Consider the following 72,089-nt stretch of genomic DNA (forward strand, 5'->3'; position numbering starts at 1 on the left):
GGACCAGCCGGGGCGGATCCTCGTCGAGATCCGGCCTACCGTCGGGCTGGATCCAGGGTGACTGGATCCGCTCGACGATCAGCCAGGATGACCTCGACGACCTGGTGGAGGGGGGACTGATCCCCCACAAATCGGCACGGCTCCCGGGGAACGAGACCGAGCCGCAGCCAAGGGAGGGTGAGTGCATTAACCTTGCCACCCATGTCGATCGTGGGTTTTCTCTGCCTCCCCATCCTTTCTTTTGGGGCTTTTTGAACTTCTTTGGGGCTCAGCTCCACCACTTCACTCCAAACACCATAGTCTATCTGGCTGCTTTCGTGTCAATGTGTGAAAATTTCTTGGGCTGTCGACTGCACTGGGGTCTTTTCAAACACATCTTCACCTTCCGCTCCCAGTCAGTCAAAAAGGACAATCCGAGTGATGAGAGGACGCACGTGATCCAGATGTGCGGGGGCCTGGGGATCCAGATGAGGAACAAGAGCACCTTCCTAGCAATGATCCTTCCCGACTCGGTCCGGGGCTGGCAGTCGACTTGGTTTTACTGTAAGGACCAGCCGACCCCGGGTCAGTCGACTGGACTTCCTCCCTTTTCTCTGGCTCGAGTGGAGAAGCCCTCCTCCCTGAAGGTTGTCCCAAAAGAGAAGGCGCGGGTCAAGGTGCCGGTCGAGCAGGTCGTCCAACTCGTCCGCGACGGGGTGACTGGGATGGACCTGCTGGAGGTCTTTCTCGGTCGACACATCCAACCGCTTCAGGCTCGTGATCATCCGATGTGGATGAACTATGGACTCGAGGACTCCACTCGGATTCACCCGGAGGACGTCAGCGAGGACATCTTGGAGAAGTGGCTGATGGGAATCGCCAGCAACAAAGACAACCCCCGGGGATCTAGGAGGGTGATTCCATTCGACCACTCGCGCCAGCCGGAGCAGGTATGATTCTGTTTTGCCAAGTATCTTTCCAATTCACTGTGTGGCACTTTGTTGATGGTCGACTGAATTTCTTCTAATCGTTGTCTTTTCAGGCCCTCATTGACATGTACCCGATGCCCAATGGAGTGCAGGAGCAAGACGTCGAGGAAGGAGCGAGCGGGGGCGAGAGTGGCGAGTGGCGCTCGGATGCCGAGGAGGACGAGGAGAGCGACGAATCGACTGAAGACGAAGAGGTCGACTCGCCTCCTCACAGGGAGAGGAGATCCAAACACGCTCACGACCCGGTGAGCACTCCGGACCTGGTGACTGCGCCGACTGGGCAGTCTTCGAAGCGTCCCAGGACGTTTTCCCCAGCGCCGATTGAGAAGGCTCCGAAGCAGCCCAAGGTTGTGCCGCCTCCAGCACCAAAAGCACCGAAAGCCACATCGTCCAAACTGCCAAAAGCTCTGCCTAGGATCAAAGTGACCATCCCTACCATCTCCGGGTAATCATCTGACTTGTTTTTTTGTGTCGACTTGAACAACAGAACATAACCGACTGGGTGCGGGTCTTTGTACTGCTGCTACATCACGAACCTCTTCTCTCCAGTACCGAGATGAGGAGATGGAAGACGCGGTCACCTCCAACCCAGGTAAAAACTCTTATGATCTTGCTCTTGGCTACTCGGTCGATTGAATTCTAGCGGTTTACTTTAGAGTCGACTGGTCTTCTCTCCGCAGCTCCGCCCAATGTCATCGATCTCCCAAATGACGATGAAGATGTGGCTCTTAGGCCCAAGAAGAATAAAAAGGCGACGGCTGGTAAGGCGTCTCAGCGGGGACCAACACAACACCAACCATCTATCAATCTAAAGACACGGGCGGGGCCTCTATAACCTTCACTGTACCCTTGTCGAGTGAGCGCCCCGCACTGTCGACTGTACCGGTGATTCCTTCAGTCGTCCCATCTCACGCCTCGAAGGTCCAAGCTGCTGCACCTGGGTCGTCTGCTCTCTTCTTCACCAGCTACCCCATTCCGGATAACCAGTCGGAAGCGGCTGCGAAAGCCATCCGACAGGCTAACGTGATGATGGAGCGGATGAATACGGTGCATGAGAATAGCCAGGCTGCCTACGACGCCAGTGCTGCTCTCCGGGCCAATGTCCAGGTAAGTAGACTTTTCGACTGCCCTTGTTCTATCAGGATATGCTACCCGAAAAATTTTCTTCTATACAATCTCATGTTCTTTGCGTCGAATCAGTGCACCCACTGGGTGTTTTGTTGTCTTTGGTAGTTGCGTTCTTCCACTCGGTCTGGGCGAGTAGGATCTGAACTGGTGGGGGCACGCTAAGTGCACCCATTGGGTGTAGTCCCCGAGACTGCAGTCGACCGCTGGCAGTTGACTGGGGTCTGAGTTCTACCTTTCTTTCTTTTCTTCCACTCGACTCGAGCGGACCGGTCGAGTAGGATCTGAACCAGTGGGGGCACGCTAAGTGCACCCACTGGGTGTAGTTCCTGAGACCGCAGTCGACTGCTAGCAGTCGACTGTGGTCTGAATAGTGTTTTCTTTATACTTGATCCGGGCAGACCGATCGAGTGGGGTCTGAATCAGCGGGGGCACGCCAAGTGCACCCACTGGGTGTAGCCCCCGAGACCGCAGTCGACTGTGTGCAGTCGGCTGGGGTCTAAGCGAACTTCTTTAAGTTTTATCCACTCGGAAGTGAACAACCTTTGATCTTGTCGATTGACACGTCTTTTGCCTTCTGCAGAAGTCTTGTACTCTCATTTCCAAGTTTGCTGAACTTGAGGAGAAGCAGAGGCAACTCAACCTCGACTTGGAGTTAGCCCAACAGAATCTGAAGAAAGCTCAAGACGAAGCTGCTGGTATGGAAGGTAACTACCCGTCGACTGTTTTTTTAACATATCTTCGAGCTCTTGTCTGATCTGATTGCTTCTTTTGCAGAGAAAATTAAGTTGGCTCTCGAGAAGAAGGACTCGGACCTCGCCGATGCACAGAAAGAAGCCCAAGACAAAACTGCCCTCGCAGACCGGAAGCTGGCTTCAGTCGAAACACTGGAAGGGGAGGTGGCCAAGCTGAAGTCCTGTCTCAACGAGTCTAACCGAGAGGTGACCCGTCTGAAGAAGGACAAAATTACTCTGAACGAAAAGCTGGAGTCTATGGTCCACAAGAGGAATGACACGGAGGCTTATTTGAGAACTCTCGCCAAGAAGCTTTATCTTATGCTGGAAGGTATTTCTCTTAGACCGACTGTGTTGATGCTTGCGAACGGATCCTATCCGGTCGACTCACTAATTTTTGGCTGCAGAATTCTGCCAAGACTTTGATGAGGAAACTGGAAAGGTCGAGACGGGTCTGGACCCTATCGCTTCTCCAGTTTCCGACGAAATTGCAATGAACATGCTCCGACTGGAGTCTCATGTTGCCAGCATCACAAGCTACCTCGCGCGCCTGAAGGAGGCAGTCTCACGAGTCGACTCATTGCTCTGGCCAAGGGTGATGCTTCAAAATGACCTGGAATCCCTGATGGCTCGACTCAACGAGATCCCTGACCGAGTGCAGGAATGGAAGAAGTACTCCGCCCGGTGTGGTGCTGACGTGGCGCTGTCTTTGGTGCGAGTCCACTGCAAGGAAGCCCGTGAAGACAAGCTGGCGGGGATCAAGGTCGCTAACACCAAAAAGCATGACTTCCAGTCCTTCATGGAGACCTTCATCGCTGCTGCCACTCGGATCGCGGATGGGATCGACCTGGACGAATTCGTCGAGCCTGCCAGCCCTCCTCCTGCCGAGTGAACAAACTTATGAGACTTGAATCTGCTTTAAATTTGCCTCAGAATGCCGAGTTGTTGCTGTAACCATTAAACTCCTTCGAGCTTGATGCTCGAATACTTTTGATTTGCTGCTTTGGACCTTAGGATTTATCCGAATTTGGTTTATTTCCGAGTATGCTTGCATTTTACCTTCAAGTGGACTTTGTTCTCTGCTCGGAATAGTCTTTGCGCCGGAGACGCAGTTCTAAGATGGCGACTCCAGTTGACCTGCGCTTCATCACCCTTGCGAATAGGGATAGAGCACACATTGTACTTGTGGCGTAGTCCCGAAGGAGGGGGTTGCAGTCGACCTGCACCTCGTCGTCCTTACGGATAGGGATGGAGCACACGTTGTACTTGTGGCGTAGCTCCGAAGGGGAAGGTTGCAGTTGACCTGCACCTCGTCATCCTTGCGGATAGGGATGGAGCGCACGTTCTACTTGTGCCGTAGCTCCAAAGGAGAAGGTTGCAGTCGACCTGCACCTCATCGTCCTTGCAAATATGGATATGTTTCGAACTTAGGCGAGTACTAGACTGCAGCTAAGCCTCTGAGTGGGAGGGCTGCTCTCCACTCAGTAGGATTTTACAAACTTAGGCGAGTACTGGACCGTAGCTAAGCCTTCGAGTGGGAGAACTTAGGCGAGCACTGGACTGCAGCTAAGCCCCCGAGTGGGAGGACTGCTCTCCACTCGGTAGGATTTTTCAAACTTAGGCGAGTACCGGACTGCAGCTAAGTCTCCGAGTGGGGGAACTTAGGCGAGCACTGGACTGCAGCTAAGCCCCCGAGTGGGAGGACTGCTCTCCACTCGGTAGGATTTTTCAAACTTAGGCGAGTACCGGACTGCAGCTAAGTCTCCGAGTGGGGGAACTTAGGCGAGTACTGGACTGCAGCTAAGCCCCCGAGTGGGAGGATTGCTCTCCACTCGGTAGGATTTTTTCAAACTTAGGCGAGTGCCGGACTGCAGCTAAGTCTCCGAGTGAGAGAACTTAGGCGAGTACTGGACTGCAGCTAAGCCCCCGAGTGGGAGGACTTCTCTCCACTCGGTAGGATTTTTCAAACTTAGGCGAGTACCGGACTGCAGCTAAGTGTCCGAGTGGGGGAACTTAGGCAAGTACTGGACTGCAGCTAGGCCCCGAGTGGGAGGATTGCTCTCCACTCGGTAGGATTTTTTCAAACTTAGGCGAGTGCCAGACTGCAGCTAAGTCTCCGAGTGAGAGAACTTAGGCGAGTACTGGACTGCAACTAAGCCCCCCGAGTGGGAGGATTTCTCTCCACTCGGTAGGATTTTTTCAAACTTAGGTGAGTGCCGGACTGCAGCTAAGTCTCCGAGTGAGAGAACTTAGGCGAGTACTGGACTGTAGCTAAGCCCACGAGTGGGAGGATTGCTCTCCACTCGGTAGGATTTTTTTCAAACTTAGGCGAGTGCCGGACTGCAGCTAAGTCTCCGAGTGAGAGAACTTAGGCGAGTACTGGACTGCAGCTAAACCCCCGAGTGGAAGGATTGCTCACCACTCGGTAGGGTTTTCTTTCGAACTTAGGCGAAACGGATTCGCAGCTAAGCCTCCCGAATGAGAGGCTTGCTCGTCACTCGGTAGGATTTTCTTTCGAACTTAGGCGAAACAGATTCGCGGCTAAGCCCACCCACTGGGGGATTTCAGAGGTAAATAAGAACAACAACAATCGTACGAGAGGACTGTAAAGCTCTTGTCTTTGGTAAATAAATTACAAAGGTGTTTTGAGGGAGTCTGGGATTAGGGGTCTCCGGACAGCCGGACTATATTCTTTGGCTGGACTGTTGGACTATGAAGATACAAGATACAAGATTGAAGACTTCGTCTCGTGTCCGGATGGGACTCTACTTGGCGTGGAAGGCAAGCTAGGCAATACGGATATGTATATCTCCTCCTTTGTAACCGACCTTGTGTAACCCTAGCCCTCTCCGGTGTCTATATAAACCGGAGGGTTTTAGTCCGTATGACACGATAACATACAATCATACCATAGGCTAGCTTCTAGGGTTTAGCCTCTCTGACCTCGTGGTAGATCTACTCTTGTACTACCCATATCATCAATATTAATCAAGTAGGACGTAGGGTTTTACCTCCATCAAGAGGGCCCGAACCTGGGTAAAACATCGTGTCCCCTGCCTCCTGTTACCATCCGCCTTAGACGCACAGTTCGGGACCCCCTACCCGAGATCCGCCAGTTTTGACACCGGCATTGGTGCTTTCATTGAGAGTTCCTCTGTGTCGTCACCGTTAGGCTTGATGGCTCCTACTATCATCGATAGCGATGCAGTCCAGGGTGAGACTTTTCTCCCCGGACAGATCTTTGTGTTCGGCGGCTTCGCACTGCGGGCCAACTCGCTTGGCCATCTAGAGCAGATCAAAAGTTACGCCCTGGCCACCAGGTCAGGTTTGGAAGCTTAAACTAGACGGCCGATATCCGCGGAGACTTGATCTTCGACGGATTCAAGCCCCTGCCTTGTGCGTCACGCGGTCACGATGAGTACAATTTAGCTCTGCCATTGGACAGTGTTCAAGAAATCACACCGGCAGCCGCTCCGACCCTTAATTCGGAGCCAGTTGCACCTCCCATGGACGGGTGGATAGACCCCGCCACAAAGGCCGCATCCCCAACGGCGATCGAGCCGAATATCGATCTTACCCTTCACGAGAGTCGTGTTGTTAAACTGCCAGATACTTCTCTGGCCATGGACTCCGAACCGCCTGCGCCCGTTCCTATCGAATCCGGTTGGGCGCCGATCATGGAGTTTACCTCCGCTGATATCTTTCAGCACTCGCCCTTCGGCGACATACTGAATTCATTAAAGTCTCTCTCCTTATCAGGAGAGTCCTGGCCGAAATATGTCTGGCAGGATTGGGATGGGGATGACGAAGAAATTTGCCGCCCACCCACCACCCACTTACTAGCCACTGTCGATGACTTAACCGACATGCTCGACTCCGACTCCGAAGACATCCACGGTATGGACGACGATGCAGGAGACGAACAGGAACCACTGCCCACAGGGCACTGGATGCCCACTTCATCACATGACGTATACATGGTGGACACACCAAAAGAAGACGACGACGAGGAACTGAAGGATGCAATGAAGGGTTGTCCCCTCAAGAAGTAGTCAAAGCGGCGACGTAAGCGCCGCTCCAAATCCCGCCTCGGCAGAAACAACGATCATATAGACCCAGCGTTAGAGCAGGGTGAACCATCGCCGGACCACGGCAACACGGAGAATCAAACCGAACAACCCGACTCTGTCAAAGATAATAGTCCGGACGACATCACACCGGACAGACACCCGGAGCAACAAAATGACCATCAAAGGCTCGTTGCCACCACGAGGAGTCTAAAAAAGCAGAAGCAAAGGCTCAAGGCTGCGCAAGACACACTCAGAATTAGATGGAGTAAAGTGCTCAACACAGCAGCGAAGTACGGCGGTAATCACCCCACCAAGAGCTACCCAAAACGGAAATTGCTACCTGAATTCGATGAGGAGGCCATAGATCCCCCGCAACCAAAAAATAAAACGGCCATCTGGCCGGATAGACGACCTCACGGCCAACATAGAGCGGAAAACAATGCCACACGTAAGCCAATAGGCGATCCACGCGAGGGCTCGCATCAAAAGGACGGCGCAACCAGATCCATCTATGGACCACGCAAGCGCGCTCCAGCATACAATGCAACACAAAAAACATCCGAACAATGCGGTACACCCAGATACAGGGGTGCCGCACACCCCCTATGTTTCACCGACGAGGTGCTGGACCATGAATTTCCAGAGGGATTCAAACCCGTAAACATAGAGGCATACGACGGAACAACAGACCCAGGGGTCTGGATTGAGGACTATATCCTCCATATCCATATGGCTCGAGGAGATGATCTCCATGCCATTAAGTATTTACCCCTCAAACTCAAAGGGCCAGCTCGGCACTGGCTTAAAAGCCTCCCCGAAAGCTCCATTGGAAGCTGGGAAGAGCTCGAAGACGCTTTTCGGGCAAATTTTCAAGGGACTTATGTCCGACCTCCGGACGCAGACGATTTGAGTCATATAACTCAACAGCCCGGAGAGTCAGCCCGAAAGCTTTGGAACAGGTTTCTTACTAAAAAGAACCAAATAGTCGATTGTCCGGACGCCGAAGCCTTGGCAGCTTTTAAGCATAGCGTCTGCGATGAATGGCTTGCCAAACACCTCGGCCAAGAAAAGCCAAGAATAATGGCAGCATTAACAAGCCTCTTGACCTGCTTTTGCGCGGGTGAGGACAGCTGGCTAGCCAGATGCAGCACCAGCGACCCAAGTACATCCGAAGTTAGAGATGGAAATGGGAAATCATGACGCAGCAAAAATAATACGTGCCGGAATAAAGAAGATAGCCCGAAGAGCACGGCAGTAAACACCGGATTCAGAAGCTCTCGGCCAGGTCAGCAAAAGCCGCCCTCTAAAGGCAGCAGAGACGAACTGTCCAGCTTAAACAAAATTCTGGACCAAATATGTCAGATCCATAGCACCCCTGGTAAACCCGCTAATCATACCCACAGAAAATGTTGGGTCTTCAAGCAGTCCAGCAAGCTCAACGCTGTACACAAGGGGGAGGATACACCAAGCGAAGACGAGGATGAGCCTCTCAAGCAAGACACTAGGGAACAAAAGAAATTTCCACCAGAAGTCAAAACAGTGAACGTGTTACACGTGATCAAGGGGAGAAACAAAGCGGCACTCCCAGAGAAATATGCCCAAGGGCCTATCACCGCGGAGTCCTGCCACTGGTCGTCTCAACCGATCACTTTCAACCATCGGGATTACCCAGCAAGTATCCGGCATGCAGGATGGGCTGCCTTGGTATTAGACCCAATAATTGACGGATACCATTTCACACGAGTCCTGATGGACGGTGGCAGCAGTCTAAACCTGATATATCAGGACACAATCCGCAAAATGGGGATAGACCCAACGAAAATTTGCCACAGCAATACTACCTTTAAAGGAGTAACGCCAGGCCCAGGGGCTCATTGCACGGGCTCCCTGCTACTAGAGGTTATATTCGGCTTCCCCGATAACTTTCATAGCGAAAATTTAACATTCCACATTGCTCCGTTCCAAAGTGGCTATCAAGCACTACTTGGACGCGAAGCTTTCGCTCGCTTTAATGCAATACCGCATTACGCTTCCCTCACGCTTAAGATGCCCGGTCCACGTGGCATCATTACAGTGAATGGAAATATTGAGCGATCCTTGCGCGCCGAAGAGAGTGCGACTGCCTTGGCAGCCGCACACTAAAAACGGCCTCACCAACTAAAGCATTTGATAGGTCGTCAAGACCACGGACACGGTTAGACGAGTCCGGCGCAGCTATATGTAATTCACACAGGTTTGATAGGCCACACCCCTATTACAAATACAAGGGGCTCAACGCGCGCAGACAAGTGGCAATTTTTACTCATCTTGAATTGTACATGGTTTCTTTAAACCTACCTTTTTGCACGACAACTTTTCACCTAAGTTTCTCTCTTTTACAGATGACCATCGTGCTACACCCGTCCAGGATACGGCACAATGGAGACACAGGCGCAGACGTGCAGCAGGGACCCGTTCCAAGGATTCTTTTTAGATTAAGACCCTGCGTAAACCTTTTTTACTGTCTCTTGTTGATACACATCCCTCGGATTCTCAGTACAATTGAGAAGGATGCTGGCGTCTTGGCATGTGGCCACGTCAGAATAATGCACGTACCTGGACACCAGGGGCTTCTTACAAAGGGCACTGTTTAGGCCCGGTTTACACCATAAAGACCGAATACCTTAGGGAGTGTTCGGCGTCGCGAGTTTGGCCTTATATGCATCAGCTCCGAATCATGTCTTTGGTCAAATGTTGGGTTTGCCCGGCTCCTGTGTTTTGCTGCCTTACGTTCCACTCTATCGGCTAAGGCGGCACCAGGAGAACTGCTGCGATTGTGCCCTGGTTCATCCGGACGAGCACCTCAGTAGAGAAAGCCGAAAACTGACTGTCATGATATAGCGTGAGACTGGTCAACCACTCAATGACCTATCGGAATGTTAGAATTCCTCCGCCTTAACGAAGGGCCGTTTCCCGGCCAGGCATGTACGCACCCCGAATTCGGATGAGTGCGGAGCCACCAGGGGCTATATAGTAGCCCCACTGTCAAACTCCTATGGCTAAGTGAAAGTGTTAAAGCATTATAGTCCGGTTGCCTAGTTCGCTGCGCCATCACCTCCTTATTAGGACCAAGACGTTGGATTAAGTGTGAATACACGTCTTCTGCAAACACCCCTACATTATATGTGTGGGGGCTGAAGCCAACGACTGTAATCTTTCAAATTATACGCATGTATACATAAACGGCCGCACATGAGGCATCATATTACTTTTGGGCAAAAGTATAAATACAGCCTTGATAAATTTCATAAAAACATTGTTTTTACAATGGGAATACATGTCACTCAAACATAATATTCTTCGAGCACTGGGCCTCTATCAAACGAGCACCCTCAATAACTTCTTCAAAATAGTGCTCGGCTGCCACTCGGCCTATGGCCGAACCCTGCACCACAAAAGTGGCAGCATCCATCTCCGCCCAGTATGCTTTGACACGGGCAAGGGCCATCCGTGAGCCTTCTATACATGCCGACCTCTTCATCGCATTGATGCGCGGCACCGCTCCAAGGAACTGTTGCACTAAGCTGAAATAGTTGTTCTGCTTTGGTTTTTCCGGCCACAGATGATCTACGTCGGACCTCATGGCGAGTCCGGACAATCTATTGAGTTCGGACCATTCGGCTAGCTGATCAGTCAAGGGAAGCGGACGCTCTGGAACGTTAAATTGCGACCAGAATAGCTTGTCCACTTCACAATCTGTTTGATCTCGGAAGTATTCGGCCGCATCGACAGCAGTCGCCGTCAAATCCAGATATGTGTCTACCGAACTCCACAGCTGATCCAGAGGGGCATACCGCGGATCTCCAAACTTCCTCCGCAGCAAAAAGGGCTTCCCAGCCACAATATCACCAGCTTCACGCAGCTCTTCCTTATTTGCCCTCATGGCAGAGCGGGTGTCTTTGGCCGCCATCGTGGCCTTTTCGAGGTTCGTCGCCTTCGCTTGGTTTTCTTCTTCAAGGAACCGGCACCAGTCGGCAGTGTCTTTTAACTTTACAGCCATCCTGGCCATCTTTTCGTTGCTCTCACAATGCGCAGCCTTCTCGGCTCTTAACTCTTCGGCCGCCTTTAAAGCGGCTGCATTACTAATCCTTGTTTGTTCGTTGGCTCAGGCAAGTTCCGCCCGAAGGGTCTCCATGGAGGCAGCTCCATCTGCAGTCACAACATATTAAAGATACTGGCATCATGCTGCTCTTACTATGTGACATTGACCGGAAAAACATTACTTACCCTATGCCTCGTCAAGCCGCTTGTTAACAAGCTCGATGTCGGCATCTGCCGCATCCAGTTGCCGCTTTAGTTCGGCCAACTCATTAGTCCGGCCAGCCACCGGAGCTCCCATCACCTGCACATAAAGCGGTATGGTTATTACCTGGGACTACGATCCTCTGTTCGCCGCCGTTCTCGATGACGACCAGAGTCTTAGGGGCTACTATCTACACAGGGCACACCTAAAAATGTGCGGTACTATCAAAAAGTATATCATTTCACGTACCTCAAAGTCCGTCAGTAGACTCATAAAGGCTTCATGCAATCCGCTTTCGGCGGACGAAATTCTTTCCATCACTGTACCCATCAACGTACGGTGTTCTTCTAAGATGGCCGCTCGCTCCAATAGCTCCCTCAGTACGTCCGACCGCATACCAGACGGTGTCGGACTCTTTTGTTTGCTCTCTTCAAGAGCCGGATGCTGGGGACTTCGGGTGACTATAGGATTATCTTCTGGCCTCACCGGATCCGGAGAGGCCCTCCGCGATGACACTTCAAGGTCGCCCGCTTCTTGAGCGGGGGAGTCCGGGGGAGGCGTTTCGCTCTCCATCATCTCCGGAAGAAGATCCCCCAAAGACGAGCTCTGCTGAGAAGGGCTAAGATCCGAACTGCAAGATAAACGCTTCGGTTATTTTCCTCAGAGGTAAGGTAGTATATCTCCACTATTAAAGTACTTTTAGATTACTTACAGCTCGGTGGAGGGCTGATCCTCGCGCGAACTTTGTGCGGAAAAAGCACCCTCCAAGGCAGGACCCTCTGGTGGAGACTTCTTCTCCCGTTTGGAAGCCTCGGTTTTTCGGATCTTCAGAGGCAGACCTCTTCCTTCCCCGAAGCGAGAGAAGGTCAGATTCTTCCCCTTGGTTATCCTCCTTCACGGAGGCGCTCATTCCCTCGGTTGGAATTGGTAGCAATGGGGGCCCGCTTTCGACCTCATTATTCCCCCTGTATCTTCCTTTGAGGGCTCCGGGCAAGGTGCTAGCTCGAGCATCTTTTCCAGTACCGGATTCTCCAAACCCTTAGGAAGGGGGGCCGAACACCGAATCATCTTCGCCCTTGTTAGCCAGTCCTGGTCAAAGAGCGATTTCTCAGAATGACGTCATGGTAAATGAAAGGCGATGTGTTCGGCCAAAGGATTACTTACTTGGTCGGCGGTACGGTTGTTGCTCAGGCCCACGTCCTCGGTAGTATCTGGACACTCTATTTGGGGTCCAAAGAATGATTTGTACATCTCCTCGTGCGTCAGGCCGAGGAAATTCTGAATAGTGCACGTCCCTTCTGGGTTGAACTCCCACATGCGGAGGGGCCGACGTTTGCAAGGCTGGACTCGACGAACCAGCATGACTTGCACCACCGTAACCAGACTGAAATCTCCTTCGAAGAGATCTTGAATGCGGCTCTGCAATATAGGCACGTCCTTGGCTGGACCTGAGCTCAGTCCTCTGCTAATCCATGACATCAGTTGTGGTGGAGGGCCCGAGCGGAAAGCAGGGGCAGCCACCCACTTGGCACTTCTGAGAGTTGTGACGTAAAACCACTCCTGTTGCCATAATCCGGACACCTCGGGAAAGGAACCTTTTGGCCACGGCGCTTCTGCTATCTTGCTTATTAATGCGCCTCCGCACGCTGCATGCTGCCCCTCAACCATCTTCGGCTTCACGTCAAAGGTCTTGAGCCACAGGCCGAAGTGAGGGGTAATGCGGAGGAAGGCCTCACACACGACAATGAATGCCGAGATGTGGAGAAAGGAGTCCAGGGCTAGATCATGGAAATCTAGCCCGTAATAGAACATCAAACCCCTAACAAAGGGATCCAGGGTGAGGCCTAGGCCTCGGAGGAAGTGGGAGATGAACACAACATTCTCGTTGGGTTCGGGAGTAGGGACGGCCTGCCCTCGGGCAGGCAGCCAATGTGAAACCTCGATGGTCAGGTATCTGCCCTCCCTCAACTTCTTGATATCCTCTTCCATAATGGAGGATGGCATCCACCGGCCTTGAAGGCTAGATCCGGACATGATTGAAGGTCCGAAGCACCTGACCTGGGCTTTGGGTGTTAGAACTCGAGGCGGGGGAAGGATTCGATTGAGCACGGGAGGGAAAAAGTAAAAGCCTTGTCCCTTTATAAAGAGGGTGAATATCAAGCATCCTCTCCGTAGCCGTTTGGGACTTGCCTATAATCTAGGAGTCCTAGACATGGTTGGGTTACCCACAACCATATTGATGAGAATCCCGTAATTAGGGGAACACGATCTCTACTTTGATAAGACGTGTCAAGAAACCGCCTCGCGTTATGTGTGAAGCCGGTTAAAGAAAAACGGTTCGAATAATCACCGAGCCATGGCATGATGTCATGTTGCCAAAATGTGTCAGCAGATTAAGATTTATGGAAATATTATCTCTCTATGGTGGTATGTGGAATTTATTTTGCAGGGTCGGACACTATCCTGGTATTCAAACTCCTCTGTGATATGTTCGGAGGAGTAACCCGCCTTGCAATGACGAAGACAGCATTGTGCGCCGTACTCATCGTCATTGAAGCCTGGTTCAGGGGCTACTGAGGGAGTCCGGGATTAGGGGTCTTCGGACAGCCGGACTATATCCTTTGGCCGGATTGTTGGACTATGAAGATACAAGATTGAAGACTTCGTCTCGTGTCCTGATGGGACTCTACTTGGCGTGGAAGGCAAGCTAGGCAATACAGATATGTATATCTCCTCCTTTGTAACCGACCTTGTGTAACCCTAGCCCTCTCCGGTGTCTATATAAACCGGAGGGTTTTAGTCTGTAGGACACGATAACATACAATCATACCATAGGCTAGCTTCTAGGGTTTAGCCTCTCTGATCTCGTGGTAGATCTACTCTTGTACTACCCATATCATCAATATTGATCAAGCAGGACGTAGGGTTTTACCTCCATCAAGAGGGCCCGAACCTGGGTAAAACATCGTGTCCCGTGCCTCCTGTTACCATCCACCTTAGACGCGCAGTTGGGACCCCCTACCCGAGATCCGCCGGTTTTGACACGGACAGTTTCTTATTACATTTTATTCGAACGAGTGCTTAAGTATAAAAGGGGCGGAGCAGCTCCACGTTCTAGGCTCGTGGCTCGTCCTTCTGATGCTCAACATTGTAAAGATGGTATGCTCCATTGTGGAGAACTTCGGTGACGATGAAGGGGCCTTCCCAAGCCGGGGCGAGCTTGTGTGGTTTCTGTTGATCCACTCGAAGAACCAGGTCTCCTTCTTTGAAGGCTCGACCTCTCACATTTCTGGCGTGGAATCGACGCAAGTATTGCTGATAGATGGTCGACCGGATCAAGGCAATCTCTCTTTCCTCCTCCAGGAGATCGACTGAATCTTGTCGGGCCTGCTCTGCTTCTTCTTCGGAGAAAAGCTCGACTCAGGGTGCGTTGTGGAGCAGGTCACTTGGTAGAACATCTTGGGCTCCATAGACCAAAAAGAAAGGAGTTCGTCCAGTCGACCGGTTGGGAGTTGTCCTCAAACCCCACAGAACTGACGGAAGTTCATCGACCCAAGCGCCTGCTGCGTGTTTGAGATCACGTATCAGTCGGGGTTTCAATCCTTTGAGAATTAGGCCATTGGCTCTTTCTGCTTGTCCATTCAATTGCGGGTGAGCGACTGAAGCATAGTTGACTCGTGTGCCTTGAGAAGCGCAGAAAGATCTAAACTCATCGGAATCAAAATTTGATCCGTTTTCAGTGATGATGCTGTGGGGGACTCCATATCTGAATGTCAATTCTCTGATAAAACTGACAGCGATGCTGGTTTCAAGATTCTTGATAGGTTTAGCTTTGATCCATTTGGTAAACTTGTCGACTGCGACGAGCACATGAGTGAAGCCGCTCCTACCAGTTCTCAGTGGTCCAACCATATCCAGTCCCCAAACAACAAAGGGCCAGACGAGGGGAATGGTCTTCAGGGCTGACGCTGGCTTGTGAGACATGTCGGAGTAAAACTGGCAGCCTTCGCATCTGTCGACTATATCTTTTGCCATTTCATTTGCTCGTGGCCAACAGAATCCGGCTCGGTATGCTTTAGCCATGATGGCCCGAGAGGACGCAAGGTGACCACAGGTCCCCGAGTGGATGTCATTGAGGATCATTCGACCTTCTTCTGGCGTTATGCATTTCTCACCGACTCCAGTCACGCTTTCCCTGAACAATTGTCCTCTTATCACAGTAAAGGCCTTGGATCGACGGACAATCTGCCAAGCCTCTTCTTCGTCTTCTGGGAGTTCTTTTCTGAGGATGTACGCAATGTACGGCACTGTCCAGTGGGGTGTGATGACCAGAACCTCCATGATCAGGTCGACCACTGCTGGGACATCGACTTCAGTCGGATCTGTGGTGCTCTTAGGTTGCGGGGGCTCTTCAGTAAAAGGATCTTCTTGAACGGTCGGTGTGTGAACATGTTCCAAAAACACATTGCTGGGAATGGCTTCTCTCTTGGAACCTATCTTTGCCAAGTCATCGGCTGCTTGATTTTTAAGTCGGGGTATGTGATGGAGCTCTAACCCCTCAAACTTATTTTCCAACTTCCTCACCGCGTTGCAGTAACCAGTCATGGCTGGGCTTCTGACGTCCCACTCCTTCATCACTTGATTGACTACCAAATCTGAGTCGCCGTAGACCATAAGGCGACAGACGCCGAGTGAGATGGCCATACGCAACCCATACAGGAGTGCTTCATATTCAGCTTCATTATTGGAGGGATCAAAGTGAATCTGGAAGACATATCTGAGCTTATCTCCTCGGGGGGATACCAGAACCACCCCAGCACCGAAACCATTCAGCATTTTGGATCCATCAAAGAACATGGTCCAGTGCTCCGAGTGAACTTGAGTCGGCAGTTGTTGTTCAATCCACTCGGCGAGGAAATCTGTTATTGCTTGGGACTTAATAGCTTTCTTTGGCTCGAACATGATATCTAAGGGAAGGAGTTCAATCGCTCATTTTGCCACTCGACCAGTTGCATCTCTGTTGTGCAGAATCTCTGACAATGGAGCGTCGCTGACGACTGTAATAGAGTGATCAGAGAAATAGTGTGCAACTTTCTTCGTGGTCATGTAAATTCCATAAACAAGCTTTTGATAGTGCGGATATCTCTGCTTTGACGGAGTCAGAACTTCTGAAAAATAATAAATTGGGCGCTGAACTTTGTAGGTTTTTCCCTCTTCTTCCCGCTCGACCGTAAGTACTGTACTGACGACTTGTCCAGTGGCTGCTATATAAAGAAGTAAAGGCTCTTTGCTGATTGGGGCAGCAAGCACCGGCTGGGTGGAAAGCAGGGCTTTTAGCTCTGCAAATGCTGCATCAGCTTCAAGAGTCCACTCGAACTTATCTGATTTCTTCATCAGTCGGTAAAGAGGCAATGCCTTTTCACCGAGGCGAGAAATGAATCGACTTAGGGCGGCCAAGCAACCAGTAAGCTTCTGGACATCACGCACACGCATAGGGCGTTTCATTCGGAATATAGCACCCACTTTCTCTGGGTTAGCATCGATCCCTCGTTCGGAAACGAGAAAACCGAGTAATTTTCCGCCCAAAACTCCAAACGTGCACTTTGATGGAGTAATCTTGATATCATACCCTCTGAGGTTGGCAAAGGTTTTAGCAAGGTCAGTCAGTAGGTCGGAACCTTTACGTGACTTGACCATGATGTCATCCATGTATGCTTCCACATTCCGATTGATCTGAGTGAGCAGGCACTTCTGAATCATCCGCATGAATGTGGCTCCAGCGTTCTTCAAACCAAGGTCAGTCAGTAGGTCGGAACCTTTACATAACAGAAGCACCCAAACGGGGTGATGAAAGCTGTATTTATCTCGTCGGGTCCATACAGACGGATCTGGTGGTACCCGGAGTAGGCGTCCAAAAAGGACAAACGCTCACACCCCACAGTCGAGTCGACTATCTGGTCGATGCAAGGGAGAGGAAAATGATCTTTCGGGAATGCTCGATTGATATGCTTGAAGTCAATGCACATGCGAAGTGAGTCATCCTTCTTTGGGACCATGACAACATTGGCTAACCACTCGGAGTGGTAAATCTCTCGGATAAACTCAGCTGCCAAAAGTCGAGCCACCTCTTCACCGATTGCCTTTCTCTTCTGTACAGCGGACCGTCGAAGATGTTCTTTGACTCGCAAACGATGCTCAGCCAGTCCCCTGGGAACACCCGGCATGTCCGAAGGTTTCCATGCAAAGATGTCCCAGTTCTCACGGAGGAACTGGATGAGCGCTTCTTCCTATTTGGAGTCGAGTGTGGTTGAAATGTGAGTCGGAGCAGCATTGGGGTCTGTCGGGTGAATGTGAATCGACTTTGTTTCACCAGATGACTGGAATGCTGAATTTGTGGCTGCCTTCTTGGCTCGCAACAAATCACTCGAATCTGCATTTTTCTGGTATTCTTGCAATTCTGCCACGGCCATCTGTGCATCGGCGATCTTTGAACACTTCTGAAAGCACTCTTCTGCCTTCTTCCGATTACCAATGATAGTGATCACCCCTTTAGGACCAGGCATCTTCAATTTGAGGTATACTTAACATGGTCGAGCCATAAAACGTGCATAAGCTGGCCTGCCCAGAATGGCATGATAGGCACTCTGGAAATCCACAACTTTAAATGTCAACTTTTTTTGCGGTAATTCTTGGAATCACCGAAAACCACGTCGAGAGCAATCTGGCCGAGTGATGCAGCCTTCTTGCCTGGAATGACCCCATGGAAACTCATATTGCTTTCACTGAGTCTGGACATCGGAATGCCCATTCCCTTCAACGTCTCTACATGCAGTATGTTCAGGCCACTGCCACCATCCATCAGGACCTTTGTCAGTCGAGTGCCTTCGACCACCGGCTCGACCACCAGTGCTTGCCTCCCAGGGGTGGCTATGTGCGCTGGATGATCAGACTGGTCAAATTTAATGGCAGTCTGCGACCACTTCAAATAATTGGGTGTCACCGGAGCGACGATGTTCACTTCTCTGTTGATGACTTTCAATCGACTTTTGCTCTCAACGTCAGCAAAAATCATCAGAGTGGAATTCACGTGGGGATAACCATCATCTTCTTCTTCCTCATCCCCAGCCTTGTCTGCTTCCTTCTCCTTTTCCTTGGGATGTTTCTCTCGGAATTGCTGGATTAGGAGTCAACACTGCTGAGTGGTGTGCTTCGGATAAATGAAATTACCCTCTTCATCTTTTTTGGTGTGGATGTGGCACGGCGGATCCAGCACTTCATTTCCATCTTGATCTTTTACTTTCTTGGGGCTCCACGGCCCTTTGGGCTTCCCCTTGAATTTTCCTAGAACCACAGCTAAGGCTTCACCAGGAGCAGCTGGCTCGGCCTTGCGCTTCTGTTTCCGACCGGAGTTTCCTCCTCCGGCTTCATGGGCGACTGCTTTGTGCTTGCCACTCAGGAGTCGTTTTTCTTCTTCACCATTGGCATACTTGGTGGCAATCTCCATCATCCGAGTCAGAGTCATATTTCCTATCCGACCAAATTTCAGATTCAACTCCCGATACCTGACACCTTCTTTAAAGGCACAAATTGCCTGATGATCAGACACATCCTCCATCGTGTGGTGCAGGGTGATCCATCTCTGGATATAATCCCTCAAAGTTTTATTCAGTTTCTGAACACAACACTGTAATTCTGTCAAACCTACCGGCCATTTGCAAGTGCCCTCGAATGTTCTGACAAACACTCGGGCGAGATCTTTCCAAGTATAAATACTGCTAGGTGCCAACTGATTCAGCCATGCTCTAGCCGAGCCCTCCAACATCAGAGGAAGGTGTTTCATGGCCACTTCATCATTGCCGCCACCAATCTGGACAGCCACTCGGTAGTCTTCAAGCCAGGTGTCAGGCTTGGACTCACCAGTGAACTTACTGACTCCAGTCGCCAACCTGAAGTTGGGGGGAATCACTGCAACCCTGATGGCTCTGCTGAAGCACTCTGGACCTGAGACATGCACCCTGCTGCTGGTTTGCGGATCCCTGTCATGGCCCTCTCGGTGAGCTCTGTTTCTGTCGACCAAGCCCTGAACGAGAATAGATCTCGCATCAAAGCATGGCTCCCTGGGGTCGACTGGAATCCTTGCCCAACACTGTGAGGGCGCCTGTCTTCATGCTGCCGAGGCACGTACGACCCACTCCTTGGGGGGCGTTGGCACTCGACGATGATCATCGCGATCGACTCGGTGACCATACTGCTCATGGTTTCTGTACTGATCTCGTCGATCTCCACGTCCCTCACGCCTCGAGGGTGATCTTGGGCTGTGGGCCGACTGAACTATGTCTGCAACCACGGATCTGCTATGGCCGCGACTGAGATACGGCTGTATTCTGTTCTCCCGCTGCTCGGAGCAAAGCTCGGATCTGCACCAAACCTCGGCCAGCTTCTGACTGGGAAGGTTGGATCGACTCCGCTATCCGGGCAGCAGCTGCTAGATTCTGGATCGGGGTTCGGTATACCTGAGTCGGAGGTGGAAAAAGCTAGCGTCGACTGGATTCGGGAGCACGTTGCCGAGCGCGATCGTCGAGTGCGCGCTGGAGGTTCTCCAGTCGAGTGCTCTCAGCCAAGTTGGCCAAGAGCGCCTGCTCCAAGGCCTGGGCCTCAGGGGTTTCTCCAACTATAGGAGTGTGCAGTGCATCCATGTTCCGGCGGCGAAGTTCCTCCCTCTGCTGCGAAGAGAGGGGTTCGGGGCGGTACTCTTCATGAACACGCGACGGATCGCCGTCCCCATCACCTCCGTCTTCATGGGTGAAGCCAGGAGGACCGCGTGGTCCATTGACCATCAAAACTTCTGCCGATGGGTCGCTGCTGTCGCACTCGGATGCAGTCTCTACGGAGCCAGTCGACAAATCGAACAAGCCGTAGAGAGTTTCGTTGGGCTCGATTGCCGCGACTTGAGGGGTGGCCGACTGGCGGGCCACCGCATGCCTCACCCACCGCTGAAGCCTCGACCGACCGGAGCGTTTGCTCCGGCGGGCCGCAGGGAGGGGGAAAGTTGCTGGAGCCGAATACTGGGTCGACGGCTGCCGCAGGAGGACGCCGCGGACGCACGCGTGAAAGTGCGTCGCCCCGCGGACGGGGAGCGCGTCGACATCGAGTGGAGCCTCCTGAAGCCAAGCGGAGTCGTCGGCGATAAACACGAGCGTGCCGAGACGGATCTCGCGGCCCTCAGCCAAATCTTCGCCTGAGATCATGATGACGGGGATCGAAAAACTTGCAACTTCTCCAAAAAATCGCTAAGACACCTGCCCCAAGGTGGGCGTCAACTGTCGTGGTTCTAAGCCTGATAGTAGAATAGGGGGTGGAAATGTAGAGGCAAGATCCTAGCTATGGAGGAGTTGTACACGCGAGTTTTACCAGTTCAGGCCCTTCTCGGAGGAAGTAACAACCCTACGTCTCGGAGCCCGGAGGCGGTCGACTGGATATATGTGTGTGAATTACAAAAGGTGCGAACCCTTGTCCCAGAGGAGGGGGGTGACTTATATAGAGTGCGCCAGGACCCCAGCTCCCCTCAGTTACACAGGGTTCAATGCTCATAAAGGAGGAGCATTACTGGTAACGTCTGGAGTAAAGTGCTATAAATGATTATTAAAGCTATGACTTAAATCCTGACCGTTGCGGAGTGAGTGGCTTCACATCTTCTGGTGGTCGAGTGGTTGTTCGCATGGTCGAGTGTCTTCAAAGCTGTCGAGTGGAACATAACTTCATGGTCGAGTGCTTGATGATCTCTCTTCGACTGCTTCTGGTTTTTTTAGAGATGTCCTTGGGGAGGGTATCTTGGACATATCCATGACCCTACCCTAGATACGTAGCTTCGTCAGTCGCCGCCGCCAGCATCCCCCGGGTCAGGCCCGCGGCGGGCACCGGCGACGGTGGCGGGAAGGTTAGACGGGGAGCTTGCGGAGGGGGGTGCAGGGCGCGGCCGATCGCCCGCAGGGGCGATGCGGTCGTAGTGGGAGGGGAAGAGGAGGGTCTTTCAACAGACTAAGGTTAGAAGATGTTTGAAGGAAGTAAATACGGACACCCGAAAAAAAGGAAAGGGAAAAAATTAAGACCAGAACCATCATCGAACAGCTAGAAGGATTGATGGCACCTCGCCACCGCAATAGTCGCCGTGTGCCCGGAATCCTAGGAATGTCCTAGGTTTCGAGCCTGCCTCGCCAACCTTAGTATGCGTACATCCGTGCAGGATGCTTTGGTACATTATATACAACACTTTGTCAATAATATAGAGTAGTTCTTTTTTGCGGGATTAATATAGAGAAATTGACTTGGGAATTGGGACAAAGCTACTTTATTTGGAGAAACTTCCAATCTACGTATTCATCTATAATTATGGCAGTACAAAAAACAACATAGGTAATAAAAATTACAGCCATGTCCGTGGACCATCTAGCGACGACTATAATCACTGGATCGAGCCGAAGACGCGCCGTCGTCATAGCCTCTCCCACCGGTGTCGGGCAAACCTTATTGCAGTAGACAGTCGGCAAGTCGTCGTGCTAAGACCCCATAGAACCAGTGCACCAGGGTAGCAACCATCGCAGATGAAGAAAGTCGTAAATCAGAAGGATCAAACCTGTAAATACCTAAACAAAGAAAAACGAATACCGGATCCAAATAGACCCATCGAAGACCAGCACCGACCGAATCCCGCAAGATCCGACGAAGACAAACCTCCACACAGCCTCCGACGATGCTAGACACACCATTGGGCCGGGGATAGAACGTGGGGGACATTATCCCTTCTAAGGGACATCGCCGCCGCCACACAGCCCCAACCAAGACGCTGACTCTAACAAGAACGAGAATAGGGTCCCTCCCGCCGGCAGGGGGCCGAGATCCTCCGCACCTCCATGGCCTAGAGGTCTATACCTTATAATAATGTAGAATGGAGGAAGTAATTTTTTGTTTAAAAATATTTATAGGAAGTAAGTGCATCTCCAAGGCGGACCCTTAGACCACCCGCAACTGTTTAGACCATGAGGTCCGGACATGTTGTGTTACCCTATGCGGGGTTGTATTGGTCCGCATATCAGTCTAGACATGATTTTTTCCCGCAAATTAGAAACAAATTCATGCTGGCTTAGAGCGACATGGCCTCTCACTGGCGCTCCGGCATTAAAGCGACGCACCGGCCAATAGTGCCACCCTCGCCGCTTTCCGGTGTACGCGATTTCTCCGCTTTTCCGTTCGTCCGTCTGTCGCCTATTAGACATGCGCAATTGCCGAGGAATCTACTCCGGCATCACCCATCTGTCTATTTACCACCCACCATTAACCACCCCGCCTCTTGCCCTACCTTCAGCCGGCTACTTAAACTCTAGCACTGGCCATAGCCGCATCCATCCTCCTCCGCTCCCTTTCTCCTCTTCACACCACACTCCTGCCATGGCCTCCTTGAGCTCCAAACATTTGGGCTAGGCTCTTGTTCAAGCAGAGGATGGAGATGGCCACCGTTGTTACTGGCTGGATGCGGTGTTCGGTTTGCGGGTCAGGATTGAAGATACCCTAAGGGATATTGCTTGTTAGCATTTTTGAAACAGAGGCAAAAGCTTTGCCTCATCCATTAATTAAGAAGGAAACGGACAAGAGTTTGCAACACATTGTGAAAGAAGAAAAATGAAAAAATATTGCATCATGGTAATTACTTTCCCGGCATTAGAAGACCCACATTTTTTGCTCCGACGGTGATCCAAAGTTTAGCCTCGCTTTTTAGCATTCAAAAGAAAGCGTATGTGGTATTAGAATTTCGTTGACTTCAATGCACTCTATGCATGATACATCCGTGTATTTGGCAAAACATGGCTGCTAGCTAATGTACAAGTCAACTCCTTGCAAAATCATTCTGCAACAGCTGGTTAATTTTACTCTATCGAGTTGCACCAATAGGACAACCCAGAAAAAAAGGCGGGGAAAAAGATGGAGATCGAACGGCTAGCAGCCTAGCACATGGAACGCCAGTTCGACACCACATTATTTGTCGTCCGCCCTAAAACCCCAGTAATGGCCAAGCCTGCGAGCGGCTATATATATCTGCATGCCATGCAGGCCATTAAATCCGCATCCACCGTAAAACTTCCTCTCCTACAGCAGACAGGTGCAGTTGTCATGGCATCTTCATCTCTATCAGTCGTGTTGATCCTGTGCCTGGCCGCGGCGGCGTCGGCGCAGCTGTCGACGACGTTCTACGACAAGTCGTGCCCTTTGGCTCTTGAAAAAATCCTGAACGGCGTGGCGACGGCCGTGAAGAACGACCGCCGCATGGCCGCGTCGCTGCTCCGGCTGCATTTTCATGACTGCTTTGTCCAGGCAAGTTTTTCACATACTCAAGATATAGCCGGGCTGGACTTGCTCTGTTTCGGTTTTGTTCATTTGCTGAACACCTAGCTAGTGGCTAACGACCGTGCATATTATGTTGCTTGGCTACGTACGTACGTACATGCAGGGCTGTGACGCGTCCGTTCTGCTGAATGAGACTAGCGTGGGTTACCAAATTGATGGATGACCCGCATGACATCATCTTTAGTAATGTCCCAACAAGACTTGAAGAACATTCCGGTGAACCCATCCGGTCCGGGAGCTTTGTCGTTGGGCATTTGCTTGATGGCATTGTGCACTTCCTCCATCGTGAAGGGTTCATCAAGCGTACCAAGGTCGCACTCGTCGAAGTGAAATTGATCCCAATTGAAGTCCTTTTTCCTAGCATTACTCTTTCCAATGATGTTGGAGAAGTGGTCAAGAATGATTTCCTCCTTTCTCTCATGCTCTGTGACCCAACCATTATTGTGCTTCAATCGGTGAATATAATTTTTTCGCCTCCTAGCGTTTATGTGCCTATGGAAGTATTTGGTATTGGCATCGCCCTCCCGCAAATTGGAAATGCGGGCACATTGTTTCTTCCTTGAACGCTCAAGGACCGCCAAACTGACCACTCTTTTCTTGAGACGAGCCCGAAAGTCATGTTCAGCAAGGCTTAAGGCGCGAGATTCTTGTGCCACATCAAGCTCAAGAATGATTCTAAGGGCGGCATGCGGATGGAGTTTGGACTTGGAGAAGAGGCTTCTACTCCATTCAGAAAGCCGGACACCGGTCTTTTTGAGCTTATGGAACAACACTTGATAAGGTTCGGTGTGCACTAAAGGCTCATTCCAAGCCTTATGCACAATCTCGTTGAAACTCGGAAGGGAAGTCCAAAAGTTTTCAAATTTAAAGCTCCGGGGTCTTCTAGGGCCACAATCATTGGCAAGCAACAGCGGGCAATGGTCCGAGAGCGACGAGGACAGGGCATGAAGAATGTGATTGTTGAAGTGAATGTCCCATTCGGCGTTGCAAAAAAAGGAGTCAAGCTTGCACAAAGTAGGATATATCCTTTCATTGCTCCAGGTGAAACGACGGTTTTGGAGGTGGATCTCTTTGAGCTCACATGATTGAAGGGCATTGCGGAAGCGGGTGATGCGACTTCTATTAATATTGCGCTTATTTTTGTCACGGGCCCGATAGATTTGGTTGAAGTCGCCTAGGACCAGCCACTTGGATCCAGATGCTGGCTTTTGGGTGATCAACTCAGCGAAGATATCATCCTTTCTCGAGGCAGTAGAAGGGCCATGGACAGTGGAGATCTTGAAGGTGGTGCTAGACTCACGCAAGGTGACCGAGGCGGGGAGACAGAATTCCAGTGCCACAATGTCATTGATGTCAATGACGGAATCATCCCAGATCATTAGGATGCCACCACGAGTGCCCACTGCCGGTAACTGGGCGTAGCTACGAAGGCGAAAACCTCCCAGATATGCAGCAGTGAACTTGTCAACGTTGTCTAACTTGGACTCTTGGAGGCACACAATTTGACAAGATGAAGCTGCAATGGTTTCATGCACAGTAGTTCGACGGTCCAGACAGTTTAGACCCCTCACGTTCCAGCACAGAATGTTAATAGATTGTTCTAACATTAAAAAAACTAAAGCATCTCCCATGTCTGAGCAGCAAAGAAACAAAGACTGCTCAAGCAGCAGCATGTTGCTCCACCTCCTCATGATCGAGCACTTGCTCTCCACCATGGCTAATCAGGGCATCTTCAACAGCCTCCGCTTCTTGATCATCTAGTTTGAATAGTTTCCTCAAAGCCAGCATCGTGGAATCAGAGATCTCTTCCTTGAACAAGTTTTTTAGCACCTCCAGAGCAGCAACGGTGATGTTCTGTCCGTCCTGGACAATGCCCAGGTTGCGGCACACCAGAGCCTCTGCTTGCAACGCGATGGGGGGCAGACGAGCAGGAGCCTTCGTCAACAACCTAGCGCTCGAGCGCTTGAGCAGCAGGCCACCATCCGAGCGGCCAATGGTCAAGCCCGCCCAAGTTTTGCGTCGTGCAGCCGGCGGCCTAGGAGGCGTCCAATCCGGCGAGGGGACCAAGGTCGCCTGCTGCCTCTGGAAAAGAGGCTCCAGAATCGGCGGCAGCACGTCCACGCTGGAAGGTGCAGGAGTACGAGCCTGTGGGGGTGTGGCGGACACAACGACCGTCTCAGTAGTAGGGCAACAGTCAGTGCTGCATAGTGTGCAGCAAGCGTCAGTGATGAAGGGCGGAGTCTGTGTAGCGGAGCTCATCACGGGAGAGGCCTCAAATCCTGGAGGGTGCGATGTAGATGAAGACGGTGAGGGGAGCACGGGCCTAGCCGGAGAGCAAATGCGGAGAGCTTCACTTGCAGTAGAATTAGTCACCAACACGGCCGACGGAGGCGTTTGCTTGGGCGGGGAAGCAGCATGAGAGATCTTCACTGTATGATCAACAGCAACATTGTCAACAGACTGACGGATGACCCTGATATCCGCGATGCTTGAGCCGATAGCAGACGCAAGGGCCACCGCCATAGCCTTGCAAGCAGCAACGGACTGTGCCCCGGCGAGCCAAACAGTCGCCGCGCGACCTGAGTAGAATGGTGCTTGCAGCAGCACATCTGGAGCAGTGGAATCTTCCACCTGTAGAGCAGCGTCGCCGAGGTGCGGCCATGTCGACGAGGGTGGCGTCTGGGCTTGCGAAGGAGCAGGCCAACCACGAGCCGGTGGCCAGGGAGCGAGTGGAGACACCAGTGGTGCTGCCGCAGGCCGTCGCAGGGTCTTCAAATCGCTGAGCGGACGCCACGCGTTGGTGCATCCTCGAGCACGATGGCCGGGCTGGAGGCAGCGAGAGCACCTGAAGGGGTCCCGACAGGTTCCAGCACGGTGACCCGGGGCGAGGCAACGGCAGCATCTTCCGCGCATCCAGACAGGAAGGGGACGCCGAGCGGGGGCCGGAGCAGGAGGAGGCGGGGGGCGCGGGCCACGCCTGGAGCACACGAGCTGCCATCCCACGCCGGCCACATCTGCATCAGGCCCCGCATCCGCTGAGGAGCTGCTGTAGGAGGACGATGCGGCGCCATGAACACAAGGTGACGGAACGACGATGATGGAAGCCACCCGCGGTTGGGTGCCCTGGAGCTCGAGCGGCGTCTCCGCTACCATTTCCTGTGGCGCATCCTCTGATATCTGGCCTTGGGGCGGCGACGAAAGGTCCGGGGACCTGGATCTGGCGCCCTCCTGTCCCAGCAGCGAAGAAGCCGAAGATATGCCCACAGAAACAACCTGCGGGATAAAATCCAGCGGCAGGCAAGCCAGAGGAGGCGGCAGCAGGCAAGGGCGCGGGGGATTGGTGGCCGGTGCTGCCGCTGTGGCCCGCGCCGGGATGGGAAGGTGGGGCGGCTAGGTTGGGGACGGGTCGCGGGACATGGCACCCGTTCATAAAAAAAAGAGTAACCTCCATGTTACCAACCTCCATTGGCTTAACTCGGCGAACGTTGTGCTCTTGCCCAAAAAGGATGGGGCAGAGGGGATCGGTGACTATAGGCCTATTAGTCTAATCCATGCCATAGCCAAGATCGTTGCTAAGTTGCTTGCGATCCGTCTTGGGCCTCATATGGACAACCTTATCTCCAAGGCCCAAAGTGTTTTCATCAAAAAGAGAAGTATTCATGACATTCATGTATGTGCGCAACCTTGCTCGTCGGCTCCACAAAAGCAAAACGCCATCCATCCTTCTCAAGCTTGACATTCGGAAGGCTTTTGACTCCGTGCGGTGGGACTACATTCTTGATCTTCTACAATGGAGAGGTTTCCCTAGTAAGTTTCGTGAGTGGGTTGCGGCCCTACTTTGCACATCTACCTCTCGGATCCTACTCAATGGTGTTCCTGGCCCCCCAATTAAGCACGTCCAGGGCTTTCGCCAAGGAGACCCTCTCTCGCCCCTATTGTTCGTCATCGCCATTGACCCTCTCCAACAAGTTCTCGACTTGGCCACTAGGCATGGGCTGCTTCACAAGATCAGAGGCCGTGGGGCTGTGTGTAGGACATCACTATATGCCGATGATGCAATGGTGTTCATGGCTCCCATCAAGCAAGATATTGACAACCTCGCATCCATCTTGGGCTGTTTTGGTGAGGTCACCGGATTAGAGACAAACTTCCAAAAGAGCTCCTTTGTCCCCATTCGGTGCGGTAACCGTAATCTGGGGGAGATCCTCCATAACTTGCCGGCGACCCGAGCTTATTTTCCCATCCGGTATTTGGGCCTACCACTTTCCATATGGCAACTCAAGAGAGCAGATTTCCAATTCCTTGAAGACAAGGTTGCCACAAGGCTTGTCCCTTGGGATGGGCAAAATGTCACCACTACGGGTCGTGGTACACTTGTCAAATTCGTTCTCACCTCGCAAGTCATCTACCATGCCACTCCTCTTATCATCCCGCCACCGGTCATAAAGAGCATCAACAAAATCAAGAGGGCCTTCCTTTGGGCGGGAACAGAAAAAATCACGGGTGCCAAGTGCAAGGTTAATTGGGCTACCGTGTGCCGTCCAAAACACCTTGGGGGATTCGGTGTGCTTGACCTCGACAAGTTCGCTCGGGCATTGCGCTTACGTTGGCTTTGGTGCGAGTGGAAAGAAACGGACAAGCTTTGGGTGGGTATGGGAAACCCATGCGACAAAGTGGACATCAACCTCTTCTATGCCTCTACCATCATATCAATTGGCAATGGTGACATTGCCTCTTTTGGGGATTCCTCTTGGCTCAATGGGCAGAAACCGAAGGACATTGCTCCCCTCATTTACTTGGCCTCATCACGAAAAAATTGGAAAGTCAAGGAGGCCTTAGCGGACGATGCTTGGATTCGCAAGTTAAGACTCAATATGATTCTCACCATGGAGCACCTTAGGCAATTTATTGAGCTTTGGGAGCAAATTCGCCACACCCTCCTCCGCGAAGATGTAATTGATGAGATGATTTGGAAGCACTCGACGAGTGGGCATTATTCTCCGGCATCGGCTTACCGTGCACAATTCCTTGGATCTACGGTCACCACCTTCCACTACTACATTTGGGGCGTTTGGGCTCCGCCAAAGGTGAAATTCTTTGCGTGGCTTGCAACCCGTAATAGAATTTGGACGTCCGACAGGCTCGCCAGGAGGGGTTGGCAAAATTGTGGACTCTGTCCACTTTGCCAATGTGTGCAAGAAAGTGGAGCACATCTTTTTTTCAAGTGTCGGTTCACCGTAAGGATTTGGAACCTTATCAAAAACTGGCTCGGTCTTCATGTGATTGACACGGCAACTTGGGGAACCTTGCACTCACTCTCGCATTGGTGGAGAAACATGTCCGGAAGCAACATCCCCAATAGAAAGGCCATGGCATCCCTCACCATGCTAGTCGGCTGGACCATCTGGAAAGAGAGAAATGCTCATGCATTCCAACACAAATCAACTCCGGCACCGGTCATCTTCAGTATCATCAAAAGGGAGGCTAGACTTCGGGTTATCGCGGGTGCGAAAAAATTGGGAAACATAATACCGGGAGAGTAATGACTTTTTCTATATTTGAGGTGGTGTGTAACAAATTTTATTCTCCTTCTTAATTAATAGATGAGGCAAAGCTTATGCGTCTGTTTCGAAAAAAAAGACTAGCGTGGGTGGCAACGAGCGGGGGGCATTCGGGAACGTGGGATCGTTGCGTGGCTTCGAGGTCATTGAACAAATCAAGAAGGATGTAGAAGCCGTGTACAAAAAGCCGTACAACAACAATGGCCCCGTCGTCTCCTGCGCCGACATCCTCGCCGTCGCCGCCCGTGAGTCTGTCGTCGCGGTAAGAAAATGATCGCTCGCCTAAATTTGCTCGTGTGCCAAGTAGACCGGTTGGTTTGTGCATAGTTCCTGATGCATATATATATATATATATATATATATATATATATATATATATATATAGTTGGGAGGGCCGTCGTGGGAGGTTAAACTGGGGAGGAGGGACTCCACCACGGCTAGCGTGACACAGGCCAATTAGAACCTGCCTGCGCCGTTCTTGGGCGTCGCCGGCCTCAACGCCAGCTTCGTCGGCAAGGGGTTCAACTTGACCGACATGGTCGCCCTCTCTGGCGGCCACACCATCGGGATGGCGCAGTGCCAGAACTTCAGGGGCAGGCTCTACAACAAGTCCAACATCAACACGGCCTATGCGACCAAGCTCAAGCTCAACTGCCCCCAGTCCGGCGGCGACACCAACCTGGCCCCGCTCGACGACGACACAGCGATCCCCCCGAATCCGGACTTGTTCAACAACGACTACTTCATCAACCTTCAGTCCGAGAAGGGCCTCCTTCACTCCGACCAGGTGCTGTACAACGCCACCGCAGCCGCCGGTGCCACCGAGGACATCGTTAAGGCCTTCGCTTCTAGCCAGGCCGCCTTCTTTAGCGCCTTCGCCTCCGCCATGGTGAAGATGGCCAACCTCAGCCCGTTGACTGGCTCTCAGGGCCAGGTCAGGAGCGTGTGCTCCATCCCCAACTAATTAAGAATCACCATTTAATTTGCACCCAAATGACAGCGCGCGTGCACCAACAAACCTGCTGCTTTGAGAGTCGAACCCCGTATTTTTGCTGCACAATGAACCGTGTGCTTTCAGCCCCTTGTGGTGCCACCTATATATTCCATTATTTGTAGTCACGGATTGTATTTTTTTTATCCCAACATTCTTCTATATGTTCCTCTTCTATTCTGCAAATTATTCATAACATATTTAAAAATGATAGTATTTTTTGTATGAGATATTGGTTGACCTTATTTTTACGATTTCATAAGTTTCTAGCAACAAATCATGTCAAGTTTCCCAAAGTTTCATAGTAATATTTAACGGAAATCACTTCAGTCGCACACTTTTCACATGTTCCATATCTGTTCAAAAAAGGTTTTACACATCTTACTTTTTTATTGAACGGGGTCGTTCTTCCACTCGATAAGATAGAAAGTAAGAGGTTAACTGTTTGGAAGTTTCTCGAGACGTGTCGTGCATGTAGAGTGTAGATCTTGTTACACGCATAGCGGATTAGTGTAGTGGTGTGCGTGTGTGCGGGTGGGGTGTGTGTTATACACTCTGTTCTGTTTTACGACCTGTATCCATGTAACTGAGGCTAATTTTTTTTTTATAGTTTTAGCCAGATTTATGACAGGGGTCGTCCTTATTTCTACGTTGTTGGGGTGTTTTTATGGCACATCATAACCTTGCTATATTAAACTTGCGACAAAAGAGGCCCACAGAGGATTAGGTCATGAGTACATCTATTATGCAAACTCAAAGATAAGATTACAAGGCTAGATTATTTGATGCAAATATTTGGCATGCTAATTGTTGACAAGTATAAAGAATTGGCTCAAACCAATTACCAGACACACATTTTTTGACAAAGGATGAATTTTATAGGGTCAAAAACAGCATCAAGAGGATACAAACCCAAAAAGCACACATCTGATCTCTGCATAATTAGGATGCACACAGTCAATAAGTGTGCATACACACAAAAACATGACGGCAAATAGTAAAGTCATATAAGTCCAAAGTAATGCATAGCCGAGGAAAAAAGAAAAACCAAAAGCGATCAGATTTATGATCGACAAACTACAATAAACACCATATCCGCACCAATTATATCATGACATCACCCAGACAAGGAGGCTCTTCAACTGCAACGCCTTGAAGAATATCATCGCCGTCATCGAATCCAACCACCAATGTCAGAATCTAAGTTTTCACCCTGAAGATTCAATCGGAGCATATTAGAACAATGCCTTCCACCAGGTAACGGTGTAAAAAAACATCGTCATTGCCAGGTATAATCAGCTCGTGTCATACCTAGGCTTTCGCTCCACACTTTGCAACCGGGTGCTCGATTAGCACCACCATCGAAGTCATGCAATTGTTATTGCCATCACTTTTTTACGATCCAAGCAGCTACATGCGATGCAACCGCTGCCACTGCACAACCATTCTTGTGCGTCAAGTTGTCACACATAATTTGCACCTCACTGCCGAAGTCAACCATTGAATATTGAGATGAACACTCTCAAAGATCCTGCAATGACCACCGCCTTCGTGGAGTTGTAGGAGGTCGCTCCAGCAAAGTGTGTAGTCACCCTCACTCGGCCAATCGAATCCGAATCACCACCACCAAGCTGTGGATCATAGCGCCGCTAGCGGTCGCCACCAGATCAATGGTTGTCGTTCGCAAATCTTCATGGGATCAGGATGCCTATTAACCATGCCCGTGTAAGATGTCATAGATGACAACACACGTTGTCACATCTGTATGCGGGTCATGGCGATAACTGTAGCGAGGAGACGCCGCACTTTAGGATCAAGTGTGCCGTGAAGAGCCCACAATGGCCATCACACGGCTCCATGCACCAAGATCCAAGAGATGCCCGGTGAGCCACCGTACATTAGCGTAAGCATGCATCTCGTACCTTTATACCTGCTTGACGTGCGAACGTAATGCCTTGTCCAGCCAAGATCTGGATGTCCCTAGTCCATTGGCTGCCAGAGGAGACACCGCACGAGAACCTGCGATGTGGGGCCACTGATCAACCACTTGATCCGGAGGGAAGACCCCGACAAGATCACAGGCCGTTGTACAGCTCACACCGCCCGCGGCGCCAGCCAACCACGCAGCACATCTCATGACATCACCCAAACGACGAGGCCAGGACCGTCCTTGGCCTTCTAGAGGCCCTTATGCAAACTGCATATAATGGGCTTGTACCCTATATACTACAAAAAAACATTCATGCCTATCATGTACCGTGAGTGTGAATTTCATTAGCAAATATGGTCTTAATACACCACGGATACATCATATATGATTGTAGGATTTGGATACAAACTCTAATGAGCTTATCTACAAGTTTCTTCTTTGGGCAGTGCTAGGCGCGGGTCCGCCGGCCCAAATTTGGGCCGGTCGCACCTTGCCCGTCCGATACGTGCCACTTGCACCTTTGATCTGCTCTCCCTATTTGCTTCGTCCTACTCCCTTGCCTCAAAAAGTCAACGAAGTGCCTCCCCTTCGTCTGGTCGGGCCAGTCCCATCTCGGTGCGCGCCATCCGCCTCGCCGGTGCAGCGGCTTCGACTCCATCGCACCCCCTGTTGTCACGCTGCCGTCGAGAATGATGCACCGCCGTCAGTGGTCACCATGGTTGCAACTCTGGCACCGCCAGTTCCAACCGCGGTCACCAGGGTTGCATCACCAGCGTCGCCGTGGTTGACGACTTGCATTGTCGTGTCCAGAAAAAAAGTCTAAAAGCAAAAAAATCTTCATTTGTCACTTGAAGCAAAAAATTATCAGGTTCCAGCAAAACAACTCAACAGGAAGAACTCCGAGTTGTCAATTGTAGCAAAAAAATAGGTACTTCCAGCAAAAATATATAGTGGTTCCAGCAAAAGAAAACCTCAGCGGCGAGGGCGCGTCCATTTGCAGCAAGACAACTCAGCAGGAAAGAACTCCCAATGGTCGATTGTGGCAAAAAAAAAGGTAGTTCCAGCAAAAAATACATTAGTTCCAGCAAAAAAAAAGGCTCGACGGCAAGGGCGCGTCCGGTTCCAGCACATCGCGTGGTCGATTGTAGCAATTACCGATGCTGGTTCCAGCAAAATGGTTGGTTGGTTGCAGTAGAGTATATCGTCGGGTTCCAGCACAAATCGCCGCCCGACAGTTCCAGCACGGGCACCAGCCGGCTTGCAACTTCTCCGCCCGTCCGTTCCAGCATGGCCGCACGGTGAAGCTACGAGCGGTGGGACGCTCCTCCCGATTGTACGATGATGGAGCGCAAAGATGGTGCTACAGATCCTCTTCGTCGTCGACGACCGCGGCTTCGGAAGCAGCCGGATGGCCGGCTCGTCAGCTCGCCCATAGGCGACTGTGGTGCCCGCTGGATGCGCTCGATGGTGGAGCTCGCAGGAAGCCAGGAAGGCGCGGTCCTCGGTGGCTTCACCGACATCGGTGTGAGGAGAGCAAATAGTGGCGGTGGCTGGGTGCCCGCGCTGGGAAGAAGGGGATTAGAGGAGAAGACTTGCGTGGCTACGGGAAGATAGAATGAAGGGATGGGAGGATAAAGCTGTTGCTTCAGCGGTCGTGGGACCCACCAATCACACGTCACCGCGGGACATAGAGCGGTTGTGCGTGGTCTGTTGTGGCCATAGGATCGCGTTCGATCCAATGGTTCCGCACAGACCGGCGCAAGCCGAAGCCAGTCGGCCGGCTGACAATGTTTACCTTCTTCTTTTTTCTTTTCTCGCAACCCGTAAATGCCTTTCTCGCAACATTGTCACACGAAAAAGGAGAGATATCACCGGAATTCTTGAATCATGGTCTTTGTCTCTTGGAGTAAATTAGAAGAAATCCCACGCTGCTCCAGCTATCCAATAATTGAAATTCAAGCAATGCCACAACCAGCAAAATCTACCTTGTTGCAATGTCGTACAACGAGTGAGGAAGCAAGCAGAAGGTCAAACATCATTACATCAATTCATCATAATAGAAACAAATAGACAACGGTAAAAAAATGAGATCCAGAAAATTACAAGGAACTGTATGGACTGAACTCCATGTCTCCACCGCCTGCCCTCGGACGGTCGGCCCCAGACCACGCCTGCGAGCTGTTGTGCTCCACGACCCCGTGTTCCTTCCACTGGGGGCGTCACGCCTGGCTAGCTTGCCTCTGTGGCTCCGTTCGCCAGGGCCCTTGACGGTATTTTTAGAATGCAAAGAAATCCATTGAAGTGTGATACAACGGAAATACATTGATTGGCTTGGGAAGTTGGGGTCGGTAATCAATTGGATTTGGGGAAGGAGATGGAGAACGGGAAGTAGACGATGAGATGGCGGCGTGTTTCAGGGAGAGGGTGAAGGAAAAAAATAGGGAGTTGTTGGTGCGTGACTTCCGTTCATGCATGTGAGCACTTGTTCGTTTCCTAATGGCCGATGCTAGGCGCCGGCTGACCGGCGGAAGCGCGCCGGTCAGCTAATGACCGTTCGATCAAACTAATTTAATCCGTCCGATCATACGTCACATGGGCCGGTCATCCTTTTTCATTGCTTATACTATATTAATAACTACACAAACCGTTATTACTCCATAATCCATGCGTTGCTGTACTTGACGCCAGAAAATAAGGAGATCGTTTACTCCTCCCGCACTCAACGCTGGACGCCGGCCATTGTGTGCGTCACCGGCCCAACGCCTCCAGTCATGGCCGCTCGTACATCGCGGCATAGGTGTCGGTGGCGTCCAACCAGCCGTCCCATGGTATCACAATTTCGAGCATTGCGTGTCGTAGGAGTCGTCGCTCATTGTAGCACATAGTCACCGCAGTAGTAGCACGCCACATGGCCGTCCCAGCAGCACCATGCACCACCGCGCAGCTCCTTCCGCGTCACCACTTGCACCATGGTCAACCCTGCCATCTCTAGTTGAAGCTTTTTCTATCGCCGTTTGTAGCTTTTTTGGATGCCCGTTATAGCTTTCTTTGGCCTCGGTTGCAACTTTCCTCACCGCGGTCGCAGCTTTCCCTATCACTGGTCGCAGCCGTCGCGTCACCAGTGGCACCTCCATCATGGGACGGTTGCATCTTGTCGTAGCAAGGTTGCAGCATTCCCCATGGTGTCGTAGTGGTCGGGCGCCCTTGTCGCCAGTGCTCGCCGTTCGCAGATCCGCCCTTGCTAGTCCAGCAGGAAGTAGTCGCCCCGTAGAAAAATGTCGGCGTCTTGTAGCAGGCTGACACCTACGTCATTGCAGGACCTAGCAGCCGCCATCATAGCACATCCGTCACTGCATCGGCATGCCGCCGGCCGCAGCTCTCAACGTCGCCGCTCACACCATTGGCGCATTCAGTTGAAGTTTTTTCTCACACCGGACGAAGCTATTTGCCTATTTCCATGTCGGTTGAAGCATTTTTCACAAGTTGAAGCTTACGACCGTCCCGATTGAAGCTTTTTTCATCTATGATTGAAGCTTGTTCTGTAAACGGTTGCAACTCCTTTCGTTTTGCAGTGCCTGATTGAAACTTTGTATATCTTCCGGTTGAAGCTTTTTTCACCTATGGTTGAAGCCTTTTAAGTAACGGTTGCAGTTTTTTTCAGTTTGGCAGTGGCTGGTTGAAGCTTCCGCTGTCGATGAATGAAACTTTTTTGATCTAGCTTTGAAGCTTTTTTTGTCAATGGTTGTAACACCCGTATCGGTGGTTTCAACATCTCGGCCGCCCCTATGTTTTTATTCATCGATTCTAGCTTTTGGATTCATCAGTTGCAGCGTATGTACATTCGGATCCAACAATTTTATAGCAAGAGTAGTACTCAATGCAAGCGGGAGGTAGATGAAAGGTAGAAGATAAGGCAAACGATAATTAAGGAAAAAAAGAACCGTCACGCAGGGCCCGCCATGTATATTTTGCTTCAACCAATGTTCATTTTTGCTATGACTAGTGACAAGAATCGCTACAACCATTCATGTCGACAGTAACGACGGCGACCACGATTTGCTTCAACCTTCGTCGGTTGTAGATTTTCCCGCTGTTGGTTGCACCAAAAATACTAGCGCCGACGTCGCCATCACAAACTTCGTCGTGGCCGTTGCAGCAAATCACATATCCGATTGTAGCTTTTTCACTGCCGGTTGTAGCAAAAATGACCACCGGTGGTAGCTTTTCATGCTTCCAGTTGTAGCAAAAAATCGCAACACCTCGGTCGCCACCACAAAACTTCGGTGTTACCATTGCAGCAAATCACGTCATCGGAGGTACCTTTTTTAGTTGTCGGTTCCAGCAAAAACAAGTGCTGGTTCCAGCAAAAAATTCAATGATGCCAAAAAAACGCCTGCCCGGTTCCAGCTCGTCTCCATGGTTCCAGCTTTTCTGCAGATGCTTCCAACAAATCTTGAACATGTTTGCAGCTCTGTCGTCGGCCGGTTCCAGCAAATCTTGAGCACGACGCCTGCTCGGCTTGAAGCTTCAACCATGGCAGGGTGGCCGTCGCGCACGGGGGCGTCATCGTCGGCGAAGTTGTCGCAGCCGTTGTCTCGGCCAACCCCTACAGCTTCGTGGGTCGTCGTAGCAGAAAAGCACGTGAGCAGAAGAAAAAAGAAAGTGACGGCACAGGGTGGGCCAAACCATGATTTGCGGCGAACTCACGGTGTCCATGCTGCTTCTTGCCGGTAGGGGGCTTTTGCGAGGAGAGAGTGCGCTATCAGGATGGATTTGGGGGAAAACGGTGGAGGGTGAAGATAAGGCCGCTGGGTGTCGGTGGGCTGGCCCCGCATAGGATACACATGGGGCTACAAGCAACCATGGATTCAAGTGAATCCTACGACGCACAAGCGACCGGCGCGTTGTTTCGGCCGGTCCGCCGAAAGCCAACGTTTCCCCTTCCTAATGGGCCTGGCCTTCTTCTATGCATACTATGTTTTTCTTCTAAAATATAATAGAGTATACATACCTACAGAGGATATGGGCCCCTCTTCGGACTGGGCCCTAGGCCGTCGCACTCGTCGCCATGGCCCGGGGCCGGCCCTGGACGAGTTGTTCAACATCAACGCCTTGAAAAATCCTCACCTTCACCGGAGCAAAACCACCAAGACTAGACTCTAGGTTTTCACCCTGAAGATTTAGTCGGAGCATATCCGAGACATGCCTTCAACAAAGTAACAACGTAAAAAAAACATTGCCAATGCCAGATATAACCAGCTCGTGTCAGACCTAGTCTTTCACCCAGACCTAGCCATGCCCTAGTTTCCGTAGGATAGTTTTGAGTTCAAATGATTTGAAATGGTTTGAATTTGGCCCAATTCAAACCATATTTAAATCCCGGGTTTAAAAATAAAAATAGAAAAAAGGAAAAAAAAAGAAAAGCAGTCGCCACCAGATCCATGGTTGCCGGCCACGAACCTTCATGTTGAAGGCTGGAGGCGAGTCATGACTGCATGTCGCATATAGGCTAGAACACTTTCACACAGGTCTTGCATACAGAATGAGTGATCCTATTACACGTTCCATACCCAAGCGTAACAGGCCAAAGTGCATGCTATCAGGAGGCACTATGGTTGGCCCATATACAGAGGTTGATTGACCCGAAAAGTTAGCTACCGCAAGGCTCCTGCAAGGCGGGCGGCCTGAAAACTTGCCAAAGACCAAGCGAAGCTGCCTAATTGTCGCCTAAAATGATTGATTCTGGCCTAATTGATGCCTAATATGTTCTTTGAAAGATAAGATGAAGTTGAGTGCACTTCATTGATTTTTTCTTCAAAATCGTGAATCTAAAAATTGTTATGAAGTGTTAGAAGAAGAATTTTATGAAGTAATTCATAATAGTTCCTTGAATAAAAAGTATGATTGCAATGTTATTAGTATGTCTACTATGAATATCAATAATGTTAATGATATGCAAAGCTATAAGCTTGGGGATGATGTGCTTGATGATCATGATATTTTTAACCCCCCTACTAATGAAGAAGTTATAAAGGAAAAAAATTGATAATCTCTATGATTCAAGTGATGAAGATGACAAACTTGATATTGCTTTTTATGATGACACTATGTTTGTAGGCACTATTGAAGATGATTTTAATATTGCTACTACTTACTATAATGATCATGATTGGGTTGTTAATTATGATATTTCTTGTGATCTTGAAAATTTATTTGAGCTTCATGATCAATATGCTATTTGTAATTTTTTTTGCAAACGTATTGTAAGTGGTTGTGAAAGAGCGCAAACTTTAGGTAAGAAGAATCCCATTATTTTGGAGAACATTCAATCTTATGAATTTTTGGAGAGAAGTGGGTTTGGAGAGGTCATAAATTTAGTGGATGTTAGTCCCACTATCTTGGAAGATTACAAACTTTTTATGCATGTGGAGGTCATAAATAAAATGTTTTACATGATAGCTATATTATTGAATTTGATTATAATCCTGCATGTAAATATTTTGAGAGAGACAAATATGGTTATATAAATTTTCATGTTACTCAGTTACCTCTCTTTGTGATAGAATTGTCAATGTTTCATTCTCCTTCTTGCATATGTTAAATATTTATTTGTCGGGAAACATAGTAGAAAACAAAATAAAATCTGCACCTATGCATAATCAGGATCAATATGAAGATGCATAACGGGTTGAGATCATGATCATTACCATCACTGAGTTGTAGCTGAAGAAGATTGTGTCGGTGTAGATCGTACTTGAAGTCCCTCGAACCGTCGATGAACAATACCGCAAACCACCCACGAACGATCCCTCGAACCAAAGACCAAAAGCACGGCCTCTTTACTTGATTGCAAGCATGCAACATTCACGATCCGGCAGCGCTTCACCGTCTAGAGCTAATCATCACCGGAATTAGAGGGAGGAGATTAGAACCACACTTGTCTTCTAATTATATGAGGATTAAATAATTAGTCTTGCTCTAATTAGATCAACTAGGATCAACTAGAACTATAACTAAAGGGACTAGAGGAGGCTCCAAACTAGAGTTCAAAAGAGCTAAATACCTCAAGTATATATGTGTTAGAAGGGACAGGGGGCAGCCAAGAGGAGGAGAAGGACTTGCCTCCCCTTGCGTATGCCAAGGAGGGAAGGGGAGTCCTTCGATGTCCCCAATTCGGCCTCCTTCCATAGGGAAAGCGGGCGCCTCCCCAGTTAGGCCTTGGTGGCCCAAGTTGCCTTCCACCATTTGGCCTTTTATGCCTGTCAATATTAAATTAAATATAAAGGTGTTATAAATATTTTGAGACCCTTTTATGTATGATTTTAACATCCCGGAAACATTTTCTACCTATATATATTTACCGGTAATACCCAGTATTACCCAATACTCTCCGAAACCCTTATGGTGACCCCGAAATGCTTCCGAATCTTCTCGTAACTATTCCCAATATTAATGAGACAATTTCAAGAATATGTTCTCATCACTCCCGTCCTACTAACACTAAGCACATCATGATGGCCTTAATCTTGTGGCCCCATAGGTTCGGTAACTCATAGACATGAATGAAACCATTCGTTCAATGACCGACAACGGAACCGTGGACATCCATTTCGGTCCCTATCAGCACACGAATGATATTCAAGTGAACCTTGGGTTATCATGTGATGTTCCCTTTGTTCCCTACACTTCACAAAACCCAGGATGCATCGGTATCCTCCTGAGTCATCACCATGCTCACTAAATCATTATCCTTGTTACCGGTTTTGTTCTTTCTCGATATTGTGTTCTAGCACCCTCATGACGTAGTCACATGTGTCTCGCCAGACTATGATGGATGTTGTCACACCGAGAGGGCCCTAAGAATATCTCTCCATCGTCGGAGGAGCAAATCTGACTCTCCAGCTATCTAGTCCCTTGCCAAAGTTTCCGATAAATCTGTAAGTTATTGTTATGATCACCGTGTTACAGGTGACGTTGTAGCAACCACAAAGTCCACCGTACGGTAAGAAGTGACTACAATACTCTCATGGTCTAAGGAGGAAAATCACATGTTAACACTCTTGTGTTATTACAATTGATTACAGACGATATTAACTCAATTCATAAAAGACAAATTTGGGTCAATTCAATATGATCGTTCTTCCAATGTCATAATCTCAATGTTTTTAGGACTATCATTACACTTAACGATATCCTAAAAAATGTGATCACCAACAACACTTGAGCTAGTTCTAGAGGCAAGACTAGGAACCTTTTATTTAACCTTTATCATTCCACACGTGCACATCAGTTTTCCACTGAATCGCATATTCCAGGATCATAGAAGTAATAACATAGAATATAAACTCTATAATTATGAATATGGGAATATAATAATACAAATATTATTGCCTCTAGGGCATATTCCCAATAGTCTCCCACTTGCACTAGAGTCAATCATCTAGTTGCATGCTTGTGACACTTACAGCTATTTGGTGTTGCTCGTGCTTTGCTAGTGGTAGAGGCTTCGTCACTGGATCTGATACTCTTCTAATCCCAAGGTTATTTCTTTTAGTAATATTTGTTATTTTTGTTTAATTCTTTGTGTCACATTAGTGGTGACACTATATCTCTATATAGTCCATTTCATAGTAACACTATATCTCCATATAGTCCATTTGCTATATCTTCATATAGTCAATTTTCATTTGGTATTACACCATAGTCTATCAATAAACTATTATTGATCCATATAATATTATATTGAAGTCTTATCAAGCCTCAATCTAAATCATTTATAATATCCACATTTATGTTCATTTCTTGAAAATCGTTTCATAATTTATAGCCCGAATAGTTTATTTATATCAGTTATGAAGTTGTCTTGTGTAACCTTTACAACAAATAATTTGTGTAACTATTTACAACAATCTCTTCATCTTCTCTAAGGACAAGAAGCAAAATTTTCGTCCAACTGAGGTACTTAATATTTAAGCAATTACCCTAGTGAACATTTCTAGGATCACTATGGCACTTACTACAAACATATGGTTTTGTACGTTTGACAACACACATGATGAATTCAACCTCTGAAGTAAACTAAACTTTATTCATTGACACACATGTTGATCTACCATTGATTTTTGAACAGTGTTATGTTATGTGACATTTTGAGAAAACATTTTCTCCCACTGCAAAATTTCATCTATTTTGCGACATTTCACTTGTGTCACGCATAACCGTCTTTTGTTGTGGAAAATACCCCCATGACATTTTCCCGCTGTCGCCCCCACTGTCATCGAAGCGTCATCATGGAAAATAAAAATTTGATGGTACCACTTCTTCCGTCACGCAAGATCGCATTTTAGGTGACGAGCCAAATAATGTCACTGATTGCCATTTTTATTGACGACCCAGAATGTAACCTATGATAGCCCAATCTGTCGCGTAAGATCATTGGGATTTCTATTTTCATGCCCTCGATTCCATAGTTCTACCCAGTTTGACCCATGGCAACAAACTCACCTCACTGTTATCCTTCTCCCTCTAGCTGATCCTCACATAAGGCCAAACGCACCATTTCCGTTGGGTCAACACCTTTGATCATTATGTGGATACAGGCATGTGGGCTCACTGTAAACTCTGGCCACGTCATCCAACCGACGGTCAGTTGCTGATAGATAGTAGGGCAGGGCAGACTTGCTGGTCCAGCCGATTCTGGTGATTGTTGGACGATATCTTGGCCTCTACGATTTGCTGGTGCATGTGCGCACCGTTAGGTGGCATCAGGGTGGCCGAGGGTGGATCGAAACAGCGCCAGTGGGTGAGTTTAATCATGGCTAGAGTTTTGTGGTTGTAGGCAACATACCTCTAGCGCACAGATTCGAACACTTTTTTCGCTGATGTCGTTTGATACGTCTCCAACGTATCTATAATTTTTTATTGTTCCATGCTATTATATTATATGTTTTGGATGTTTTATATGCTATTTTATATTATTTTTGGGACTAACCTATTAACCTAGAGCCTAGTGCCAGTTTCTGTTTTTTCCTTGTTTTTGCGCTTCACAGAAAAGGAATACCAAATGGAATAAAACCTTCGCGATGATTTTTATTGGACCAGAAGACACCCAAAAGACTTGGAGATCAAGTCGTAAGATCCACGGGGCGGACACAAGGGGGGCGCCCCCTTCCTTGTGGCCCCCGCGTGACTCCCCTGACCTAATTCTTCGCCTATATATTCACATATATTCCCAAACCACCAGAGGCATCGACGAAAACACTTTTCCACCGCCGCAACCGTCTGTACCCATGAGATACCATCTAGGGGCCTTTTCCGGCACCCCGCCGGAGGGGGATTCAATCGCGGAGGGCTTCTACATCAACTCTATTGCCCTTCCGATGAAGCGTGAGTAGTTTACCACAAACCTATGTGTTGGGGAACGTAGTATTTCAAAAAAATCCTTGCTGCGGGCGCCAGCCTATTCAAGAGATGCGGACGTCAAGCCTCAGCAGCAGAACAAGAAATAAAGACAAGAATCAAGCGCTTACGGGTCGTCGCCAGCGAGCTCAGGCAGCCTCCGGACAAATTTGAAGCCTGAAAGCCGGCTGGAAGGGTCAACCTCGGGAAGCTCGGGAGCGGAAGGCACGTCTGCGGTCCACCTTGGGGCCGGGGCAGACCCGCGGGAGATCAGCCTGGTCCTGTCCTTCTTCGGGATCGGGGGCAAGCTCCCGCCGCCCTCCTCGTCATCATCCTCGTCGTCATCGCTCGGAGAGAGGCGGAGAATGCGGGACCTGCGCCGGGGGAGGGGAGCCCTCGACTCTCCATCAGTCGCCTCGGAGTCAGGCCCCTTTTCCCTCTCCCCTCCTTCCTCCTCTTCGCTGGAGTCGTCGGAGGACACGTCCACCGGTTCCTCGGGAGCCTCTGTGGGCACGGGCCCGTCCCCGTTGAAGACGGGCATGGACTCCACTACCTGCTCCCAGTCGTCGCGGAGGAACAAGGGCGTAGGAGCGCCCTCCAACCTCGCCACATCGCCCCCGACCAGCGATTGGAGGACCGCAGCCAGATCTTTGTTGGCCAAAACCCCGGGGCTCGGATGGGGCCTCCACATCGGAAGTGAGTACCGCCGAAGCGGAGCCAGCTGGTGCTCCAGGAATTCCCTCAGCAGCGACGCGCCGGTCAGCTTCGCCGCCACCGTATTGGCCGGCCTCAGATCCGCGTCCATCTTCTCCAACACCAGCTTCGCGCGGGGGTCCGCGAGCTCCGCTCGACCCCAATCGCTGGAGCTCGTGGGTTGCTCCGTGGGCAAGATCAGCCGAGGGTGGATGCGCCCAGCATCTGCCAAGACCCACTTGCTCCTGAAGCCCTCAATCCTTTTCCCGGGGTTCGAAATGGCAATGGCGCCACCGTACGCGACGAAGCTCGCGCACGCGGAAGCAGGACCGCGAGAGGTCCGGAGATAGAAGTAGTGGCGCAGCAAGGCCACTGAGGGCTTCACCCCTACGTGAGCCTTGCAGTAATAGGTGAAGATTGCCAGGAGAAGGACGGAGTTGGGGTGGAGATGCAGAGCCTGTAGCTTATAAGGACGGAGGACAGAGAAGAAGAACTCGGAGAAGGGAGGCACCAGGCCAGCAGCAATGGCGCTTACAAAGAGCGGATAGAAGGTGCTCCCTTGGCCCTCAGGGGTGGCGGAGCCGGCCTTGAACACTTTTGCCCCGTCAATGCCCTGCACCACCGCCATCCAGCGCAACCGGGCGAGGCTCGCCTCCGACACATTCGGCGGATCCAGGGCAGACGAGTACCAAGCTCCGGCCGGGGACTGACGAGGCGCCATGGCTTTCTAGGTCACGCGGTCGAAGTAGATCTGGAAATTTTGGAGGAAGGAAGGAGAGGCGCAGGAAAGGGGATCTCAGCAGCAACCGGAGAAAGCAAAAAAGCAAAGCCTAGGCAGATGCCGCTCCTTTATCAACACGTGCAGTTGCTGAGGCGCTCACGTCCAATCAACCGCCACGCGGCGCCCAAGGCCGCAGGCTGTTAGGGCCCGCGGCTCTTCGCTCTTGCCCTTTCGCCTCCCTGCACGGCCAAGTCCGGGCGCGCCTTGGACCCGGGGGCTACTGTTGGCGTTCTAGGAACGGGGGTCCCCAGACATGCCTGCCTGCGGCCTGCAACGTGGCTCAAAGGGAGGGCCAGCACGGCCCATCTTCATCAACCCAGACCCAAGACCCTCGCGAGGGGCCAAGCCTCGCGGGGCGGACAACACGGAGCTTCCTCAGGCATGGCCTCGTTAGGCTGGCTCGTGAGGAGGCGGAGAGGTCAAGGCGGGTACCTCACAAGGTGCCCGTGATGCAAGCCATGACGATCAAGGGCGCCAGGCGGGCGCCAGCCCGCGCAGTGTCCTCCTTTCCTCTTTGGTGCAAAGGGAGCAAGCGCAGGCGAGAGCATCAAGCAAAGGCACCCGTTTCGGTGCAACGAGACTAAGACCAGCCCAACGGCAGGGAGGAAGTCATTGTGGAGCCCAAGCCAGCGTCACCACCAGAGCCTTTGGCAGGCAAGGACCAACTTTAGTCAGGATAAGTGTACCAGATGTTCCCCTTCAAAATGGCCAATTGTTGGCGCCCTTCCCGCTCAATATTTGGGAAGAGGCCCAGGGCCTTTGCCTATAAATAGGACTAGCCACCCCCAGGGTAGAGAGGATCGAAGATCGGCCAACCCAGAAACAAGCTGGAATCGGATCGAGTAGCATCACAGAGAGAGAGAGAGAGAAGGGTGACTGAACTCCTCCTAGCAGTTCATCCCCCAAGCCAAGAACAGACCCTCGCGAGGCTGTTCCTCCTTGTATTGCTCATCATCATCAGCCCAAGAGGCAATCCACCACACCACAAACTAGAGTAGGGTATTACACCACAATGGTGGCCCGAACTAGTATAAACCATGTGTCTCTTGTGCTGTTCTTTCCATAGCTTAGATCTTAGCGTGGCGGTGGGGTGCAGGTAGGTAGAAGGCAAAATCTCCGCGCGCACCCCAGTGTTCGAACCTCAAGGGTCTGTCGGAACCCGAAATCTGACATTTGGCGCGCCGGGTAGGGGTGCGCCGGGATTCGTCTTTCACCGCCCCGTTCTCCTCCGACCATCGCGTCCATGTCTGACGCTCGTCGGGCCCGCGCCGAGCGCCGAGCCGCTCTCGCTTCCCGCGTCACCCAGACGGCTCCTGTCGGCGGGCGTCCTCGCTGTTCCCCGTCACCTGCCGTCAACGCCGCCACCGGCCCGACGGGAAACGAGCAGCAAGCGTCGTCTCAGCATCCGTCCGTGCGGCAAGACGGCCGCACCGCTACTCCCTCGCTCACCCCAGCTGGTTCTTCGTCCCGCGTGCTCCGCGCACCCATGGAGGCTCGAGCTGCGCTCATCGCGGCAAACGAGCTCCTGCGCTACCATCCCGTCGACGACGTCTACGAAGAATGGCTCGACCGCATCGCCGAGCTCGTCCGTGCCGCAGGGGGCTCTCCTGCGCCGTCCGTTCTGCTGCACCGCACCCCGCCCTGCGCGGGCGACGAAGCTCCGGGGGCGCCCCAACCGCCTCCTCCTCAAGAAGGCGCCCAGGCTCCAAGGAGCGTGGCCCCTGGGCGGAACCCGCTCCGTCAGGTGCCAGCGCGGCAAGAGCAGAGCTGCCAAGAAGTCCCTCGCCCGCAAGAAGCTGCCCGGGCGCTCCCTGCTCCAGCACGTCGCGACCATGCTCCTGCTCCCGCACGTCAAGACCCCGCGCTGCTCCCAGCTGCAGCGCATGGGGACATGCAAGACCAAGCTCTCCGTCACCCAAGGCCTCCTGTGGCCACAACAGGCTGCCGTGCCTTCACCACCGAGCTACGCAGCGTCGCGTGGCCCGGCAAGTTCAAGCCAGACCTGCCTCCTCGTTACGACGGCACGGCCGACCCTGCGGAGTTCCTCCAGCTCTATGAGCTGGGCATCGAAGCTGCCAACGGAGACGAGAAGGTCATGGCGAACTGGTTTCCCATGGCGCTCAAGGACAGGGCCCGCACCTGGCTCCTGAACCTAGCTCCAGGCACGATCTCCTCCTGGGATGAGATGCGCACCCGCTTCATCGCCAACTTCCAAGGTACTCGTGACCGGCCACCCGCCGTGAGCGACATGCGCAGCATCAAGCAATAACCCGGAGAGACCCTGCAAAAGTACATCCAGCGCTTCAACAACGCACGCCTCAAGATTCCCAAGGTAACCGAGGAGGCCATCATCTCAGCCTTCTCCGACGGTGTGCGCGACGTCAAGATGAAGGAGGAGCTGGCGATGCATGAAGACCTGTGCACTTCCTTGGAGCTGTTCAACTTGGCGACCAAGTGCGCCAGGGCTGAGGAAGGGCGTCTCTCCCTCCTCGAGCTGCCTGCCGCAGACCCAGAAGAGAAGAAGCCCAAGGCCAAGGATGTGAAGCGCAAGGAGGCTACCGTGCTCGCAGCAGAACCAGACACCAAGCGGGGCAGAGATCATCCCGAATCTTCCAAGGGCAGTCGGTACTGTGTGTACCACGACCTCCACACCCACAACACCAACGAATGTCGAGAGCTCCGAGTCGTGCGAGAAGGAAGGATCGGCCGTCATCCCGACCGCGGTGACCGGGGCTACGGTCGAGGAGGAGGAAGGAACGCAGGACGCTGGGAAGACCGCTGCCCGCGCCAAGGGTGGCGTGATCGACCTCGCGAGGATCGCTGGCAAGACCTGCCTCGCGAGGGAGACTGGAGGGATTAGCCTCGCGAGGATCGCCCGCAAGGCAACGCAGGCCTCCCTCCGCTGCCGCCGCAGCCAAGGAGAAACGAGGACCGCCATCAGGACGAGGGGGCTGGGGGCTTCCAGAAGCCGCGCGCGATCACCTGCATCCTGGGCGGGGCTCAAGCCCCAGCCTCTCAACGCATCTTCAAACAGTTCGCCCGCGAAGTGAATGCAGTCCTCCTTAAGCTCGAAGCCACGCGCCCTCTCAGATGGTCAGCGTGCGCCATCACGTTCAGCTCAGCGGATCAGCTCAAGTGTGCGGCCATGGCCGGAGTCCTCCCGATGCTTTGTTCCCCAATCATCAGCAACATGCCGGTCACCAGGACCCTCATCGATGGCGGGGCAGGGCTCAACGTCCTGTCCGTGGAAACATTCAACAATCTCCAAGTGCCCTACAACCAGCTTCAGCCAACCAAGCCTTTCTCCGGAGTCACCGACGGCTCCACGGTCCCGATTGGGCAGGTCCGCCTCCCTGTCACCTTCGGGGCACGCAACAACTACCGCACCGAGCTCATCGACTTCGACGTCGCTCACATTCGCCTGCCGTACAACGCCATCCTCGGGTACCCAGCGCTGGCCAAGTTCATGGCCGTGACTCACCACGGCTACAACGTCCTCAAGATGCCAGGAAGTGGCGGAGTCATCACGGTGCCCTGTGAAGAGAAGGACGCGGTGTGTTCCCTGGAACGAGCCTTTCAGGCCGCATCACTGGAAGACCCGGATCGCGGAAGCAGGAGGCTTCCCGAGGCCACCCCCAAGAAGAAGAAGACATCGTCTGGCCCGGCTCCTCAGGAGGCAGGCCCCTCAGGGCCCGCGCCTGCCCAGGGGGAACCTCCTTCCATCGCATAGGAAAGCGCGCCCGGCGCCCTCCTCAGGCAGGGCTCGGGGGCTCTCCCCTGGAGGGCCACCGACCTGGCTAGGATCACGAGGGAGGCGCTTGGGCACCACATGGAGGCGTGTTTCGAAGCACGTTTCCCTCAAGAAGGAGTAAGGCAAGGAGGGCCAGACCCTCAGGAGTTCGTCAGCAAGGCCATTCAGGAGCTACAGGAGTCAAGAGTCATGAGAGGCGGCCGCCGCCTACCAGCTGTGGCTCCCCATCCAGGCGAGGATGGTGGGCTGCGCGTCTGCATCGACATACCAGGGCTCAATCGAGTCGCCTCTCTGGAGCGCCTCTGGCCCTCGCGAGTGGGGCGCTGCGAAGGTCCGCCCCACAGCTACGTTCGCATGCCTTACGGCTTGCCGAGCGCGGCTGCCACGTACCAGCGCCTCATGAGGGGCATCATGGAGGCTCAAGAGGCCAGGCGTTCCGTAGCCCCGGCGGAGATGGAGATGGTCCGCGAGGAGCCACCAGCGCCTCCGGAGCCTCCCAAGGCCCCTGGCCCTGGGGGCTCGTGAGGATCGGCTTCCGCAGCCACCAAGTCTGCTACACCAACGCTGCTTCGTACTCAACATCATCAGGTGACATCTTTCAAGTTTCATTTCCAACTAGGAGCGCCCCCAGGGCTGCATTATTCCCAGGCCGCGTGGGTCCGTCCCTGCGGCATGTGTCCCTTTTATTTCATGATTTTAGCTTACTTTGTTGGGGGCGCCCCTCGGGCTGCATCATCCCCAAGTCGCTCGGGCCAGACCCAGCGGCACGTATCCCTTTAGCGTTTATTTCTGGCTATGCGTTCGACCCACCATGCTTGATTATTTGATGCCGGTCCACGGCACCTCTTCTTCTCCATGCCGACCACTTGCACGTTAAAGGGGGGGTACCTGAGCATCGCGACTCAAGGCTCTTACTGGCTCTCCAGCCCTCACCCTCTGGTCTTGTCCACGGCATCGTGACCTGGCATACCAGCCACGGCTGAGACCAGCTCGAGGGCCGGGACCCGAGGACGTAGAGTGCCGGCATCTAACCAAATTTGCAGGAACACATCACAAGATAAGGCCCAGTGCCAGGCGCAACCCGCCTAGAGGTAGGGCCCCGTGAGTCCCGCGCTGGCTCACGGGTGCCTAGATACACCTCGCCAGGCCCTACCGTGCCAGACACGTGTCAGGGTGGGGCTGTACACGCCTCGGGGGCTCCTCCCGGAGGGGAGCCCCCTCCCACGTACCAGTGGAAGCACCATGCTCCGCGCTGGCTGACGACACTGCCGAGGAGCGGCTATGCCCGTACACATACGGAAGCGCTATGCTCCGCGCTGGTGATAAACAACTGAGGGTGGCCCCCGGGCCGCATTAACCTCAGGGAGCCCAGAGCTCAGTGTCTAGCCTCATTATAACGCCTCCCCTCGGGAGTGCCGCGCGAGGGGGCTGGGCACGTGGGCTGCGCCTGGGTTACGCCCAGACGCACGCCACCCAGCCAGGCCCCCCGGGCCTAGTTCGTCGTGCGTCTCTCCCCGAGCGGAGCCAAGGTACGAAGGCCATTTGAGCGTCAAGGGGGACTCCTGAGCATCGCGACTCAGGAGCCTAACTGGTCACGTAGCCCCTTACTCCTTGGTCCCGTCCTGGTTACCGGTCGGGGCTAACGGCGACTGAGGTATGCGCGGGGCCGGGCTCTGCAGACGTAGAACGGTAGATCCACCCACATCTCACCTCCCTACTTGCTGTTTGTGCGCCAAGGGGGACTCCTGAGCATCGCGACTCAGGAGCCTAACTTGTCACGTAGCCCCTCACTCCTTGGTCCCGTCCTGGTTTCCGGTCGGGGCTAACGGCGGCTGAGGTATGCGCGGGGCCGGGCTCTGCCGACATAGAACATAAAGCAAGTAGGAAGGAAAAACGCAAATTTCAAGGAATTCTAAAGCAAATATTACAGTCCACACTGTTATCTCAATGCCAAACGCAAGTTTAAACGCCTCCCCGAGGCATGATACATGTGCAGGAATTGAAGGCAGGACAAGAGCCACAACGGTGTCACTTGTCAGCGGCGGAACAGCGCGGAGTGGCTTCGCCTCATGCAGCAGCAGGGTCAGCAGCGCCTCGCTTCGGCTTGGTGCTGAAGGCCTGGAACTTCCCCAGCAGAGCCTCCACGCGACCCTTCACGGCCTCGGCAGCGGCAGCGCCACGCTCGCCGCTTGCTGGCTCCAACAGGCTGTCGAGGTCGACACTGGGATTGCGAAGGTAGATGTGGGTGAGGACCCGCGTCAGCGTTACAGAAGACAGGACACGCGCCTCGGCCTCGGCCGTGGGGCCAAGGCCAAGGGCGACATCTTCAAGAGCACGAACCAGGAAGGGAAGCAGCTTGGCGGGGCCGTCCTCGGCGCCAGCCAGCGGGCTCTCCAGGCCGCTGTTGTAAAGCGTCCTCAGCGAGGAGCGAGCCTTCGCCTCCATCTCCGCGAAGGCCACACGGTCCTCGGCAAGAACCTGGGCCTTGTCGTCCAGCTCGACCTTCCTCGCCCCCAACTCCTGCTTCAGCGCGCCTAGGCGGTCAAGGCGCTTCCTGAGCTTGGCCTTTCGGTCCTTAACGGCCGCCTCGCGAGCCTTCACGCCTTCTTCCTGATCTTGGTGAAGGCGGGCCTCTTTCACGAGCTGGTCTCGCAGGCCTTGCAACTCGTCCTCCAGCACCTTGCAGCGACCACGGATGTCGACCACCTCCCCCAGGGCTGCATCACGAGCAGCCTTCGCCTCAAGGACGGCCTGCCTCTCCTCATCGCAAGCCGTCGAGGCCTGGACCTGCGCCGCCCGAATCGAAGCGTCGGAGCGAATCCATCCCGAAGCCAGCTCTAAGCGCCCGACCACCAAGCGAGGGTCGGCGCCAAGAAGATCCTGCCGCAGCCGGTCCAGCTCAACAGCAGCACGATCCAGAACGGCAGGAGGAGTCGAAGAGATAGCAGTCGGTGGAGTAGGAGGAGAAGGCGGCAACGCGACCACAGCATCCTGAGACGGAGCCTACTGCGCCCCAACGGCTGTGGTGGCGGCAGCAGGCAAAGGCACCTCGGGAGTCACTTGGGCCATGGGGGCTGAGCTCGCCCCAGCCGGCTCAGCCAGGCCTCGCGAGGACGACCGGGCAGGAGAGGCCCGTGCGTCGCGGTCACCATCCTTCGCGGGCAGAGGCGCTGCCCTGGATGGAACCTCAGGAGCTCCCTTCGGCTTCTTTGCTGCGGGCGCCAGCCTATCCAAGACATGCGGACGTCAAGCCTCAGCAGCAGAACAAGAAATAAAGACAAGAATCAAGCGCTTACGGGTCGTCGCCAGTGAGCTCAGGCAGCCTCCGGCCAAATTTGAAGCCTGAAAGCCGGCTGGAAGGGTCAACCTCGGGAAGCTCGGGAGCGGAAGGCGTGTCTGCGGTCCGCCTCGGGGCCGGGGCAGACCCGCGGGAGATCAGCCCGGTCCTGTCCTTCTTCGGGATCGGGGGCAAGCTCCCGCCGCCCTCCTCGTCATCATCCTCGTCGTCATCGCTCGGAGAGAGGCGGAGAATGCGGGACCTGCGCCGCGGGAGGGGAGCCCTCGACTCTCCGTCAGTCGCCTCGGAGTCAGGCCCCTTTTCCCGCTCACCTCCTTCCTCCTCTTCGCTGGAGTCATCGGAGGACACGTCCACCGGTTTCTCGGGAGCCTCCGTGGGCACGGGCCCGTCCCCGTTGAAGACGGTCATGGACTCCACTACCTGCTCCCAGTCGTCGCGAAGGAACAAGGGCGTAGGAGCGCCCTCCAACCTCGCCACATCACCCCCGACCAGAGATTGGAGGACCGCAGCCAGATCTTTGTTGGCCAAGACCGCGGGGCTCAGATGGGGCCTCCACTTCGGAAGTGAGTACCACCGAAGCGGAGCCAGCTGGTGCTCCAGGAATTCCCTTAGCAGCAACGTGCCGGTCAGCTTCACCGCCACCGTATTGGCCGGCCTCAGATCCGCGTCTATCTTCTCCAACACCAGCTTCGCGCGGGGGTCCGCGAGCTCCGCTCGACCCCAATCACTGGAGCTCGTGGGTTGCTCCATGGGCAAGATCAGCCAAGGGTGGATGCGCCCAGCATCTGCCAAGACCCACTTGCTTCTGAAGCCCTCAATCCTTTTCCTGGGGTTCGAAATGGCAATGGCGCCACCGTACGCGACGAATCTCGCGCACGCGGAAGCAGGACCGCGAGAGGTCCGGAGATAAAAGTAGTGGCGCAGAAGTCCACTAAGGGCTTCACCCCTACATGAGCCTCGCAGTAATAGGCGAAGATTGCCAGGAGAAGGACGGAGTTGGGGTGGAGATGCAGAGCTTGTAGCTTATAATGACGGAGGACAGAGAAGAAGAACTCGGAGAAGGGAGGCACCAGGCCAGCAGCAATGGCGCTTACAAAGAGCATATAGAAGGTGCTCCCTTGGCCCTCAGGGGTGGCGGAGCCGGCCTTGAACACTTTCGCCCCGTCGATGCCCTGCGCCGCTGCCATCCGGCGCAACCAGGCAAGGCTCGCCTTTGACACATTCGGCGGATCCAGGGCAGACGAGTACGAAGCTCTGGCCGGGGAATAACGAGGCGCCATGTCTTCCTAGGTCACGCGGTCGAAGTAGATCTGGAAATTTTGGAGAAAGGAAGGAGAGGCACATGAAAGGGGATCTAAGCAGCAACCGGAGAAAGCAAAAAAGCAAAGCCTAGGCAGATGCCGCTCCTTTATCAACACGCGCGGTTGCTGAGGCGCTCACGTCCAATCAACCGCCACGCGGCGCCCAAGGCCGCAGGCTGTTAGGGCCCGCGGTGCTTCGCTCTTGCCCTTTCGCCTCCCTGCACGGCCAAGTCCAGGCGCGCCTAGGGCCCGGGGGCTACTGTCGGCGTTCTGGGAACGGGGGTCCCCAGACTTGCCTGCCTGCGGCGTGCGGCGTGGCTCAAAGGGGGGGCCCAGCACGGCCCATCTTCATCAACACAGACCCAAGACCCTCACGAGGGGCCAAGCCTCGCGGGGCGGACGACACGGAGCTTCCTCAGGCACGGCCTCGTTAGGCTGGCTCGTGAGGAGGCGGAGAGATCAAGGCGGGGTACCTCACGAGGTGCCCGTGACGCAAGCCATGACGATCAAGGGCGCCAGGCGGGCGCCAGCCCGCACAGTGTCCTCCTTTCCTCTTTGGTGCAAAGGGAGCAAGCGCAGGCGAGAGCATCAAGCAAAGGCACCCGTTTCGGTGCAACGAGACCAAGACCAGCCCAACGGCAGGGAGGAAGTCACTGTGGAGCCCAAGCCAGCGTCACCACCAGAGCCTTTGGCAGGCGAGGACCAACTTTAGTCAGGATAAGTGTACCAGATGTTCCCCTTCAAAATGGCCAATTGTTGGCGCCCTTCCCGCTCAATATTTGGGAAGAGGCCCAGGGCCTTTGCCTATAAATAGGACTAGCCACCCCCAGGGTAGAGAGGATCGAAGATCGGCCAACCCAGAAACAAGCTGGGATTGGATCAAGTAGCATTACACACACACAGAGAGAAGGGTGATTGAACTCCTCCTAGCAGTTCATCCCCCAAGCCAAGAACAGACCCTCGCGAGGCTGTTCCTCCTTGTATTGCTCATCATCATCAGCCCAGGAGGCAATCCACCACACCACAAACTAGAGTAGGGTATTACACCACAATGGTGGCCCGAACTAGTATAAACCCTGTGTCTCTTGTGCTATTCTTTCCATAGCTTAGATCTTAGCATGGCGGTGGGGTGCAGGTAGGTAGAAGGCGAAATCTCCGCGCGCACCCCAGTGTTCGAACCTCAAGGGTCTGCCGGAACCCGAAATCCGACATAGACAAACAGAGTGTCACTAGTATGCCTCTACTTGACTAGCTCATTAATCAAAAATGGTTAAGTTTCCTAGCCATGGACAAAGAGTTGTCATTTGATGAACGGGATCACATCATTAGAGAATGATGTGATTGACTTGACCCATCCGTTAGCTTAGCACGATGATCGTTTAGTTTACTGCTATTGCTTTCTCCATAACTTATACATGTTCCTATGACTATGAGATTATGCAACTCCCGAATACCAGAGGAACACTTAGTGTGCTATGAAATGTCACAATGTAACTGGGTGACTATAAAGATGCTCTACAGGTGTCTCTGATGGTGTTTGTTGAGTTGGCATAGATCGAGATTAGTATTTGTCACTCCATGTATCGGAGAGGTATCTCTGGGCCCTCTTGGTAATACACATCACTATAAGCCTTGCAAGCAATGTGACTAATTAATGAGTTAGTTACGAGATGTTTCATTACGGAATGAGTAAAGAGACTTGCCGGTAACAAGATTGAACTAGGTATTGAGATACCGATGATCGAATCTCGGGCAAGTAACATACCGATGACAAAGGGAACAACCTATGTTGCTATGCGGTTTGGCCGATAAAGATCTTCGTAGAATATGTAGGAACCAATATGAGCATCCTGGTTTCGCTATTTGTTATTGACCGGAGATGAGTCTTGGTCATGTCTACATAGTTCTCGAACCTATAGGGTCCGCACGCTTAACGTTCGATGACGATTGGTATTATGAGTTTATGTGTCTTGATGTACCGAAGGTTGTTCGGAGTCCCCGATGTGATCACGGACATGACGAGGAGTCTCGAAATGGTCGAGACATAAAGATTGATATATTGGAAGGCTATGTTTGGACATCAGAATGGTTCAGGGTGAGTTCGGGAATTTACTGGAGTACCGGGGGGGGGGGGGGGGGTTACCGAAACCCCCCGAGGAGTCAATGGGCCTTATTGGGCCTTAGTGGGAGAGAAGAGAAGGCAGCCATGTGGAGGGCGCCCCCCAAGCCCAATCCGAATTGGGTGGGGGGGGGGGTCGGCCCCCCTTTCCTTTCTCCTTCTCCCTCTTCCTTCTTTTCCTAGTGGGACCAGGAAAGGGGGGAGTCCTACTCCTACTAGGAGGAGGACTCCTCCCCCCTTGGCGCGCCTAGAGGGCCGGCCGGCCTCCCCCTCCCTCCTTTATGTACGTGGGGAGGGGGCACCCTATAACACATCAAAGTTGATCTTAGCTGTGTGCGGTGCCCCCTCCACAGATTTCCACCTCGGCCAAATCGTTGCAGTGCTTAGGCGAAGCCCTGCGCCGGTAGCTTCATCATCACCATCACCATGCCGTCGTGCTGACGCAACTGTCCCTCGACCTCAGCTGGATTTAGAGTTCGTGGGATGTCACCGAGCTAAACGTGTGTAGATCACAGAGGTGTCATATCTTCGGTACTAGGATCGGTCAGATCGTGAAGACGTATGACTACATCAACCGCGTTGTCATAACGCTTCCGCTTATGGTCTATGAGGGTACGTGACAATACTCTTCCCTCTCATTGCTATGCATCACCTAGATGGATCTTGCATCTGCGTAGGATTTTTTTGAAATTACTGTGTTCCCCAACAGTGGCATCCGAGCCAGGTCTATGCGTAGATGTTATATGCATGAGTAGAACACAAAGGAGTTGTGGGCGTGGGTATATACATATTGCTTGCCGTCACTAGTTGATTCTTGATTCAGCGGTATTGTTGGATGAAGCGGCTTAGACCGACATTACGCATATGCTTACACGAGACTGGTTCTACTGACGTGCTTAGCACATAGGTGGCTAGTGGGTGTCTGTTTCTCCAACTTTAGTTGAATCAGATTCAATGAACAGGGTTCTTTCTAAAGATAAAAAAGCAATCACTATACCGCGTTGTGGTTCTTGATGCGTAGGTAAGAACGGTTCTTCCTCAGCCCGTAGCAGCCACGTAAAACTTGCAACAACAAAGTAGAGGACGTCTAACTTGTTTTTGTAGGGCATGTTGTGATGTGATATGGTCAAGACATGATGCTAAATTTTGTTGTATGAAATGATCATGTTTTGTAACAGAGTTATCGCCAACTGGCAGGAGCCATATGGTTGTCGCTTTATTGTATGAAATGCAATCGCCATGTAATTGCTTTACTTTATCACTAAGCGGTAGCAATAGTCATCGAAGCAATAGTTGGCGAGACGACAACGATGCTTCGATGGAGATCAAGGTGTCAAGCCGGTGACGATGGTGATCATGACGGTGCTTTGGAGATGGAGATCAAAGGCACAAGATGATGATGGCCATACCATATCACTTATATTGATTGCATGTGATGTTTATCCTTTATGCATCTTATTTTGCTTAGTTCGGCGGTAGCATTATAAGATGATCTCTCACTAAATTTTAAGGTATAAGTGTTCTCCCCGAGTATGCACCATTGCTACAGTTCGTCGTGCCGAGACACCACATGATGATTGGGTGTGATAAGCTCTACGTTCACATACAACGGGTGCAAGCCAGTTTTGCACACGCGGAATACTCGGGTTAAACTTGACGAGCCTAGCATATGCAGGTATGGCCTCGAAACACTGAGACCGAAAGGTCGAGCGTGAATCATCACTACTAGGGAAAAACTTATACACAGAATTTTACCAGTAGCGCGGGACAAAAATAAGCGGTACTACTACTTACCACTAGCGCGTGGAAAAGAAACGCGCTGCAGCTAAGCTTATAGCAGTAGCGCATCTCAGCGAAGAAGCACTACAACTACAATTCCCGTATTGTTCTCGCCAAGCTACCAATAGTAGTAGCAAGCTTAAGCAAAGCGCGCTGCTGCTAAGGTTGTTATAGCAGCGTGTTTCACGCAGAAAGCGCTACTGCTAATGAAAGGAAAATCAAATGAAAAACATGTAGAAAAGTAAATGAAAATGGAAGAAATAGAAAAGGGGGAAGGAAAAAATGAAAATATGAAGGAAAACAAGAGAGAGGCGTTACTGAGAAGGGCGACATCTGGACACTTCATCTTGTTTGTTGGTCCGTCTCTAGGGATGAGTGCTACTGGGTCCATGTCAGAGAATACAGTATGAGGAAAATGATTTCGGGTGGCGGTATACGGCCGTGAATAGTTGTGTACGCCAGGTTGTGGGCACGTTCTGGAATAGTCTCCGTTACGTCCAGTAGCCGGTTCGTGGCTCAGGTCCGTTACAACAGTCCTGTTCCTCGGTGAGACACGTAAGGCCGCCGTCTGATGCAGAAACTCGCCATCACTGCTGCAGTAAATGATGTCCGCGTAGGTGCAGGACAGCCGGATATATGGCGGCCTCCACTTCTTGCAAAAAAAAGAGCAATTCCCCTTCACCCGGCGGCCCTAGCCTTCTCCCCCACCCCTGCGAATCGAAAACGACTGAAGGTGAAGCAATGGTGGCGAACGGAAGTGTGGCCATGTGTGATGAACAAGTGCAGAACGGGCTTGAGTTTCTGCTAGATCCAGTAGACAGGTACTATTTTTATCGCATCACTCTGTTATTTGGGATCCATTAGATGCGTGAGGAGTGAAAAATATGTTGAATGCTTTTCGTTTTTCCCCGTGTTACCGTAGATTTCCGCTGACCGAGGTCACTACCGACGTTGAGCGGCCAGATCCACTAGTGCTGATGGACATCCGGCATTCGGCGCCGGAAACTGCCGACTCTTCTTGCGCGATTGTAGTTGGTCACATCGGCACTTCATTTGAGCATATAAGAGCCCCTTGCAAGAGGCCGCTTTCACCAACAAAATCTGCTGAGTCCACTGGTAAAGTCAACCCAGAGGCGCCGGGGTGGACCAGGAGGCACGTATCTGATTCAGAGATCTTTTTAGAATCGCACAAGTTCAGAAAATTAGTGGAAAATCCAGTCACAAAAAATTTGTGACAGCTTGGATGATACATACACGAAAAGATGTTAGTTTTATATTTAGACTTTTCTGAAGTTATACCTAAGTTTCACAATCTGAGAAGTGAGCGTCGATCAATTTTCAGGCTTCGGATTGGGCACGCTCCCCCTGATAGAGTGCCATGTGCTGGTAGAGTTACTCCACTGGAAGAAACCATAAGGAGATATGCTAACAAACCTTCAGAAAGTGCAGTAAAGCCAGAGATTGGTATGAGTTTTGATTCCCTTGGAGAAGCGTATGATTTTTACAATCTATATTCATGGGAGCTTGGATTTGGTATACGGTACGGCAAGAGTCGATTGAATGTTGAGAGGACTAAATGTATGCAAGAGATTGTTTGTGGATGCTCGGTTAGATCCTTGTAACTCACAAAAAAATTCTTATATTCTGGGAATGGCCGTAACACCATTGTGTTTTCATATTATTATGTCTAACAATTGGGAAAAATGTTTTGCAGGGGAAACCTGAACAACAGAATAGCAGATCTTGTCGTTGCGAGTGCCCCGCAATGGTCAGATTACTAAGAGTTGCAGACAATGGATGGTACATTGCTGAGCACTGGTCAAGCCACAATCATTCGCTGTCTCTCAGATGCGGGGAAAAGGTTCATTGGCCATCCCACAAACACATAGATGTGTACACAAAGGATTTGGTGAGACAGCTTAGGGCCAACAATGTGAACCTAAACAAAGTGTACAACATAGTTGGGAGCTTTTTTGGTTCGTCACAGAGCATTCCTTTCACAAAAAGGTTGTTGCACAATTTGTGTAGAACTTGATGAGGTAACTATACTTGCTCCCTTATTGAAAAGTAGTTCATCACAGAAATCAGTTCCAGTAATTCCTACACCAGTAAGTGAGGAAGCTAATGATGATGATCATGAAACTTCTGATCAAGTTACTACCGAACCTCGTAGGTCTACTAGAGTAAGATCCGCGCCAGAGTGGTATGGTAATCCTGTTCTGGAGGTCATGTTACTTGACCATGTCGAACCTACGAACTATGAGGAAGCGATGATGAGCCCAGATTCCGCAAAATGGCTTGAGGCCATGAAATCTAAGATGGGATCTATGTATGAGAACAAATTGTGGACTTCGGTTGACTTGCCCGATGATCGGCAAGCTATAGAGAATAAATGGATCTTCAACAAGAAGACTGACACTAATGGTAATGTTACTATCTACAAAGATCGACTTGTTGTGAAAGGTTTTTGACAAGTTCAAGGAGTTGACTACGATGAGACCTTCTCACCCATAGCGATGCTTAAGTCCGTTCGAATCATGTTAGCAATTGCCACATTTTATGATTATGAAATTTGTCAAATGGATGTCAAAACTGCATTCCTCAATGGATATCTTAAAGAAGAGTAGTATATGTTGCAACCAGAAGGTTTTGTCGATCGAAAAGGTGCTAACAAAGTGTGCAAGCTCTAGCGATCCATTTATGGACTGGTGCAAGCCTCTCGGAGTTGGAATATACACTTTGATAGTGTGATCAAAGCATATGGTTTTATACAGACTTTTGGAGAAGCCTGTATTTACAAGAAAGTGAGTGGGAGCTCTGTAGCATTTCTGATATTATAGGTGGATGACATATTGTTGATCGGAAATGATACTGAATTTCTGAATAGCATAAAAGGATACTTGAATAAGAATTTTTCAATGAAAGACCTCGGTGAAGATGCTTATATATTAGGCATCAAGATCTATAGAGATAGATCAAGACGCTTAATTGGACTTTCACAAAGCACATACCTTGATAAAATTTTGAAGAAGTTCAAAATGGATCAAGCAAAGAAAGGGTTCTTGTGTGTGTTACAAGGTGTGAAGTTGAGTCAGACTCAATGCCCGACCACTGCAGAAGATAGAGAGAAAATGAAAGTCATTCCCTATGCCTCAGCCATAGGTTCTATCATGTATGCAATGTTGTGTACCAAACCTGATGTGTGCCTTGCTATTAGTTTAGCAGGGAGGTACCAAAGTAATCTAGGAGTGGATCACTAGACAGCGGTCAAGAACATCCTGAAATACCTGAAAAGGACTAAGGATATGTTTCTCGTTTATGGAGGTAACAAAGAGCTCATCGTAAACGGTTACGTTGATGCAAGCTTTGACACTGATCCGGATGACTCTAAGTCACAAACCGGATATGTATTTTTATTGAATGGTGGAGCTATCAATTGGTGCAGTTCCAAGCAGAGCATCGTGGCGGGATCTACGTGTGAAGCGGAGTACATAGCTGCTTCAGAAGCAGCAAATGAAGGAGTCTAGATGAAGGAGTTCATAGCCGATCTAGGTGTCATACCTAGTGCATCGGGTCCAATGAAAATCTTTTGTGACAATACTGGTGCAATTTCCTTGGCAAAGGAATCCAGATTTCACAAGAGAACCAAGCACATCAAGAGACACTTCAATTCCATTTGCGATCAAGTCAAGGAGGGAGACATAGAGATTTGCAAGATACATACGGATCTGAATATTTTAGACCCGTTGACTAAGCCTCTCTCATGAGCACCAAGACTCCATGGGTGTTAGAATCATTACAATGTAATCTAGATTATTGACTCTAGTGCAAGTGGGAGACTGAAGGAAATATGCCCTAGAGGCACTAATAAAGTTGTTATTTATATTTCCTTATATCATGATTAATGTTTATTATTCATGCTAGAATTGTATTAACCGGAAACTTAGTAGATGTGTGAATACATAGACAAACAGAGTGTCACTAGTATGCCTCTACTTGACTAGCTCGTTAATTAAAGATGGTTAAGTTTCCTAGCCATGGACAAAGAGTTGTCATTTGATGAACGGGATCACATCATTAGAGAATTATGTGATTGACTTGACCCATCCGTTAGCTTATCACGATGATTGTTTAGTTTACTGCTATTGCTTTCTCCATAACTTATACATGTTCCTATGACTATGAGATTATGCAACTCCCGAATACCGGAGGAATACTTAGTGTGCTATCAAACATCTCAATGTAACTGGGTGACTATAAAGATGCTCTACAGGTGTCCCCGATGGTATTTGTTGAGTTGGCAGAGATCGAGATTAGAATTTGTCACTCCGTGTATTGGAGAGGTATCTCTGGGCCTTATCGGTAATGCACATCACTATAAGCCTTGCAAGCAATGTGACTAATGAGTTAGTTATGGGATGTTGCATTACGGAACGAGTAAAGAGACTTGCCGGTAACGAGATTGAACTAGGTATTGAGATACTGATGATCTAATCTCGGGCAACTAACATACTGATAACCCACGAGTATAGAGGATTAATTGTAGCCTCTTTCGATAAGTAAGAGTGTCGAACCCAACAAGGAGCTAAACGTAGAACAAATATTCCCTCAAGTTTTATCGACCAGCGATACAAATCTACGCACGCTTGACGTTCGCTTTACCTAGAACATGTATAAAACTAGAAGTACTTTGTAGGTGTAATGGGATAGGTTTGGAAGAATATAAAGAGCACATAAATAAAAACTAGGGGATTTTTTAGTTAAAGAAGCAATAAAGTTAGTATAGCGAGTGTGGAAAAGTGGTGGTGGGAGTTGCGAAATTGTCCCGAAGCAATTGACTACTTTACTAGACCGATAGCAAGTTTTATGTGGGAGAGGCCACTGCTAGCATGTCATCCCTGACTTGGAATTCTATGCACTTATGATTGGAACTATTAGCAAGCATCCGCAACTACTAACGTTCATTAAGGTAAATCCCAACCATAGCATTAAGATATATTGGCCCCCCTTCAATCCCGTATGCAACAATTTCTATGCTAGGTTGAAGCTTCTGTCACTCTTGCCCTCCAATACATAGTCCTATCAACATACAACTAACCCTATGGTGTGATCCACGCGTGTGCTCATATGATGGGCACCAAAGGACAGCAACATAACCACAAGCAAATTAAACCAATCATAGCAATTCACCAATTACCGATAGGACAATGAAAATCTACTCAGACATCATAGGATGGCAACACATCATTGGATGATAATATGAAGCATAAAGCACCATGTTCAAGTAGAGGGTACAGCGGGTTGCGGGAGAGTGGATCGCTATAGATAGATGGGGGGAGGTGATGAAGATGTTGGTGAAGATGATGGAGGTGTTGGTGTAGATCATTGTCACACGATGATGCCCCTGGCGGTGTTCCGACGTCACCGGGAGAGAGGGGGAGAGGGGCCCTCCTCCTTCTGCTTCCTTGACCTTCCCCCTAGATGGGAGAAGGGTTTACTCCCTGGTCCATGGCTTCCATGGCGGCGGAGGGGCGAGAGCCCCTCCGAGATTGGATATGTCTCTCTGTCTCTCTCTGTTTCTACGTTCTAGATTATGGCCTTTCACCGTTTCTTATATTCCCGGAGATCTGTAAGTCCAATTGGGATGAAATTTTAACACGATTTGTATCCGATATTGGCTTTCTTGCAGTGAAAGAAGGGCACCAACTGCCTTACAGGGTGGCCATGAGGGCCAGGGGCGCGCCCCCTGCCTCGTGGCCCCCTCGGGTATCGTCTCACGTTGATTCTTCTTCCCAAAAATCACATATATTCCCAAAAAATCTCCTTAAGTTTTTATCCCGTTTGGACTCTGTTTGATATGGATTTCCTGCGAAACAAAAAACATGCAACAAACAAGAACTGTCACTAGGCACTGGATCAATATGTTAGTCCAAAAAATAGTATAAAAAGTTGCCAAAAGTATATGAAAGTTTTAGAATATTGGCGTGGAACAATAAAAAATTATAGATACGACGGAGACGTATCAACATCCCCAAGCTTAATTCCCGCTCGTCCTCGAGTAGGTAAAAGATGAAAAAGATAATTTTTGATGTGGAATGCTACCTAGCATAATCTTGATCATGTAATCTAATCATGGCATGAATATTAAGACACGAGTGATTCAAAGCAATAGTCTATCATTTGACATTAAGACAATAATACTTCAAGCATACCAACCAAGCAATTATGTCTTCTCAAAATAACATAGCCAAAGAAAGCTCATCCCTACAAAATCTCATAGTTTGTCCATGCTTCATTTTCGTCACACCAAAATCCTCCCATCAAGCACAACCCCGATGACAAGCCAAGCAATTGTTTCATACTTAGCATTTTCAAACTTTTTCAACTTTCACGCAATACATGAGCATGAGCCATGGACATAGCACTATAGGTTGAATAGAATATGATGATGGGGATTGTGTGGAGAAGACAAAAAAGGAGAAAGTCTCACATCGACGCGGCTAATCAACGGGCTATGGAGATGCCCATCAATTGATGTCAATGCGAGGAGTAGGGATTGCCATGCAATGGATGCACTAAGAGCTATAAGTGTATGAAAGCTCAAACTGGAAACTAAGTGGGTATGCATCCAACTTGCTTTCTCATAAATACCCTTGGGCATTTGAGGAAGCCCACCATCGGAATATACAAGCCAAGTTCTATAGTGAAAATTCCCACTAGTATATGAAAGTGATAACTCAAGAGACTCTCTATATGAAGAACACGGTGCTACTCTGAAGCACAAGTGTGGTAAAAGGATAGTAACATTGCCCCTTCTCTCTTTTTCTCTCAATTTTTTGTTTTTTGGTGGGCTTCTTTGGCCTCTTTTTTTTATTTGGGCTTCTTTGGCCTCTCTTTTTTTAAAGTCCGGAGTCTCATCCTGACTTGTGGGGGAATCATAATCTCCATCATCCTTTCCTCTCTGGGGCAATGCTCTAATAATGATGATCATCACAGTTTTATTTACTTACAACTCAATATTACAACTCGATGTCTAGAACAAAGTATGACTCTATATGAATGCCTCCGGTGGTGTACCGGGATGTGCAATGGTCTAGCGTAGCAATGACAACAAAAAACGGACAAGCCATGAAAACATCATGCTAGCTATCTTACGATCATGCAAAGCAATATGACAATGAATGCTCAAGTCATGTATATGATGAAGATGGAAGTTGCATGGCAATATATCTCAGAATGGCTATGGAAATGCCATAATAGGTAGGTATGGTGGTTGTTTTGAGGAAGATATAAGGAGGCTTATGTGTGATAGAGCGTATCATATCACGAGTTTGGATGCACCGGCGAAGTTTGCACCAACTCTCGAGGTGAGAAAGGGCAATGCACGGTACCGAAGAGGCTAGAAATGATGGAAGGGTGAGAGTGTGTATAATCCATGGACTCAACATTAGTCATAAAGAACTCACATACTTATTGGAAAAATCTACAAGTCATCAAAACCAAGCACTACGTGCATGCTCCTAGCGGGGTAGATTCGTAGGAAAAGACCATCGCTCATCCCCGGCTGCCACTCATAAGGAAGGCAATCAAAGAAACACCTCATGCTTCAAATTTGTCACACAACGGTTACCATACGTGCATGCTACGGGACTTGCAAACCTCAACACAAGTATTTCTCAATTTCACAATTACTCAACTAGCACGACTCTAATATCACCACATTTATATCGCAAAACTATTGCAAGGAATCAAACATATCATATTCAGTGATCTACAAGTTTTATGTAGGATTTTATGACTAACCATGTGAATGACCAATTCATGTCATCTCTCTAAATGGATATAAGTGAAACAAGAGAGTTTAATTCTTTCTTAAAAAGATATGCCCATGCTCTAACAAATATAAGTGAAGCAAAAGAGCATTCTACAAATGGCGGTTTTCTATGTGTTGGGAAACAGGCAATCCAAACTTCAAATGATATAAGTGAAGCACATGAAGCATTCTATAAAGCCATACTCAAAAGATATAAGTGAAGTGCAAAGAGCATTCTATAAATCAACCATTGACTATCTCATACCAGCATGGTGCAGAAAATAAAAGTGAAAACTAAATGCAAAATACGCTCCAAGATTTGCACATATCACATGAGCGAAACGAATCCGGAAATATACCGATACTTGTTGAAGAAAGATGGGATGCCTTACGGGGCATCCCCAAGCTTAGATGCTTGAGTCTCCTTGAATATTTACTTGGGGTGCCTTGGGAATCCCCAAGCTTGAGCTCTTGTCTCTCCTCCTTCTCCTCACATCAAGACATCCTCGATCATCGAACACTTCATCCACACAAAACTCAACAGAAAGCCCGGTAAGATCCGTTAGTATAATAAAGCAAATCACTACTCTAAGTACTGTTACAAACCAATTCATTTTTTTGCATTGTAGCTACTGTAATATAAATTTTCCATGGCTTAATCCACTGATAGAAATAGATAGTTTCATCAAAACTAGAAAACTATGCATCAAAAACAGAATCTGTCTTAAACAGGACAGTCTGTAGTAATCTGAACATTAACCATACTTCTGCTAGTCCAAAAGTTCTGAAAAAATTAGGAAAAATAAAAAATTTGTATATAAAGACAGTGCAAAAAGTTTTAGAACCATTTGACTTTCCAGTAAAAAATGTAAAATCGTGCACTACAGCCAAAGTTTCTATTTTGCACCAAACAAACCAACAAGCAATGTAAACATCCTAAAGGCAAATCTTGGCACACTATTTTATAAAAGCACACAACAGAATTAAATGACTCTCTAAATCTTCTGATTTGTCTCCCTGGCAGCGCTTTCTTTAAAACCATTAAGCTAGGCATATAGTGCTCAAGTAATGGATCCACCCGGATCCCAAGGTATATCAAAGCCAATTTTAATTAACAATGATTTGTGATTAAGTAGTGAGCACAAAGTAACATATATATTGCAACAACGAAGTCTAACTCTTTTCCTATGCATCGGCATGTCATAAAAGAATAATTCATGCACACATAGTAAAGGCCAATGCATAGTATAAATAGTTTCTTGCAATTTTATCTTATTGGAAACATGGAGAGGCGGAAATGTAGTTCCTCTCTCATAATAATTGCAAGTAGGAGCAGCAAGCACATGCATATTATATCTATCAAAATCATCATGTGTAGTAGTAAAATGCAACCCATCAATATAATCCTTAATAAGGACAAACTTCTCCGATATAGTGTAGTCGGGAGAATTCAAAAGGATAATAGGACTATCATGCGTGGGTGCAATAGCAACAATTTCATGTTTAACATAAGGAGCTATAGAAAGTTCATCTCCATAAGCATAATTCATATTGGCATCTTGGCCACAAGCATAGTCAAAAAGGGATATTTCAAAAGAATCAACGAGATCATAACAATCATCATAGCAATCATCCTTTGGTAAGCACGAAGGGAAATTAAAAAATGTATGAGTTGAAGAGTTACTCTCATTATAAGGTGGGCACGGGTAGCTAATCCACTCTTCCTCCTTTTGTTCTTCGCTCTCCTCATCATCTTTTTCATCCAATGAGCCCACAGTTTCATCAATTCCTTCTTCCATATACTCCTGCAAAATATTAATCTCTTCTTGGATAGTAGAGGAGTCCTCAATATATGGTTTAACATAGGAATTAGAAGCAAAATTAACATAACAATATTTAAGTATGGAAATTTTTTCAGATTTGTAAAGAGTGGCATCATACTTCTCAATCAAAGAAGCAATTTCATAAGCACCCTTAAAAGGAACAAATTCTTCAATTTGTTGAACATCATAGTAATTATAAACACCCTTATCATACGAAGATATGATTCCATTATCACTAAACTCACGTTGGTAGGGAAGGTGTTTCTTAGGGTCTTCAGAACAACAAGTAAAATCATATATTTCACATAAATTCCAAGCATAGCGTTGCAAACGATGAATTTGATCTAGTAATAGTTTCCCTTTTTGCGATAAGCTATGTCACACATAACAAGCATGCTCATCTAAAGATTTGCCCTCAACTAAGCTAGTTTGGGTTTCAGCACGAGCACATAGGGATCGAAGATGATCCAAGTGAAAAGCTTCAGGAGTGTGATTGATTTTGAGTGGTTCTTCAACCATTGGTTCAGTAGGTACCACTAATTTTTTAGGTAGTTTGCGTTTCCTACCGATAATTAAAGATAGAAAACAAGAGCACAAAATAAAAACTACTTAGTGATAAAGCAAACAAGCACACATGAGAATATTCACCCCACGCTATAACTCCTAGGCAACGGCGCCAGAAAAAGGTCTTGATAACCCACAAGTATAGGGGATCAATTGTAGCCTCTTTCAATAAGTAAGAGTGTCGAACCCAACGAGGAGCTAAAGGTATAACAAATATTCCCTCAAGTTTTATCGACCACCGATACAACTCTACGCACGCATGACATTCGCTTTACCTAGAACAAGTATAAAACTAGAAGTACTTTGTAGGTGTAACGGGATAGGTTTGCAAGAATATAAAGAGAACATAAATAAAACTAGGGGCTGTTTTAGGTAAAGAAGGAATAAAGTTAGTACAACGAGTGTGGAAAAGTGGTGGTAGGAGTTGCAAAATTGTCCCTAAGCAATTGACTACTTTACTAGACTGATGTCTACTACACAACCTTCTTCTTATAGACGTTGTTGGGCCTCAAAGTGCAGAGGTGTGTAGGACAGTAGCAAATTTCCCTCAAGTGGATGACCTAAGGTTTATCAATCCGTAGGAGGCATAGGATGAAGATGGTCTCTCTCAAGCAACCCTGCAACCAAATAATAAAGAGTCTCTTGTGTCCCCAACACACCCAATACAATGGTAAATTGGATAGGTGCACTAGTTCAGCGAAGAGATGGTGAGACAAGTGGTATATTGATAGTAGATAATAGTTTTTGTAATCTGAAAATATAAAAAAGCAAGGTAACTAATGATAAAAGTGAGCATAAATGGTATTGCAATGATAGGAAACAAGGCCTAGGGTTCATACTTTCACTAGTGCAAGTCCTCTCAACAATAATATCATAATTGGATCACATAAATATCCCTCAACATGCAAGAAAGAGTCACTCCAAAGTTACTAATAGCGGAGAATGAACGAAGAGATTATGGTAGGGTACGAAACCACCTCAAAGTTATTCTTTCCAATCAATCCGTTGGGCTATTCCTATAAGTGTCACAAACAACCCTAGAGTTCGTACTAGAATAACACCTTAAGACACAAATCAACCAAAACACTAATGTCACCTAGATACTCCAATGTCACCTCAAGTATCTGTGGGTATGATTATACGATATGCATCACACAATCTCAGATTCATCTATTCAACCAACACATAGAACCTCGAAGAGTGCCCCAAAGTTTTTACCGGAGAATCACGACGAAAACGTGTGCCAACCCCTATGCATAGGTTCATGGGCGGAACCCGCAAGTTGATCACGAAAACATACATCAAGTGAATCACGTGGTATCCCATTTGTCACCACAGGTATGCATGGCAAGACATACATCAAGTGTTCTCAAATCTTTAAAGACTCAATTCGATAAGGTAACTTCAAAGGGGAAACTCAATCCATTACAAGAGAGTAGAGGGGGAGGAGAAACAGAAGATCCAACTATAATAGCAAAGCTCGTGGCACATCAAGATCGTGCCAAATCAAGAACACGAGAGAGAGAGATCAAACACATAGCTACTGGTACATACCCTCAGCCCCGAGGGAGAACTACTCCCTCCTCGTCATGGAGAGCACCGGGATGATGAAGATGGCCACCGGAGAGGGATTGCCCCCTCCCGCAGGGTGCCGAAACGAGTCTAGATTGGCTTTCGGTGGCTATGGAGGCTTCTGGCGGCGGAACTCTCGATCTATTGTGCTCTCGGATGTTTTTAGGGTATATGGAGATATATAGGCGGAAGAAGTACGTGAGGGGGGGCACGAGGGGCCCACGAGGGTGGAGGGCACGCCCAGGGGGGTGGGCGCGCCCCTACCTCGTGGCCTCCTTGAAGCTTCCCTTACGTGCACTTCAAGTCTTCTGGGCTTCTTTCCTTCCAAAAATGAGTTCCGTGAAGTTTCAGGTCAATTGGACTCCGTTTGGTTTTCCTTTTCTGCGATATTCTAAAACAAGGTAAAAACAGAAACTGGCACTGGGCTCTGGGTTAATAGGTTAGTCCCAAAAATGATATAAAAGTGTATAATAAAGCCTATAAACATCCAAAACAGTAGATAATATAGCATGGAGCAATCAAAAATTATAGATACGTTGGAGACGTATCAAGCATCCCCAAGCTTAATTCCTGCTCGTCCTCGAGTAGGTAAATGATAAAATAGAATTTTTGATTTGGAGTGCTACTTGGCATAATTTCAGTGTGATTCTTCTTAATTGTTGCATGAATATTCAGATCCATAAGATTCAAGATAAAAGTTCATATTGACATAAAAATGATAATACTTCAAGCATACTAACTAAGCAATTATGCTCCATTTTCGTCACTCAAGAATGCTCTCATCATGCACAACCCCGATGACAAGCCAAGCAATTGTTTCATACTTTATTAATCTCAAACCTATAAACTTTCACGCAATACATGAGCGCGAGCCATGGACATAGCACTTTGGGTGGAATAGAATAATGAGGGGGTTATGTGGATAAGACAAAAAGGAGAAAGTCTCACATCAACGAGGCTAATCAATGGGCTATGGAGATGCCCACCGATTATTGTTAATGCAAGGAGTAGGGATTGCCATGCAACGGATGCAGTAGAGCTATAAATGTATGAAAGCTCAACAAAAGAAACTAAGTGGGTGTGCATCCAACTTGCTTGCTCACAAAGACCTAGGGCACTTGAGGAGGCCCATTGTTGGAATATACAAGTCAAGTTCTATAATGAAATATTCCCACTAGTATATGAAAGTGACAAAACAAGAGACTCTCTATCATGAAGATTATGGTGCTACTTTGAAGCACAAGTGTGGTAAAAGGATAGTAGCATTGTCCCTTCTCTCTTTTTCTCTCATTTTTTTATTTGGCCTTTCTTTTTTATGGCCTTTCTCTTTTCTCTTTTTTTGGGCCTTATCTTTTTTATGGCCTTTCTCTTTTTTTATAATTCCTCACTTGGGACAATGCTCTAGAAAATGATGATCATCACAGTTCTATTTATTTACAACTCAATGATTACAACTCAATACTAGAACAAGATATGACTCTATATGAATGCCTCTGTCGGTGTACCGGGATTGCGATGAATCAAGTGTGACATGTATGAAAAATTATGAATGGCGGCTTTGCCACAAATACGATGTCAACTACATGATCATGCAAAGCAATATGACAATGATGAATGTGTCATGATAAACTGAATGGTGGAAAGTTGCATGGCAATATATCTCGGAATGGCTATGGAAATGCCATAATAGGTAGGTATGGTGGCTGTTTTGAGGAAGATATAAGGAGGTTTATGTGTGAAAGAGCGTATCATATCACAGGGTTTGGATGCACCGGCGAAGTTTGCGCCAACTCTCAATGTGAGAAAGGGCAATGCATGGTACCGAAGAGGCTAGCAAGGATGGAAGGGTGAGAGTGCGTATAATCCATGGACTCAACATTAGTCATAAAGATCTCACATACTTATTGCAAAAATCTACAAGTCATCAAAAACCTCGGCACTACGTGCATGCTCCTAGGGGGATAGATTGGTAGGAAAAGACCATCGCTCGTCCCCGACCGCCACTCATAAGGAGGACAATCAAATAACACCTCATGTTTCAAATTTGTTACACAATGTTTATCATACGTGCATGCTACGGGACTTGCAAACTTCAACACAACTATTTCACAAATTCACAACTAGTCAACCAGCACGACTTTGATATTATTACCTCCATATCTCGAAATAATCATCAAGCATCAAACTTCTCTTAGTATTCAACACACTCATAAGAAAGTTTTTACTAATCTTGAATACCTAGCATATTAGGATTATTTAAGCAAACTACCATGATGTTTAGGAATCTCAAAATAATATAAGTGAAGTATGAGAGTTCATCTATTTCTTCAAAATAAAACTACCACCATGCTCTAAAAGATATAAGTGAAGTACTAGAGCAAATGACAAACTACTCCGAAAGATATAAGTGAAGATAAATGAGTAGTAGAATAATTATGCAACTATGTGAAGACTCTCTAACATTTAAGAATTTCAGATCTTGGTATTTTATTCAAACAGAAAGCAAAACTAAATAAAATAAAATGACGCTCCAAGCAAAACACATATCATGTGGCGAATAAAAATATAGCTCCAAGTAAAGTTACCGATGAACGAAGACGAAAGAGGGGATGCCTTCCGGGGCATCCCTAAGCTTAGGCTCTTGGTTGTACTTGAATATTACCTTGGGTTGCCTTGGGAATCCCCATTCTTAGGCTCTTTCCACTCCTTATTCCATAATCCATCGAATCTTTACCCAAAACTTGAAAACTTCACAACACAAAACTTAATAGAAAACTCGTAAGCTCCGTTAGTATAAGAAAATAAATCACCATCATAAGGTACTGTAATGAACTCATTCTTTATTTATATTGGTGTTAAACCTACTGTATTCCAACTTCTCTATGGTTTATAAACTCTTTTACTAGCCATAGTTTCATCAAAATAAGCAAACACCACATAGAAAATAGAATCTGTCAAAAATAGAACAGTCTGTAGTAATCTGGATCAAACGTATACTTCTGGAACTCATAAAATTATAAAATAAATTGCTGGACCTGAGGAATTTATCTATTAATCATCTTCAAAAAGAATTAACTAAATTTCACTTTCCAAATAAAAATGGCAGCAATTCTCGTGAGTGCTAAAGTTTCTATTTTTTTACAGCAAGATCAACAAGACTTTCCCCAAGTCTTCCCAACGGTTCTACTTGGCACAAACACTAATTTAAAACATAAAAACTCAATCATAACATAGTCTAGATAAAGTATTTATTACTAAACAGGAACAAAAAGCAAGGAACAAAAATAAAATTGCCTCCCAACAAGCGCTATCGTTTAACGCCCCTAGCTAGGCATGATGATTTCAACGATGCTCACATAAAAGATAAGAATTGAAACATAAAGAGAGCATCATGAAGAATATGACTAGCACATTTAAGTCTAACCCACTTCCTATGCATAGGGATTTTGTGATCAAACAACTTGTGGGAACAAGAATCAACTTGCATCGGAAGGTAAAACAAGCATAACTTCAAAACTTTAAGCACATAGAGAGGAAACTTGATATTATTGCAATTCCTACAAGCATATATTCCTCCCTCATAATAATTTCCAGTAGCATCATGAATGAATTCAACAATATAACCAGCGCATAAAGCATTCTTTTCGTGATCTACAAGCATAGAAAATTTACTATTCTCCACATAAGCAAAATTCTTCTCATTCGGAATAGTGGGAGTATCATAAGAGACTCGAATACTATAAATTGTTTCCACATTAAAAGAGTAATGTTAAAAAAAGGTAATCATAATAATGACAAGTTTTATAAATATAATCACTACTTTTTATAGCATAAGTATCATCACAATAATCATCATAGGTAGGAGGCATGCTATCATCATTATAAATTTGCATATCAAAACTTGGGAGACTAAAAATATCGTTATTAAACATAGCTTCCCCAAGCTTGGGACAAACATTAATTGCAGCAAATATATTCTCAAAAACATCATCTTCATCAAACATAGCATCCCCAAGCTTGGGCCTTTTCATATCATAAGCATAATCACTCTCATCATTAATAGTATGGATAGCACCGATAGTATAGCAATTATCATATTCTTCCAAGCAAGTGCCAAAAAGATTTTCAAGATCATAA

The 72,089-nt window shown here is 49.4% G+C and overlaps 1 protein-coding gene, 1 long non-coding RNA gene and 1 pseudogene across 3 annotated transcripts; 2 read left to right on the forward strand and 1 right to left on the reverse strand.

Moving 5' to 3' along the window:
- The first annotated feature begins 23,344 nt into the window (after positions 1-23,344).
- On the forward strand, positions 23,345-30,103 carry LOC123182617 (peroxidase 2-like; annotated as a pseudogene).
- Positions 30,104-32,384: 2,281 nt separating this feature from the next.
- LOC123047048 (uncharacterized) lies at positions 32,385-33,675 on the reverse strand. Its single transcript, XR_006422746.1, has 2 exons — positions 33,032-33,675; positions 32,385-32,879 (listed from the first exon to the last, which is right to left on the reverse strand). It is a non-coding gene; the product is annotated as an uncharacterized lncRNA (long non-coding RNA).
- Positions 33,676-56,629: 22,954 nt separating this feature from the next.
- LOC123121059 (uncharacterized) lies at positions 56,630-58,204 on the forward strand. 2 transcript variants are annotated; one of them, XM_044541076.1, is made up of 3 exons: positions 56,696-57,001; positions 57,523-57,644; positions 57,895-58,204. In XM_044541076.1, the coding sequence occupies exons 1-3, from the start codon at positions 56,817-56,819 to the stop codon at positions 57,903-57,905; spliced, it is 318 nt and encodes a 105-aa protein (XP_044397011.1). In that variant the 5' UTR covers positions 56,696-56,816; the 3' UTR covers positions 57,906-58,204. The 2 variants fall into 2 exon arrangements, with proteins under 2 accessions (XP_044396951.1, XP_044397011.1); XM_044541016.1 differs by lacking the exons at positions 57,523-57,644; positions 57,895-58,204 and adding an exon at positions 57,103-57,466 and having other exon boundaries at positions 56,630-57,001.
- Positions 58,205-72,089: the final 13,885 nt, after the last annotated feature.

Source organism: Triticum aestivum, chromosome 1A (genome assembly GCF_018294505.1).
Source record: "Triticum aestivum cultivar Chinese Spring chromosome 1A, IWGSC CS RefSeq v2.1, whole genome shotgun sequence".
Lineage (NCBI taxonomy): Eukaryota > Viridiplantae > Streptophyta > Magnoliopsida > Poales > Poaceae > Triticum > Triticum aestivum.

Coding starts and splice junctions, on each gene's coding strand:
- LOC123121059 (XM_044541016.1), top strand. CDS start 56,817: ATGGCGGCCTCCACTTCTTGCAAAAAAAAGAGCAATTCCCCTTCACCC. Junction 57,002..57,102: donor CTGCTAGATCCAGTAGACAG/GTACTATTTTTA, acceptor GTGTTACCGTAG/ATTTCCGCTGACCGAGGTCA.